The sequence below is a fragment of the Melanerpes formicivorus genome, unplaced genomic scaffold (assembly GCF_026170545.1).
Source record: "Melanerpes formicivorus ecotype bairdi unplaced genomic scaffold, bMelFor1.0.p_v2 SCAF_2, whole genome shotgun sequence".
Taxonomy (NCBI): Eukaryota; Metazoa; Chordata; class Aves; order Piciformes; family Picidae; genus Melanerpes; species Melanerpes formicivorus.
In genome coordinates this window covers 33,204,929-33,255,791 of record NW_027142354.1, presented here as the reverse complement: position 1 = coordinate 33,255,791, position 50,863 = coordinate 33,204,929, and the positions used below count along the sequence as shown (strand labels likewise).

Genomic DNA, 50,863 nt, shown 5'->3' with positions numbered 1-50,863 from the left:
CCTGCCGAAAAAAAAAATGTCCAAAAATAAGATCAGGTGTTTCAATAGTAATTTTACAATCACACCTATCATGACATGAGACACTATGAAACACAGTTGTGTTCAATGAAAAACAAACATACCTGCTATAGACTGACTGGTTTAGAAATTGCAACCTGAAAGTACTGTCTGGAAAAAAAGGCTTGCAGGCTGAGATCTTTATTTACTATGTCATGGAGAGGTCTGTAGGCACTGATTTTGATCAGAACTGTACAAATATCAGACTTAGTGATACAAAAATTTGACAGTCTAGGTAGGCAAGACAGATAGTTCCTGTCTCCTATTGCTTATAATTACTCTGAGTTTACAGATGGAAAGTTCAGTTTGGGAGAGAGTATGTGACTGAAAAGTCTAGAATGAAACTTGCTTTCTAACCTTGTGCTTTACTTTCAAGACTCATCCCACTTTGGCTGAACTCCAGCATCCTCAGACACTTTCCTCCCCTGAAACTGAAAGCCTAGGTTCTTCCCATTACCTGTGATGAGAGTTTTGCCGGCGCTGATTTCAGTGGTAGAAAGTCTTGGTTCAGTGATAAATAACACCTTGGTATGGGCCACTGTCAAAGCAAGCAGCAGAGTATCAGCACTGTGGGGAAGAGAAAAACTCTCTTGCATTTTCACCCCTCATGGGTTATCATGCAACTGGAGTAATAAAATGAAATATAAGAGAACAAAAAGATAGACTGAAACAACAGAAGGAAGGGGAAATATTGCAAATTCTTGTTGCCTGGAAAGAGGTAAGAGCTTGGACATCTTTCAGGCTCTTACCTCTGTAAAAACTTGGGTGGAGGTCCATAGGTGAACAGCCCAGTTCTTTCCTGGAGCCCCAGTCTGATGCTGGCCCATTAGTGTTTTGGTGGAGGAAGTTCTGCAACTTCTGTTTCTGCTTACAGCCAGTGGAGAGTCTAAAATAACTATAAATACCATGTTGGTATGCATTGCAATAGGAAAATGTTGAAGCCCTCAGGTGTGAATATATATGGGGCTATCACTGTCAGACAGAAAAGTATTTTGGAGAAGCAGCTCCAAAGCTGATATGGGAAACATAAAAAGCAATGCATCACCTGGAATACAAGCAGCAGGATTCACAAACACAACTTCAGCAGCTAGAATAATTTCTCCATGGTATCAGTACGCCCAAGGAGAAGGTCTCCACTATATACCAGATATGACATAGCTAAAGCAAAGTAAATGCTTTAAACAAGTAAAGTCTTGTCCAGCCTACAACTTGCAGCAGTGATGTAAAAAGCCTGATGATTCAGTTCTATTTGTAGATGCTTTCCAGTGTTTGCTGCTTTGATTTCTTCTCTTTATCTTTTTACTTTTTTTTTTTTATTTTATTTTATTTTTTCTTCCCTCCCTTCTCCTCCCTTTTCCTCCCTCCCTTCTCCTCCCTTTTCCTCCCCTGCCCTCTCCTCTCTTTTTTTTTTTTTTTTTGAGTTCCCTTCCTTCTCCCTCCTTCATCCAGGTCACAAAACTTTGCCTCCAGTTTCTTCAAAGCCTTGGCTCTGCTTCTCCATGAGGATTTAGCCCAGGTGCTAGGCTAGTTCTTCCCTAGAGACTTGCCAGTGAGATCTAGTCCATTATCTTGGCTCCTGATCTAGAGAGAAGAGGCAAAACAGCCAGCAAGGAGAGGCATGCAGCAAGAGACAGTTTAAGACTGCTCAGCAGTTCAATTTGTCCACCTCAAAGATGTGGACAAAAACAATGTATTTTTACTTTCAAATTTAGAAGCAAAGAGAGGGGTTTAGTTACAGCAAAATGGCTCCCTAAGTCTTCTCTCCGTTCCCCTAGGGTATGGGCACTTAGAGAGCCTGTTCCAGGGAGCTTCAAAGAGTCCCCTTATATAGCCCACCACCACCATGGGGAGATGGGTGGGCACAGCACAGGCTGGCAAGTTATGAAACACAAGGGCAGGGGAACAGTCGCTTCTGGGGCAACTCATGGAGCAGCTTCTTCACAAGCCAGTCAGATCACTACTATGTGATTCTAGTTGGTAGGGAGCACTCAGCTTTGAGGGTCCCACAAGTCTGAGACTGGGTTTTGACACTTCATTCCCAGTCTGGAAAGTCTCTAGGCAATGGAATTTGACTACTTATGTCCAAAGTGGAGACTGCAATTTACTTTTATCTGTCCTATTTGCACATACCTTGCTTGTGGACAAGTATAAGAAAATAGGGCTGGAGGAGCTGACACATCAGCTGTATGAGAGATACAGTACAACACACTGTACATCAAATGGAAGGAGGATTCTTCCAGGGAAAATAACTTCAGCTTCCAAAAATAAAAACTAAAGAAGGCAAATAAAAATATATTTTCGTAATGAGTCTCTGTTGGTTTTGCATTTTGCATTGTATCTTGACACATTATAACATCAATCATTACCTTTGTGTTCAACTCTTGCTGACACAGTAAATGTTTTAACAAGAGTGCACTGCAGTTTTAGGACTGGTGCAACACTGGTTCCCAGACTGAAACCCAACTTAGAACTAGGCAAATGTTTTTCACCCTTATTAAGTCTTTGTTGCTTTACTTTTTAAGAAAATATAAGTGAAAGGCAATTCAGATTAGAGAAGTATAAAGATAATTTTAAAAGTCTCTTTCAGATTGCTTCCATCATCACATTTAGATCACGCTAATTTCTCCTCTGCAAAGCACAGCAGCTCCCTTGCAGCTGTGTATGAAAACCTTCTTTGAACTTCCAGCTCAAGTGAAACAAATGGGTAGAGCACAAGAGCTGATATAAAGAGCCCTGTGCTGTTCTCAGTTCTGCCACTAGAAGGGCATGACAGGGGGTAAGGCATTCAATGCCTCTGTTTGTCATTCTTCCTCATATTTCATCATTTGATTAAGTCTACTGATGACACAGTACTGGAACATGCAGTGAAGACAAAGCAGTGGTAGGAGATTGTACAGGAGGAAAACAAACTTGGCCGAGAATGGGGAAAAAAAGAACCTGTGTGGAATGTGTGGAGCATAAAGTACAAGATAGTAACTTTGAGGACCAGACCACAGATTCTCCTACAAGCTGAGACTTCATCAATTGAGGGCAACTGCCAGTCACTTGTTAGAAGATGATGTACAAGGCAATAACTCAAGGGGAAAGAACTCGAATTCAAGTTAAATGACAACATTACAGTAACAGTCAGCAAAATTATTAAGATGGAAATGAGAAGAACAGTGAGGTCTGCGGTGGTCTCCTAGCAAGGACAGTTGAGTCATGTTCTATGCTAACTTTTTGCAAAAAAATACACTTTGTCAGTCTATGAAAAACAAATTCCAGTCCTACCATTCTAAATATTGAATAGTTTAAGATCCTGACTTTCAAACTGGGTATGAAGGGGAACTGTCTATTGGCTAGAGTAACAAAAATTTTCACAAGGATTACTTTGTAAATTTGACTGTGGCAATGGTTTGAGTATTACCTGCATGTTTAACACAACCAAAATACCATGTGCCAGTGGATGAGTAGCATAAAATGGAAATAACTGCTTCAGTTTAATTGACTATGGTAAACAAAACACAAATATTTGGCAGAAACTAGAAGTTATTTCATCTATTATGTTATTTTAAAAGGAGTAACCTACCTGGTGCCTTATTAGTTAAATGCAAACAAACATTACATTTAAATATATAAGCTTTATATTAGTAGCATGCCCTCACAGTTTCAGTCACCTTAAGGTACTCACTTTCCTATTACCCACTTTCACAGATCTCATTTTGCATTACTTTTTTAGACTCAATTGTAAAGTCACTTCTTGACTCCATTAACATTATTTTCACAGAATCACAGAACTGTCAGGGTTGGAAGGGACCTCAAAGATCACCCAGTTCCAAACCCCCTGCTATGGGCAGGGACACCTCACACTAGATCAGGTTGCTCAGAGCCACATCCAGCCTGGCCTTAAAAACTTCCATGGATGGGACTTCTACCACCTCCCTGGGCAACCTGTTCCAGTGTCTCACCAACCTCATGGTGAAGAGCTTCTTCTTAAAATCCAGTTCAAACCTTCTGGTTTTACTCCATTACCTGTCATCCTAAAAGTCCCTCACCAACTTCCTTCTAGGCCCCCTTAAGATACTGGAATGCCACAACAAGGTCTTCTTGGAGCCTTCTCCAGACTGAATAGTCCCAACTCTCTCAGTCTGTCCTCATAGGAGAGGTGCTCCAGCTCTCTAATCATCTTTGTGGCCCTTCTCTGAACACGTTCCAGCATGTCCGATCCTTCCTGTAATAGGGGCTCCAGAACTGGACACAGTACTCCAGGTGGGGTCTCACCAGAGCAAAGTAGAGGGGGAGAATCACCTCCCTCAACCAGCTGGCTATGCTTCTCTTGATGCAGCCCAGGATGTGATTGGCTTTCTGGCCTGCAAGTGCACACTGCTGGCTCATGTTGAGCTTCTCATCCAGCAACATCCCCAATCCTTTTCTTCAGGGCTGCTCTCAAGCGAGTCGCTGCCCAGCCTGTATCAGTGCCTGGGATTGCCCTGACCCAGATGCAGGACCTTGCACTTGGTCTTGTTGAACCTCATGATATTGTCATGTGCCCACCTCTCCAGCCTGTCAAGGTCTCTCTGGATGGCATCCCTTCCCTCCAGCATGTCAGCCACACCACACAACTTGTTATTGTTGGCAAACTTTCCCTGTTATCTTCAAACCAAATTGCATTATTTCTTTTCCATACTGTGGTGGGTTGAAATTACCCCCAAGTAATTTTGGAGAAATACCCCCAAAAATAAAATTGCCAGACCAGCTCAGTTGGAAGGAAATGAAGCTCTATTTACAAGCACGTTCAAATCTAGAAATATGAAATGCAATGAATATGTACAAGACATACAATATTTACATGTATTTATAACACAAGAACCCCCCTGGAGAAAACCAGGGAGATGCCAATAACTTCCCCCTCTCCCACCCACCCCAGACAAGGGAAGAGAAAGAAGAAAAGCAGAGAGTAGCTTGTTAGTACTTGGCCATAACAAAGAAACACAGACAAGGTCAGCAAGCCAGCAGAAGCAACCAACTAGTAGCTGCTAGAGTGAAGAAGCTAGAAAGAGAGAAAGTTAGTCTATACAACTAACTTTATGTTAGTTATCAGACCAAAGGGATTATTTAGACCTTATCATTATTTTTCTTTTGCATCCAATGGTAATTTATTTACATTCTACCACTTTCTACTCAGTCTGTGAAAAATTTCCTAGACATCAGCCTAAAACTGCCACACACATTTGTAACAGTTTGAAGGGGGAACTTTAGCCTAGCCCCTGACTGCAAGGACTGAAAATAAATTACTACTGGATGTAAAAGGAAAATGATGACAAGGTGTTTATAATTCATTGGATTGCTAATGGGAATATAGAGCAGAGGTATAAACAGTTCTTTTTCTCTTTTCTTCTCCTGTTGCTTCTGCTTGCAACTTTTCTCTCCCTCTCCCACAGCCTTGCCAGGGTTATCTCTGTTCTGACTACTGTGTGAGGTAACCAGAAGGAGGGAAGGAGTGGGGGAGGAAGTGAGCGGGTACCCTGGAGCTATCCAGGGGGTTCTGAGGAGTTTCTGTGTTGCTTAGAAATTATAAAGACAAATGTAATGTGCATATATTGTATATTTAGTACATATTCATTGCATTTCATATTTCTAGATTTTAGTTTGCTTGTACATAGAGCTTCATTTGCTTCCATCCCAAACTGAGCTATTCTGGCAATTTTCATCTTGGGGGGTAATTTCAACCCACCATGATACTTCACAAAGCATTTCTATCAAGAGCTCTTTTTCCAGGTGTGAATACATTTCAATATGTATATAGAGCCCAAGAAAATATAGTTACACAGATTTTATTTTAATTATAAGCACAAAGTTGGAAGCTGAGCTTTGTCGTATTTTAAAATGCATATTGCAGGTAACTGCCAGGCTATCTTGCTGCTAACAAAAAGCTCTCAAACATTAGAGGAGAAGGTCTTAAGCTTCATCTACTATCAACATTGAAATGTAGTCTCTGTAGCGAATGGTATTCGTTTCTGGATCTAGAGCAGTGGACAGCATGTCCTCCATTTCTTCCTGACTAAAGGGCTCACCTGAAAGACAGCAGAGAATAATGCTTTGTCTTCATAAATATTCTTTCAAATGGTGGTAAGTTACATCCTTTTTCCTTTGCAAGAATCCCCTTTTGGTTCTCACACAGAGAAGAAATGGATCAATACCAAGGATCCAATTCCTTCGCTTTTACCAATGCACATCAAGCAAGCTGGTCCAAGGGAAAAGAGACAAAGGGGTTGGATCTTCTGATGTCTTTGTAGTTCACAGACTCCAAAACATCCTGTTTCTCTCTACCACAAGGATTTTAAAACAACCATTTTTGTCAGGATCAATCATTCTGATGTGTACCATTAGAATTATTATCTCTTATTTGGCTATCCTTGCACTTGTATATACATCACAAAAGGCTTCTGGTTTTTCTTTTAGGAGCTTCAAAGCTGCTGATGGCCTACTTCACCCTTCTTTGAGAAGAAGGCTCCCTTCTGAGGGTAAGTCTTGTGCAAAGCCTGCACATACTTGAGGCCTGCAGGCATGAGTCAGCCATGCAAGAAAAGCAGGCTCTTCAAGATATATTGAGGATTACATGATACATAACTTAAATCTGGTCTTTGAATCTCTTTCTTTGTGTATGGCAGTAGAATTAAGATCAAGATAATGCAGGAATGAAAGAGCATTCCTAAATGAAACATCTGGAAATCTAAGGTACAATTTTACAAGAGAACAGAAAAAGAGTAACATCCATTAGGATGCTGAAAGATGTGAATAGAATCATAAAATATCCACACAAGACTGAATTGTGACTCTTAATAATAATAACCTCTATCATATAGTGTCTGCAAGCAGGCACATAAACATTCTTTCCTTGCATTATTCACCAGTGAAATATTCTAGTCTGCAACCACTCACGACAGCAACAGTATTTTTTGAAGAAAGCATATCTATTCACTCAAGTTTTGGCATGCAGAATGAGCACCTCGAGGTGCCATCTATACGTGCAATGTTTATTTAATTCAAATATTACACAAGTCATGTTACCTTCTTGAGTCAAATACTTGACTAGCTCCTCTTTAGTAATGTATCCACGTTTATTCTCATCCAAAGCCTTCAAAGAAAAAGAACAAAAGCCTTTCAAGAAAAAGAACCATATTGAATCAAGGATTAGAAACTTCTTTCCAGTGATTAGGTGCTTGAATAGTTAGTTACAGACCTCAAATGCATGTAGAAGAACATCTTCTGGAATTGGCCGGTAGCTGAAACCATTGAATCAGAGAAGTTAACTCACTGTTTGCCAAGCTGCTGTACTGTTCTGAAAGAATGAAATACCAGCACTAAAGGGAAAGGAAAACTTATTTTCTATGAGTTTGTTTATCAAACATTTAATTACAGCGTGACTTTTTGAAACTGTCCACATCTTTACCCTTAGGTCTTGTATTGTACTCCTGTTTATTTTACCTTGTGCTAAGGAGCCAGATGAATGGCTTCTGCATGTCTGGACTGGCTGAAGGGGTTAGTAGAAATCAGTAATAGCTGAATCATTCCATATAGCCAATGCACTGAGCAGAAGACGGCCAAACCAAGAAAGCAAAGCTTTGTCCAGGTACACTGGTAGCTAGGCAACAGATCGCCTAGTGAGACTTTGACAGTCTAATGAGCTGATGATGAGCAAAGGAGGCTGGCAGCTATAAAAGAAGAAATCTATCACTATCAATTTTAGAGAGACAGGAGAACTGAGTACCTGCATGCATGCATATGTGTGCTTGGCTTCAGAGCTGGAAAGGAAACCTGCACAATAATGGAGACCTTTCATAGCCCAGTAGATTCTCACCAACCCCAAGAATACTGAAGAGAAGTCATTGAAGCCAGGGAGGTTCTGTTTGACTGTTTCATCCAGACCCTCCTTGCACTGTTACTATCTAAAAATCAAATGTGCTAAGAAAAGGCCTTGTTTTTCATGATCCAAATCTAGTGTGCCCTTGGACACAATGCCCCAAAAGATACAGTAGATCTTGACAAGACTGCACTAGCCTGAGGAATGTGTATGGTTTGCTTTGTGTGTGTGTGTGTGTGTGTGTGTGTGTGTGTGTGTAACTTTGTGTGGAGCGTATATGGGGAGGAAGAAACCCTACAGCACCAAGGTATCGTTTTGTAAAGGGAAATTTCTGGCTCCATCACTGTGAAGCCAGAAACATGCCACAAAGGCCAGAGAAGGTAAAGATGCAGAAAGCTGAGAAGGCAATACACCTATACCAGCACACCAAGACCCAAACGCTGCTGGCTGATCTGTGTCCAGGAACAGACACAAAGACTCTCAAGCAGAGCTCTAAGGCTGCAAGACAGTTTTGGGAAATCCTATAGCTATTTCCTGTGTAGAATACCCTCCTACCAAAGGCCTTTTGTATGTGAAATAACTTCTCCATATTGGAAAGGCTAAGTTTTGTAAAACCCTTGGCTGCCATCTTTAGAAAAAGGTACATTCACTCTAGGTAACCTTGCCCTTGGTGTACAATATCAAAACAGCACAAGTTCCTGTGTACATGCAAAGATTTGTGTATACCTTTGAATAACGAAGAGCGGCTTTGTTCTAGACTTTTAGACCCACAGTCTGTGAGAGTGCTAGTTGTGTATATTCCACAGTACTTGGAAGTAATTTTGAGACGTGAATATGAAGCTGATTTATACAATTTATCAAAAATACACTGTAGCAGGCTGTGTTTCTTAGTAACTGTAACTCACGTTCAGACAAAGCAATGGCTATGACCTTAATTTGCATATAAAATATTTCTGAGGTGCACAAAACAGTTGTGCAGCAAGTTAATTCAGAGCCACATTAAAAATACAAAAGACACACATTACCACAATTTGTTATTATAACATGGTCTTATTTACATCACCCACGCAACAGAATTTTACAAAGTAGACAAAGTAATTTGAAAACAAAATCTATCAGTCTATCTAACATAAAATGAGTTTAAATAACAGCAACAATAACAGAAAAATCTGTGCTCCTTCCAATTGCATAAAATTCAGAATCAACCCTGACGATCTGGAGTAAACTACAGACACAGAAAATCCACTTTCTGTTACCTTCTGTTAAGTAGGACTTTTGTCATCACTGGAAGAAATTTTCCCAGGTGAATGTATCCTGTTGGTGGTTCTTCTTCCACCTAAAAATAAAACTTCAGCATGGTAGGTTATATAACTCACTAGCAAACTAATATGAAAACCTGAAAACTGGGGTGGTCCCTGCATTAAAATTACAGAGTTAGACTCTGAATATTTACATCAGGTTGCTGATATCACATGGCACCATAACATCTGAGTGAAATGCTTGTGACCAAAGAGAAATTCAAGAAATAAAATCCCAGGCAAAACATAGGCCTGCTACTACACTTTCAACAACTCAACATTGCCCTCTTGTGCTTAGAACCCATTGCTGAAAAGGAACTGGATGACTAGTAACTGAAATGGAATGGAACAGAACAGAATAGAATGGAACAGAATAGAATGGAACAGAATAGAATGGAACAGAACAGAACAGAACAGAATAGACGAGACCAGGTTGGAAAAGACCTTTGAGATCATCATGTCCAACCTGTCACCCAACACTAATCAACTAAACCATGGCCCTAAGTGCCCCATCCAGTCTCTTCTTAAACATGTCCAGTGATGGTGACTCCATCACCTCCCTGGGCAGCCCATTCCAATGGCCAATCACTCTTTCTGTGAAGAATTTCTTCCTAACATCCAGCCTAAACCTCCCCGGTACAGCTTGAGACTGTGTCCTATTGTTCTGGTGCTGGCTGCCTGGGAGAAGAGACCAACCCCCACCAGGCTACAACCTCCCTGCAGGTAGTTGTAGACAGCAAGAAGGTCTCCCCTGAAACTCCTCCAGGCTAAGCAACCCCAGCTCCCTCAGCCTCTCCTCATAAGGCTCCAAACCCCTCACCATCTTCGTTGCCCTTCTCTGGAGACATTCAAGTGTCTCGATATCCTTCTTGAGTTGAGGGGCCCAGAACTGGACACAGGACACAGTGTGGCCTAACCAGTGCAGTGTACAGGGACAGAATGACCTCCCTGCTCCTGCAGGCCACACTGTTCCTGATCCAGGCCAGGATGCCATTGGCCTTCTTGGCCACCTGGGCACACTGCAGGCTCATGTTCAGCCTACCATCAACCAGCACCCCCAGGTCCCTTTCTGCCTGGGAGCTCTCCAGCCATCTGCCCCAGCCTGTAGCACTGCATGGGGTTGTTGTGGCCAATGTGCAGAACCTGGCACTTAGATGTGTTAAATCTCATGTTGTTGGACTCTGCCCATCTGTCCAGCCTGTCGAGGTCTCTCTGCAGAGCTCTCCTACCCTCTAACAGATCAGAACCTGCCCCCAGCTTGGTGTCATCAGCAAATTTACTGATGATGGACTCAATGCCCTCATCCAGATCATCAATAAAGATGTTAAAGAGGACAAGGCCCAGCACTGATCCCTGGGGCACACCACTAGTGACTGGCCGCCAGCTGGATGTGGCACCATTCACCACCACTCCCTGGACCTGGCCCTCCAGCCAGTTCCTAACCCAGCTCAGAGTGCTGCTGTTCAAGCCATGGGCTGACAGCTTGTCCAGGAGTTTGTTGTGGGGGATGATGTGAAAGGCCTTGCTGAAGTCTAGGTAGACTACATCCACAGTCTTCCCCACATCCACCAGGCAGTCACCTGATCATAGGAGATCAGGTTGGTCAGGCAGGACCTGCCCTTCCTAAATCCATGTTGGCTGAGCCTGATCCCTTGGCCATCCTCTAAGTGCTGTGTGATTGCACTCAAGATGACCTGTTCCATAATCTTGCCTGGCACTGAGGTCAGGCTGACAGGTCTGTAATTCCCTGGCTCTTCCAACCGGCCCTTCTTGTGGATGGGCACCACGTTGGCCAGCTTCCAGTCCTCTGGGACATCTCCAGTGAGCCAGGACTGCTGAAAAATGATGGAGAGCGGCTTGGCCAGCTCCTCTGACAGCTCTCTCAGCACCCTAGGATGGATCCCATCCGGTCCCATGGACTTGTGGGGATCCAAGTGGGTCTCTAACTACTTCCTCCTGGATTACAGGTGAATTATACTGCTCCCTGCCTCCATCTGCCAGCTCAGGAGGCCAGTTGTCAGGAAGACAACCTATCTTGCTATTAAAAATAGAGGAAAAGAAGGTGTTAAGTACCTCTGCCTTTTCCTCATCTTTTGTTACAATATTCCCCTCCATGTCCACTAAGGAGTGGACGTTGTCCTTGCCCCTCCTCTTGCCATTAATATATTTGTAAAAGGATTTTTGTTGTCCTTCCCAGCAGTGGCCAGTCTAAGTTCTAAATGGGCTTTTGCCTCTCTAATTTTTTTCCTACATGACCTAGCAACATCCTTAAACATTTCCTGGGTAACCTCTCCTTCCTTCCAAAGATGATACACCCTGATGATAGATACACTGATCTTATCTTCCACAATACCTCAGCAGAGGTTTAAATATTCAGACTGTGTTCATACTAGTAAAGTCTAGTAGAACCTGGAACGTTCCCAAGCAGTGTAATGTGATCACCTGTAACAGCAACCCATTAGCATGTTCCCTGGCATGATTTTGGCCTGTGCCACCTAGCACCTCTCCCAAGCAGTTACCAGGCCTGGCTAGGACCTTGGGGACTTTTCCCCAGCAGTAAAACATTTACCACATAAAGCATTTACCAGGCTAGATATGATCTGCTCTGTGCCAGCTGGCTTCAACACCCAAGGATGCTTCTGGACATATTTAATGTGCTAGTTTGAACATAGCCCCAGCCTAGTATATCTCATGGATGGAATTTGTTGCTTCCACATTGTTTCATAGCCAGAAACAATTGTCAGGAGCAGGACCAGAGAGTCAGGGCAGTCTGAAACAGTCATAAGGTAACCCCTAAAATGCTACACAAAGAAAAAGTTGTCTTTCCCTCCCAAATAAATTAACAGATTAGTCCCAAAACATTGAGGACTTCTAGCAGCATTCTCCCCGCATTCCTGTACTTTCATTCCTGTACTTGCACTGGAGACAAGAAATGTGGTAAAAATTGCTCCTTATCATTCTGGTGCATCCCTTTCCTGAAAATTTCAAGTGTTACTCCACCCCCCCAGCCTCCCCCAAAAAAAGGCCTCTGAATGGAGCTAGCCGTTCTGCCTGCATTGAAACTGGATGCGTGCCTTGTGGCCTCACATGGCAGGAGCAACACCCTTCTAGGCTCTCCATAGACACAGCTACAGTGCCAGCTGAAAGAAGACTCAAATTGCACTGATTTGAAATCTAACTGCACCAGATCTCTTGGGAGCTGGGTCAGAGATGAAGGTCATGCCTAATACACGCAGCTTAAGTGAGACCTGCAACTGCTACTGCATGCTCTTTTCCAGTGTTCGTGAAGGTGTTTGGTTGCTAAAAACAGGCAGCCATTGCCTCTTGCTGTTTTAGAGTCGAAATTGGCTTGAAAAAGCACTTTTTACCTTGTTTGGTAAGCCTAGTGGAAGGGATTTTTAGCAAGGAAATGAAGACATATCAAGTGGTACCTTTGACCATCATTTCTTTTACCACTTGATTGAAAGAAAAGATGTGACAAAGTGCCAGGCAAAACTTAACTTCTTCACAGTGACATAACAGCTATTCAATACATTGAACTATTCCATGCATCACAAATACTGAGATGTATAAGTACATAGGATGTTTTAGGGGACATTTGTGCCTCAATTTGTATTGGGTCAGAAGTACACAGAAAAAAAAGATATATGGATAGCTATTTATTTGAAATAGATATGTATGTGTGATATTAAGCAAGGCAAGCAATAGCAAGGACCCAAAACATCCATGAAGAAAATAAGCTACATAAACAGTATTTAAGGGCCAAAAAAAAATCAGGTCTGCTCACCCAAACAGTTGAAGGTCATCCTAATTTGCATACCACAAGCACTCACTGGCAATAACCACTTCAGAGCTAAAATGAAGCCTCTACCTTTGAAGTGGTCATCTCTTGCTGACCAGTATCATCCAGATTTGTTCCTTTTTGTTGATGCACTATTTGTATTTTGCTGTTACAGTTTTAGGCTGATGCCTAGGAAAATTCCAGAGACTTTGAAAATAGAATAGTAAAAGGTAAATAAAGTTAGCAATTGGATGCAGAATGCAACATAGATATGTCTGTACCACTCCGTTTGCTTGTGGACTGGGATAAAAGTTAGATGCATAAACTGTTCTTTTTCAGAAATGTCTTGCTCTGTGCAGCTTGCATGGCTTGCTCCCTTGTCTCTCTTTCCTGACCTTCTACTATCTGAATTGTCTTTGTTGTGTCTCTGGAGGGAAGGGAAGAGAAAAGGAAGGAGGTTGTCAGCAGTCCTGCCTGGACTGGAGGGGTTTGGGAACAATTCAAGGGGATCCTTGCGTTGTTTCTAAATTGTAAATTATGTAAATACATTTTGTATATATTCATTGCATTTTATAGTTCTACATTTTGCTGGCTTTGTAAATATAGCTTCATTCTGCTTTCAAACCAGCTGGGCTAGTCTGGTCTCCAAATTTGCTGGGGGGTAGTCTCAACCCACCACATTTTAATGGGCGCCCGTCTCAGGGCTTTGCTCAACTGATTAATTAGTAATAAGGTTAAGAAAGCAAGAATGAATCTATTTTGGCTTCTCTGGCCTCTTTTTGCCCCAATTGTATCATTTTTGTTTTATCAGGGCCTCATTTCTCCAGTGTATTCTTACACTTGTGCCTATGTCGCCAGAAAGCATATGTTGGGTGAAGGCAGTGTTTGGAGGGTTTGGTGACTATTGCCTTGGATTTGTAGGTTATAGAGGACATGGCAACATTTCTGTAAGTATTCCTTCTGAGTTTCTTGAATTTAGTGTTCCTGCAACTGAAAGTTTTGTTGGGGAGCTGAGTCTGACAGTAGTCTGTCTTCTATGCCTGAATTTGTTGTTCCTTGTTGTTATAACAGCATTGTGTGTGATCAGTTTGGTGAAAACATGAGCAAGTGGGATGGTCAGCCCACTTCTGCTCTTTTGAGGAGAGTGCAGGAGCTGCGGAGTGGCAGAACCAGAGGTAACAATACCAGAAGGCTAGCTGCTACTACCACAGTTTTCTGGAACAACTCCAATTGCTCCAGCAATGGTTCTAGCACTAAGCACTGTGCCAACTGTACATGCAAGACTCTGAATTAGTGGTGGTCTGCCTCCTGCCAGTGGGAGGAGAGGGAAAATGCAGATAACCGAATCTACTGGGATGTGTTCATTAAGTGGCCTGGCACTTCAAAAGTTCAGAAGTACAGGGCCTTGGTTGACACACAAGCTCAGTGCACCTTAATACCATCAAACTGTCAAGAGACAGAGTCTATAACTATTTTAGGAATTTGTTGGGGCATAGTCTCAACCCACCACATTTGCCTTCAGAAAGCACCCGGTGGAAGAAACAGGTCCTTCCTGACAATAGACCTAGTCCTGGGAAGTGATGAGCAACCTCAACTTCCTCTGGTCTGGATGGAACAGAATCCATTTCATAGAATCATGGAATCATTTATGCTGGAAAAGACCTTTAAGATTATTAAGTCCAACTATTAACCTAACACTACCAAGTGCACTGCTAAACCATGTCTCTAAGCACCACAGAGCACATTTCAGTGGCTCTAGAGGCCCAGCAATATCTTGAACTGATAAAAGATGCAAAGTTAAACCTCCTTGCCCCCCCTCACCCCCCCCACTGCCCTTGGAAAACAAGTACGGGGCATTAGAGGTTGAGGGTGAGGTGATTCTGATATTGGAGGACACATCATCTGGGGTTTTCCCTGTGGCAAAACAGCCTAAGGTGAAACGACCTAAGGTGAAACAGCCTAAGGTTAAACAGCCTTCCCCCGGCATCTAGACTTGCTCCCTTAAAAAAAAGAGGAGGGTAATTGTTATTGGCGATTCCCTCCTGAGGGGAACAGAGGGCCCCATATGTCGACCAGACCCTACTCACAGGGAGATTTGTTGCCTTCCAGGAGCCATGGTTGGAGATGTCACCAGAAGACTGCCTGGTATGGTGCAGCCCTCTGACTATTATCCCTTGATAGTTATGCAGTTAGGGAAGATGATGTTGCAACCAGAACTCCCAGGGCTATCAAAGATGACTTCAGGGCCCTGGGAGATCTGGTTGAGGGGTCAGGTGCACAAATAATTTTTTCGTCTATACCCTTAGTTGCAGGAGGGAATACCATAAGGAACAGGTCAGCAGCTGCAGTCAACAAGTGGCTTAGAGGCTGGTGCAGGCAAAAGAATTTTGGGTTTTTCGATCTTGAAAAACTTTCTGCTGCACCAGGCCAGCTGGCAACAGATGGAGCACATCTGTCCCAGAGGAGGGGTAAGATCAGAGTGTACGAGAATGGCCTATCCCTCAAAGGGAAAAAGATTCTGGGGAGGGAATTGGCAGGTCTCATAGATAGGGCTTTAAACTAGTTTCGAAGGGGGAAGGGGTTGAAACCAGTCCCCCCAGGCTGGGGTCTGGGGGTGATAAGCCAGAGCCAGAGGTGAAACCAGCAGCCTGGCTGAAGTGCATGTACACTAATGCACGAAGCATGGGCAACAAACAAGAGGAGCTGAAAGCCTTGCTGCAGCAGGAAAGTTATGATGTAGTTGCCATTACAGAGACGTGGTGGGACGACTCACGTGACTGGAGTGCTGCAATTGATGGCTACAGGCTCTTCAGGAGAGACAGGCAAGGAAGAAGGGGTGGAGGGGTGGCCCTGTACATCAGGGAGGCACTAGATGCCATTGAGATGGAGATTAGGGATGATCGGGTTGAGTGCCTGTGGGTAAGAATTAGAGGGAAGGCCAACAGGGCTGACATCCTGGTTGGAGTCTGTTATAGACCACCCAACCAGGAGGAGGATGTTGATGAGTCATTCTATAGGCAGCTTAAGGCTGTCTCAAGATTGCCTGACCTTGTTCTCATGGGTGACTTCAACTTGCCTGATATCTGCTGGGATCTTAACATAGCAGAGAAGAGGCAATCTAGGAGGTTCTTAGAATGCATGGAGGACAGCTTCTTATCCCAGGTGCTGCGAGAGCCTACCAGGGGCAAGGCTATGCTTGACCTCCTCTTCACCAATAGGGAAGGGTTGGTGGGTGATGTGGTGGTTGGAGGGTGCTTAGGGGCCAGTGACCACGAGATAATTGAATTCTCATTATTTGGTCAAGCTAAGAGGGGTAGCAAGAAGACCTCCACTCTGGATTTCCGGAGGGCGGACTTCAGGCTACTCAAGGAACTAATTCAGAGGGTTCCTTGGGATAAAGCCCTTAAAAACAAAGGGGTCCAGGAGAGCTGGGCCTACTTCAAGGAAGAATTGTTGAAGGCTCAGGGACAGGCTGTGCCAATGTGCCGGAAGATGAGCCGCCGGGGCAGACGGCCAGCCTGGATGGTTAATGAACTTTTAATGGAAATAAGGGAAAAAAAGAGGGTGTATCACCTTTGGAAGAAAGGGGAGGCAACCCATGAAAAAATTAAGGATGTTGCTAGGTCTTGTAGGAAGAAAATTAGGGAGGCAAAAGCGCATTTGGAGCTTAGACTGGCCTCTGCTGTGAAGGACAACAAAAAGTCCTTTTATAAATATATTAATAGCAAGAGGAAGGGCAGAGACAACCTCCACTCCTTGGTGGACACGGAGGGGAACGTTGTGATAAGGGATGAGGAAAAGGCAGAGATACTTAACACCTTCTTTGCCTCAATTTTTATTAGCAGGACAGAATGTCTTCCAGACAGCTGGCCTGCAGAGCTGGCAGAAGGAGCCAGGGAGCAGCATAGTTGTCCACTGTTCCAAAATGGGGTAGTTGGTGATCTGCTCAGCCGCCTGGATCCCCACAAGTCCATGGGACCAGATGGGATCCATCCTAGGGTGCTGAGGGAGCTGTCAGAGGAGCTGGCCAAGCCGCTCTCCATCATTTTTCAGCAGTCCTGGCTCACTGGAGATGTCCCAGAGGACTGGAAGCTGGCCAACGTGGTGCCCATCCACAAGAAGGGCCGGTTGGATGAGCCAGGGAATTATAGGCCTGTCAGCCTGACCTCAGTGCCAGGTAAGATCATGGAACAGGTCATCCTGAGTGCATTAACACAGCACTTAGAGGATGGCCAAGGGATCAGGCTCAGCCAACATGGATTTAGGAAGGGCAGGTCCTGCCTGACCAACCTGATCTCCTTCTACGAGCAGGTGACCTGCCTGGTGGATGTGGGGAGGCCTGTGGATGTAGTCTACCTGGACTTCAGCAAGGCCTTTGACACCGTCCCCCATAGCAAACTCCTGGCCAAGCTGTCAGCCCATGGCTTGGACGGGAGCACTCTGAGCTGGGTTAGGAACTGGCTGGAGGGCCGAACCCAGAGAGTGGTGGTGAATGGTGCCACATCCAGCTGGTGGCCAGTCAGTAGTGGAGTAGCCCAGGGATCAGTGCTGGGCCCCATCCTCTTTAACATCTTTATTGATGATCTGGATGAGGGCATTGAGTCCATCATCAGTAAATTTGCTGATGACACCAAGCTGGGGACAGGAGTTGATCTGCTGGAGGGTAGAGAGGCTTTGCAGAGAGACCTCGACAGGCTGGACAGATGGGCAGAGTCCAACGGCATGAGATTTAACACATCCAAGTGCCGGGTTCTGCACATTGGCCACAACAACCCCATGCAGTGCTACAGGCTGGGGTCAGAGTGGCTGGAGAGCAGCCAGGCAGAGAGGGACCTGGGGGTGCTGGTTGATGGTAGGCTGAACATGAGCCTGCAGTGTGCCCAGGCAGCCAAGAGGGCCAATGGCATCCTGGCCTGCCTCAGGAACAGTGTGGCCAGCAGGAGCAGGGAGGTCATTCTGCCCCTGTACACTGCACTGCTTAGGCCACACCTCGAGTACTGTGTCCAGTTCTGGGCCCCTCAGTTTAGGAAGGATGTTGACTTGCTGGAACGAGTCCAGAGAAGAGCAACAAAGTTAGTGAGGGGCTTGGAACACAAGCCCTATGAGGAGAGGCTGAGGGAGCTGGGGCTGCTTAGCCTGGAGAGGAGGAGACTCAGGGGTGACCTTATTGCTCTCTACAACTACCTGAAGGGGGGTTGTAAACAGGCAGAGGTTGGTCTCTTCTCCCAGGCAGCCAGCACCAGAACAAGAGGACACAGTCTCAGGCTGTGCCAGGGGAAGTTCAGGCTGGAGGTCAGGAGGAAGTTTTACACAGAGAGAGTGATTGCGCCTTGGAATGGGCTGCCTGAGGAGGTGGTGGAGTTGCCGTCACTGGAGGTGTTCAGGAGGAGACTTGACAGGGTGCTTGGTTACATGGGTTAGTTGATTAGGTGGTGTTGGGTGATAGGTTGGACGCGATGATCTTGAAGGTCTCTTCCAACCTGGTTTATTCTATTCTATTCTATTCTATTCTATTCTATTCTATTCTATTCTATTCTAAATTAATCCTATTTCTAACACAGGATAGATATGTGAATAAATTTAATATATTAACCTCACAAATCAGCAAGTATTCAGATTTCCAGGTATATGTATCCATTCTTTTCCTCATGGTCACTCCTGTTCTACACCTTATTTCCCATTTATGTTTTTCTTTCTCTAATTCCTCCCCTCCACACCAGGACTGTGACAGTAACAGCATTTGCTTGTTCAAACTTTGTGACTTTTGCTCTTATCTCTTTCCTTTGAGTACATCCACTGCCCCCACAGCTACTGTATTGTAGTACCCATTATGTCTTGTACATGTTTTGTATCTCTGCTCTCACAGCCATACTATTATGGCCCATATAACATTTTGGGACTTGAGTCACAAAGAAGCAAAACCAGTTTCCAGAGTTAGGCAGGAGATGTGTGGCAGGGCAGTGCACTGAATCTGGGACTTCAAACATCAGGCATTGCAGTAAACCTCGGATTACCTTTCACTATCTCTAGGCTTATCATTTAATCTAAACTTTGTAAGCAGCCCTTAATATATAATATTAAGTATAGAATTTAGCATAAAGCATTATAGAAAACAATGTATGATAATTTTAAGAGATAAAATAATTATATGAATATGAATGTTGATTTGGCAGATATGAATAATTTGAAAGCAACATATGCTAGTTTAGCTACAATAAGGCTAATAGGAAGATGAAATGACTGAGAGACACAAGGAGTGAAAAAGAAAAATCATTGTTCACAATGGGCAAAAATACTGGAGAAATAGCTTGGTTACAAGCCAGCAAACACAGACAACTCTTATTTTATCTAGATTAAGATAAAATGGTATTACCATAGTCAAAGATAATGCATGTTATCTAAATTAATACAGATTTGTGATTAGCATAATACATCATGGGTTCTAAAAAAAGACAGTATTCTTCTGGTACTAAACCTACACCAAGGTTTCATTTACAGGCACCATGAGATTTCTTTGAGATTTAATTTACAGTTCTGTGATCTTATAGGTTCATTTATAATCAAGGTTACTCATGAATGTGTTCTTTCTTCTTGTAGTATTTGGACTGTAATATCCTTACAATTAACAATTCCATACATGTTATAGTGTTGTATCTAAAGAATCTTATGCCTCATGGCTGCTTTGCATTGTACTTTGTAATGTACTACTTATCTCAAATTTTCAGTAACACTGTAAAAAAAATAGAAAGTCCAATCTCTGTGGAAGAGGGAAGCAATCCTTAAACATTCCTAGTTCCCCTTGACCTGAGGCATGGGCTGGGGCGTCAAAGCATCCCCTTCCTTTGCTCAATTCCGTGTCTTGAGTCAGTTGCACTATTCATTTGCTGCAAAAAGAACATCTCTGTTGGACACTAAAAATATAATCTATATTAAGCACCATAATTTCTCTTTCCATTTTGTCTTGTTTGTCAGTGGGAGAGGGGACAATTTGGTGCTGAGAGTACAGAATCAAAGCTGGCAGATCGCAGTATCATGTTAAAGGAGTTTTATCCTCTGATGGGTTTCTGTGCTTCATCACCTACAGCTACACCTACGTCACCTACACCTGAAGCAGCTGCATCATTTTCACAAGGCTTAGCACATGATTGCTCAGTAAATTCTGATCAACAAGAGACAAGACAAGCCTACTAAGGAGAGACTACTACTGCAACCATTCAAATTTTTGTTGGGAACAGCAAGAAAAGAGAGATTCATTCCCAGTAGCCTGACCTGTACATGAAAAAGATAAAATCCTTCCCCCATTCTCTGTTTCTTAAGGCAGCACATAAGTTTGCAAAAAAAGAATGTAAAGTCTTTTTCCTACTTCTTTGTCCTATTTCTTAACCATAGCCTGCCAAATCAACAGCACACCACCCTTTCTATTACAAGCATAAGGTAGGTAGGTAAAATTAAATGTAGGGAAAAAAATACATAGAAATGTGATTGAAGTTCTTCACCCCTGCACATCACTGGGAGAATAGGAGGACTGCTAAGTCCTGGAAGCTTTTGTGTCTGAATTGTACTTGGAAAGTTAAGTAAGAAAAGATGACTTAACTGAGAAATCTCAAGACTAAGAGATGTCTCATGAAGGACAGAAAATTGAGAGGCCTGGCTATAAGATAATAACAGGATGCAGGGGAAAGATCAGCAGGACTTTCCTCTGCGTATTTTTGAAATTTGATGTATAATTCTAACATCTGCTCAAGAACTAATTTTTATTACTTAATCATGTGCAGAAGAGTGAGATGGTTAGGGATAGGATATCCTAATCCAGCTGAGGTCTAGGACATTCTTTTCTGTTAGTAAAAAACCTATTTTTTCTTCATTTTCTATAAATGACCCTCCACCTTGGCAGTGTCACAGTGACCTTCTGTGGTAAAAGGGAGTCTAAGACTCATTTTAACCCATCCACGTTGTTACCTCATCAGCTTGAAGCCTACCTGCTTGAATCACTTTCATGACACTCCCAGCCTCTGGGAAAAGAGCATCGATTTCCCACACAGCAATGCAGAGAGGCTAAAGTTGTGAAAGTTTAAGATGGAAAAAAATTACGAAAGATCTAAATATTTACCTTTGCAAGCAGTTCATGTAGTTCTGCCTCAGATGGGAAGCAACCCAGTGACCTGACAATTAAACCAATCTCTCTGAAAGAAAGAGTATCTTTGTCAGTAAATCTTCAATACAAAAGTACCTGTGGAGAATCCAGATACCAGTTCAGAGCTTGTGTATAGGAATGTGCAGTACAAGCACACAAGTATCTCTATGTGAACTTTTAATATCATGTTTATCATAAGCAATGTTTATTTTTAGAGACATTAAATATTCTACAGCTTTTTGGAAGACCGTATTTGTTCTTTTGCTTCCATTAGGACTCCAAGGTCTTTCTCCTGGGAGCTGCTTTCCAGCAGCTGGTGCCTGGTGTTCTTTCTCCCCAGGTGCACAACTCTGCAGTTGTCCTTATTAAACTTCATGAGGTTCACCTTTGCCCAGCTCTCTGGCCTGTCCAGATCTCAGTGGATAGCAGCACAACCTTCAGGTGTGTCAGCCAGCCCTCCCAGTTTTGTATCATCATCAAACCTGCTGAGGGTATACCCTATCCCCTCATCTGGGTCGTTAGATGAGCAGAACATTTGGTGGAAAAATTATATTGCCTAATAAAAAATGGTAGATATATAAAGCAATGACCTTTATAAAATCATCTTGTAACAGTAAGGTTACAAATGTGGAACACCAAGCACACATAAAATTACATGGGTCAGTCTTTGGCCTCCTCTGACAGGGCATGAGAAGCTCCCATCTTACTGAAAACACATGAGAAGCACTACAATTGATAGAAAAGAGGAAAAGGCTGGCTGCCCAAAAATAGTTACAAACCAAAACTCAGGCCCACACATAGAGTTGTTAAGAAGCAAAACTATCTGCTCAAGCGACTCAGTGTATGTTATGGGTTTAAGACTGGATGTCTTAACCATAGAGAAAAGTCCTCCAAGGACCAAATAGTCCAGAGGGTGGACACAAAAATTATGTTATTCCATCACATAATATTGCATCTTCTATATAAACTGGCTGCATGGCCAGTTCTGCCTTTTTTCTCCCTCTCTCCTGCTCCCAGTGCGAACCCTTATCTCTTGTGGTGTGGAGAGGTTTGCAGCCTTCTGCAGCCTTGGCAAAACTCCTTTCTAGGTACACAAGTTGGGCCTGGCAGGGGGGGGAAGCAGACAGGTATGGGGGGGGAGCATTGAGGCCTGGCGTTTGGCCTGGTTGGGGGAAAGGTTTTGGAAGATGGTGGCCTAGTGAGGCTTTGGGGGAAAAAACAGGTTGGAGAGCCAGGACAAGGCTGAATATGGATTTGTGTATTCTGCATTTTTGTACATATTTGTGAATAGTATTCCCATTTAAATTTCCAATTCTGTGGAGCATTTTTATTTCACTCCTTTGAGGAGGGGTGGAATAGCTTTCTGTCTGCCAGTCGAAGACAGTGGAACCTTGCTCCCTGTGGACATGAATGGAAGTTTGGCCATTGGCCTCAGATATTTAGTCCTGGTTTTGTAATCCTTGCTCATGCATCCTATTTCCAGTACAGCTATACTGTATTTGATGCTCTCCTGCACTCCCTTGTCTTTTCCAGCTACAAGATACTAGTAAATATCCTCTGCCTCCCCCAGAGAAACACGCAACCCAAATCATGCCTCTGTGCTGTCCTGCACTGCTACTCTTAGAGACTGTCAGGGATGGGAAGGTTGCCATCATCTCCTGCACCTTACCTCACACTCAGCAAAACTGTGATGTGACTAAGGCAAGCCAGGCCCTGAAAGAGTTTGCAAAATCTGGCACTGTTGGCTGCTGTTTCTGACAGTCTCTGTGTGTGCAATATCATCTTCCTCGTACTTAATTTCTTACTGATTTGTATTTGCATCAGGGGTTATGCAATGCCAATGCCGGCTTGTCAAGCCATGGTAATTTTCCACGTTATCCATGGGAATCTGATATTTCAGGCAGTAACATTCATATGTCTACTACTGTGGTTAAGAATTGTGCTGTACTGCCACCTTCTGATACAAGATAATCAGCCATTAATAATCCCATTATTGTGATACAGCCCTGCAAAATGAACTTAGGAATAATTAAACAATAAATTGCTGTTCCTCATCAGTAACTGTACTATGAAAGAAAGTAACATGAAATTGTCCATTCGTTACATTAAATGGACTTTTGAGTGTAATTCTTTTTTAAAGTCCTTTTGTATCATTTCATTTTTGTAATATTTTCTCAAGCTATACACATTATATGATGGAGTGAGAAGTGTAAGTAAATTCTACAGCTCTTCAGCTAGTACTGCAGATGTAAATAACAAACAAATATGCAACAGGTATGTCATGGCACAGTGAGGGCTAAGGGGTCCACAGGGCCGGGGGAGAGTGGTAGTGGCCAGAGCTGTCCCAGGACCTCAGGGCAGGGCTGGGCAGCCTGGGGCCCACCCACCACCCTAGTCAGGAGATCAGTGGGGGCAGGAGCATTGGGGCAGCCCCAGACCTGAGCATCAGACACCTCCCTGAGGATGAGCCAATGAGATATAAGTGGGCACTACTCCTAAAGATCCCTGTGGGTGAGGGAACAGCAATTCTACTAAGTATAGAGAAGCATCCTGAAATTGTCCCTACCTAGTATAACTGAAAAACACTTTTACTTCTATAGTGTCCATAATTTCTTAAATTTAGAGGCATGAGTTATCATGCAGTGCTAAAAACACACAAAAATTATGCACCTCTCTCGCCTCCACTTTTATAACACAGAAAAGATGTTTGGGACATTTAAAGATGTTTTCCAGTTTGGCTTTGTGAGGAACATCTAATGACAACACGTTCTCATAGTCCTTTGCAGTCTTTATACTCATAAATGGATTTCTAATTAAACAGTCTGGTGATAGTCTTGTCAAAATAGTAATTGGAAATACGAAAAACTACATCAGTAAACTTTAATGACAGCAGCTTGTCACAACTTCAGAACCTGCTGTGAGACATGTTTTATGCTTTATAATAAAGGCCCTGTTGTGTGTATGGATGTTTACATTAAGACTTAGTTACTGTAATGCTGTCAAATATTCAAACTTGTAAAATAACAGAATTGAGATTATTTAGGAGTTTTTAAATTTTACTTCCTTTAGCTCTGTATCTTGTAGCCAGTTATGCCCTGACCAGCCTAACAGACTATTTTTTCGCCTTCCACTGAACTTTTTCTTACTCCCTCAGACATGTATTTTGTTTGCATTTCCATGACATTGCTTGCTAAAGGAATAATGCATGCAGTTCTTTATCATGACTCCCATCTGTACATCCCCTTCCGCCAGTTCTGGTCATCTTATTTCAAAAAAGGAGAAAAAGAATGGCCAAAAGTATGGAATAACATCTTCTAAGAGATTAAACACATCCAGACTCTTCAGCCTAAAACTACTGTTATGAAGGACAGATGTGACAGACAGTTATGGTGTCAGGAAGATTAACAGAGAACAACCGTTTGCTATTTATCATAACACAAATGAAAAGAAAAAAAAATAACAACCCCAAAAACAACCAGGATGGAAAAAAAACAGGTGCCACTCAAATCATATGTGGCAGATGTACGAAACCCAACAAGAAATACTGTGTATTTTGCTCAGTTCCTTATATTCCTCCCTCAGATAACTACAAGTAGTTCAGATGGGGTTATTCAGCTAAAAGGACTTTCACTGCAATCACTTATGATCATCTTTGTGCTAATTATATTAGTAGTAAGTTATATAATCAATTCATATGCAAATTCCTCCCAAGTCTCCTAAAAACATCTGTCAGAGCAATATGCACTTCCCACATTACCCCAGAAGAAGAGGGTCATGTAGGATGTATTGCAGTTGGAGGCACCTACTGAGAGCTGGTAAGCACCACCCACAGTGGCAAGGGCACATTCTGGAAGCAAGGGAGCCACGGCCTGCAGTGCCAAATAAGCTAACAGAGCAGAGATCTCCTAGTAATAATTTTTAGCCTTTGATGTCATAATACTACTAGCCTTAGAAGTCTAGATGTCTACCAGACATCTAGTTTTCTTATGTAGCACAGCTTCCTCTTGCCTCTTTACTCCACCAGTGCCAGCATCCCTCTCTCAAGCCAGTTTCAGTCTTCAACCACTGAACAATGCAAAATGTCTATTAAACAAGCAAAGATATAATTGTCCAATCAACAGCCAAGAGGACTGTTTCAATTACATTTTCTGATAAAGCAGAGGCAGGTTGAGAGAGTTATCTCTACATATTTTTCAGTGTGAAGATGTTTACAAACCTGACATGAACAGTTTTATTGCCTTCATGGTCAAACACCTCAAAAGCTTCTATAATCTTTTTCTCCATTTCAGCTACAGCACCATCTGCAAAAAGAAGCACAAGAAAAAAAGATTCACTGAGCTATTGTGACTGACTTATTAGCAACTTGAGAGTTGTGACAGCAGAGTCACCAAAGCTGATAGGGAGACAGGAAAAATACTTTCAAAAAGCAGAAGTTATTCTGAACAAACCCCACTCTACGGATAGACAGATGGATCTGTTATTTGTATCAGTAATATTGCCTTACTCACGGTGCGTCTCAGATATGTGATCACATAGCTGCCCAGGTAACGATCCCTGCTTAGAGTGGGCACAAGTCCTTGTGAACCACAACCCTGAGCCCTTGCTGGATGCCGTGATGCCAGGAGAAGGAACAAGGCAAAGCTGAGCCCAAGCTTGTCTTGAGATGGTGTCAAGGGTTAAGGCTGAGATGGCCACTAAATGAATGAAATACTCTCTCTACTAACCCCTTTCCCTTCCCAGAAAAGGAAGAGAAAGAGACTAAGAGAGAGTTAGAAAAAGAAGTGGGGGGGGAAGCTTTAAGAAATGGTAACAATAAAATATAATGAGAAGAAAATAATGAAATCTATACAAAACCAATATTGAAATCCCCTGATGATGACCACTACCACTGATACTGCAGGGCAGGCACTGGGAAGTCCCAGACTGGACTCTGAGGGAGACAGGAACTAGAGTCAGGACTGGATTTAGGAACACATGGATTGCAATTGAAGGCAAAGTATGGATATAGTCTCTCTTAACTGGCCATAGAAGAAGATAAAGGCCTGAGCCTTGTTATCCCTAAGCTTTATATTGAGCATGATGTACAAGGAATGGAATACCTTGTGGTCAGGTTCGGATCACCTGTCCTGTCTGCTCCTCCCTGTATGTGCAACCTTTTTACTTACCTATGACCCTTTCACTTATAGCATTCCAACACAGCATACAGGATTTAGCAGAGACCTTGGTTTCTATAGGAGAAAGTTTAAGCAAAATCCTTTCTGTAAACCAGTCCTTAGGAGTAACTACAAACACCAAGTGCTATCTCTACTAGAAGCAGGCATTGTCCAAAAAATACGCTGTTAACTTGGGCAAGTAGTCACTTTATAAGAGACTGAAGTGAAAAGTAAGATCACTTAATGGAGAACTGGTTCTATTCTAGCTCAAACCAGGACAGATGGGGCTGAGTCCCCTGATCCAGTTTCCTTCATCCAAGGAAATTGTCTCATGTCCATTAAACCATAATGTTTAAAAAGTTGAGAAGCAGGAATAAGAGATGGCTAAGATACCTGCACAGTGACTATGTTTCATGGTAAATAATTTATTGTAACAGTTTGGAAAGGAAGATGATCTCAGGGAAGGGGAAGGAGACTCAAGCTGCACCAGGGCAGGTTTAGGCTGGATGTTAGGAAGAAGTTCTTCATAGAAAGAGTGATTGGCCATTGGAATGGGCTGCCCAGGGAGCTGGAGGAGTCACCATCACTGTAGGTGTTTAGGAAGAGACTGGATGGGGTGCTTGGTGCCATGGTTTAGTTGATTAGATAGTGGTGGATGATAGGTTGGACTCATTGATCTCAAAGGCCTTTTCCAACCTAGTTAATTCTATTCTATTCTATTCTATTCTATTCTATTCTATTCTATTCTATTCTATTCTATTCTATTCTACTCTACTCTATTCTATTCTATTCTATTCTATTCTATTCTTTCTAATTTGCTGTATTTGTTTTTACATATCAGTCTCAAAGAATGACGTGCCCTGGTTTGAGTTAGAAGAGAATAAATTCTGTTTGGTAATTTTGCTTTTCAGGTCTCTTCTAACTGCACTTTCTGACATTAATGGTATGTTGTCACAGACACTGCTTCTGGTAGCGATAACACTCAATGTGTATAGTTAGCATCAAGGACTAGTTTCCAGGCCAAGGTCACTGCTAAATCTTGGGTACTGCACTGGGGGTGCATGCCAGTACATCCAAAGCCACTCACCCTCTCCAAAGGTGGGATAGGGGGACGTGGAGAAGCTGGGATAGAGGGAGCCAGGGGAAGACACCTCCCCCTCCCAGAGCTGTGGGTCAGTAAGAACTCACATAGGCCCTTCACCCAAGCCACATGCCCTGCCAGGGCACAGTAAGACAGACCCCAAGCTGGAACATGTCTGGGCAAAGAACAGATGTTTATCTGTTCTTTTGTCTGTTGGGGTTTTGGACGTGCTCTCTTGTGACAATCTGACAAAATTAGGTTTGCTTTATGAAAATGGGTGAGCTGTAGAGTGAGAGAGCTCCTTCTCTTGGGTCTTTGTCCCACACACACACATGGACTAAGCAGCAGTAGAGGTTCAGGAAGATTTTCCAATAAAATGGGACGATAACAGAAATTCCTACAATCAGTAAACAGCTATGTGAGTACTTGATACATTCGTAAGCTCTCCAGGAAGTCTGCTCCTTTTGTTAGTGGGCTAATAGTCATAGTATCATAGTATCAGTCAGGGTTGGAAGGGACCACAAGGATCATCTAGTTCCAACCCCCCTGCCATGGGCAGGGACACCCCACACTAGATCAGGCTGGACAGAGCCTCAGCCAGCCTGCTCTTAAACACCTCCAGGGATGGGGCCTCAACCACCTCCCTGGACAACCCATTCCAGGGCTTCACCACTCTCATGGTGAAGAACTTGCTCCTCACATCCAGCCTGAATCTCCCCACCTCCAGCTTCATTCCATTCCCCCTAGTCCTGTCACTACCTGAGATCCTGAGAAGTCCCTCCCCAGCTTTCTTGTAGGCCCCCTTCAGATACTGGAAGGCCACAATTAGGTCACCTCCAGAGTATTACTGCTTTTGGATCTATCTTTTCCAAGTACCATTCTCAAACTATTTGTAATCATTCCTCTTGTGAAGATATACCCTCAACCAAACTACTGAACCTTTATGACCTTTGTATCACATTACATGGGAAGCAGAAACAATTTAATAAATAATTAATATATTATTAATTTCTTGCCTTATTCCCCTGTATTTGTAACAGGGTTCAGAGTAAAAGGCCGCACCTGCAGAGAGAAGCGGACAGTTCAGGTGACATTAAACTGACCAACAAGGTATTCCATTCCATTCCATTCCATTCCATTCCATTCCATTCCATTCCATTCCATTCCATATATGTCATATTTAGTATAAAGTTGAGGGATCAAGAGGGTCAAGCTCATTTTTTTGAAGGCTGGCATCGAAGCAGGACTCTGTCCATTCTGCCTTTAATTCTAACCCATGTGCTCCTGAACCTAGTTACAGAATCCAGTTATCACAGTATCACAGCATCACCAAGGTTGGAAGAGACCTCAAAGATCATCAAGTCCAACCTATCAACACAGACCTCATAATTAGACCATGGCTACAAGTGCCACATCCAATCTCCTCTTGAACACCTCCAGGGATGGTGACTCCACCACCTCCCTGGGCAGCCCATTCCAATGACTAATGACTCTCTCGATGAAGAACTTTCTCCTCACCTTGAGCCTAAACTTCCCCTGGTGCAGTTTGAGACTGTGTCCTCTTGTTCTGGTACTGGTTGCTCGAGAGAAGAGACCAACTCCCTCCTAGCTACAACCACCCTTCAGGTAGTTGTAGAGTCTCCCCTGAGCCTCCCCTTCTCCAAGCTAAACAACCCCAGCCTCCTCAGCCTCTCCTCATAGGGCTTGTGCTCAAGGCCTCTCACCAGCCTCATTGCCCTTCTCTGGACACGTTCAAGTGTCTCAATGTCCTTCTTAAACTGAAGGGCCCAGAACTGGACACAAAATTCCTGAATCTGGTTTCCATCTGCTACTGAGTTCAGTCTGGGACTTCTGCCACAGCATCAGTGGTGATGATGACATAATTGCCATCAGAGGGGCTGGGTTCAGTAATGATTTTGTATAGATTGCATTTTATTGTTAGTAATTCTTTTTCAATTAATATATTTCTCTCCCTTATTCCTTTTCTATTCCCCCTTTGCGAAGGAAGAGGGGTTAATAAAGAACTTGTTTAATGGCCAGACCAGCCCTCATCCTTGACTTGGAGAAAGAAGAACCACAAATTGTCACAGCTATATCTCATCTAAAGCCAGAAATCACATTCTTGGGAGAAAGGAAGTGCCAGGAAATAAATTCTAAAGATAAAAATGTAAAGACAGTAAACAGCTCCCTGGCAAGGAAACCAGGGTAAATAAAGAGTAAAGAGGTTAAACTGTTTATTAAGGTTGTAGTTTGACTCAAAAAAAAAACCAGAATATACATAGTAAAGTGATATGAAGTTGACTTTTAGATTCCTGGGGCTAAATACAGCCCCTAACTCCAGCTAGCAAACCAAGTCTCTGAAGGCAGCATTTTGTGAGATAGCCCCACGGGTATCCACAGAGACGCCACAGGGAAAATTTAAGTGACAGACAGAACATAGCTGTCTCTTCTGTATTCTCAACATAATGATAAAAATATACTTTTCCTCTACCAGAACAGATTTATTTCCTTCTGTAAGCTCATCTGGCACTTAAAGTTTTGTTGAGCAGCTCTGACCAGCACTAAATCACTGGACATTGTTTCCACTGATATAATGAATCCATATCCAATTTCTTACAATCCCACTATTTTGGGAATCCCTGCCACTGGAATATACAACCATTTTTGTTATTTGTTCTCTTGCCCTCATGATAGAAATGTCCGTTTTCTGGCAAAGGATATTAGAAATGAACCTAGCTAAAAGATATATTGGCTTTATGATTGCCCTATTTTAATCTTGACCCATAATCATATTTTCTCCCCTTGTTCTGCTGCATAGAGTGGCTCAATGGGTGCCTGAAAGCTGCCCAAGGTCACCCCAGCACAGGCTGCAAGCACTTCAGTACAGTAGTGGATTGACCCAGTGTGGCAGGTATGACTGGACCCCCCACAAGCACAGGGTCGTGACAGGCACAAAGCAGGGGACCAAGGCTTGCTAGAAGTTAATAGGGATCAGCTTGATACCCTCTGACCTTAGTTAGTGCCCCTAGGTCTAGAAATCAACTCTCTGACTAATTAAGCAATTGACCACAGCACAACAACTGGCAAGGGTATAAAGGGAATCCTGCTGTGGAGAGAATTGAGTTCTCTCCACACAGAAGCAGCCTGACAGTCAGATCTTCTCCCCTTAAAATGGAACCCAAGAAGTCCTCACCACCCCACTTAGTGAGTATACCCATGGGGAGATGTTCCTTTTCTGAGCAACTGTGTGCACATTTTGGTTCATCTCTCCAAACAGTTTATTTAGTTGTGCAACAGTATTTTCCCAACTGATGTCCAAATCTTTAATTTTATTGTGTCAGAAGGAGAGCAGATTAATTGCATCCAATCCACAGCTTTCAGGCGGCTGCTGCTGTTTTGTGGGTGCCTCTGCAACACCCAGGTACAGAAGGGATGTATATCCTGGCACAGGTACCTGATGCTTTCTGTCTGTGTTTGGTACTGAACTGTCTCAGAGGATGCCTAAAGAAATGGGGTGTAGGAATATATCCTATATTTCTCTGACTTCATTCCCCTGATGGAAGCATGGGCAGGTACATAGACTGGAGACTGAAACTCACTGAGGAAGAAGAGCCCTGTTCAGTCTCCAGATACAGGCCAAGCTGTGTTTTTTCATAGCATGACAATAATCTCTGCTCTTTATGTGCCTAAGTAGTACAAACCACACTTAATTCATGTCCAAAAAGCATAGTCAAGCCTAAATAGTCCTGGTTTCTTCTAGATGAAGACCTAAAGACTCACTCTCAAACTATTAAATTTGATGGGAGTTTTTCAGTGACTACAAAGAGTCCTGGATACAGTCTCCAGGGCAGAATGTTGGAATTCAGTTCTTGAGATCAAACACTTCAATTGTACACTATGTCCTGCAACAGAGAAATGCTGAAGGAGTATTTATAGCTGTATCTTCTTGGCTTGATGAGTGAGCCTTCTGTAGAAACAAAAACCAAAGGAAGGCAAGTAAACATTTCTGGTACTGAATCTAGGTAGCCATCCAGCATTTTCATGCTTTGCCTTCCACGAAAATAGCATACATCAGTCTTAGGTGTTCCAAGAGGCCTGCCAAAGAAAGATCCTGAAATGAAATTAACTTAGTGATTTAATCTAGACACCACATAATCTATATATCTTCCAGGAACTGAGAGGAAGTTGTGATTAGGGGTCATATTCATTGACAAATATGCAATGTACTGTAGTCCTCTCAAAGACTCTGTGGAAGATAAGTGATTAATAAGCTATTGCCTAAATCTCTTGTCATCCCCAAGCCAAAGATGTTCAACATAGTTGTGGTGGGTTGAAAATTACACACACACACGATTAAATTTGCCAGACCAGCTCTGCTGGAAGAAAATGAAAGCTCTATTTACAAGCAAAACTACAATCTACAATGAAATTCAACAAATATGTACAAAATATACAGTATTTACAATATTTACAGGTATTTACAATTAATAAATAGCACAAGGACCAGAGGAGCTGCAATAGATTCTTCCTTCCCTGCCTCCTCTCCTACCTCCTTGTACACAGAAGGGATAAGAGAAAGAAGCAGAGAGACCTTAAAATTTAGCCAAAACAATGCAGCCAAGGTCAAGCAGAAGTGAGTTAGTAGCTCTCCCAGAGTAAAGAAGTGAGAGAAGAGAGAGAGATTGTTTTGGTACAACTAGTTTAAGTCCCTTATCTCTCCAAGGGGATTGTTTAGAACTATCATTATTTTCATTTTTTCACTCATTAGTGATTTATTTACATTTTACCACTTTCTGTTCAAGATCTGTGAAAAAAAAATTAAAGGCATAGCCTAAAACTACCACAATAGTTAAAGATGGCAAAGCTTGTTATCTGAAGAATTCTATGATCTGAAGTCTCTAAAATTTTCTTCAGGAGGGAGAAAAAGGTGGATTCCAGCTCTAGGACAAGAGTTCAAAGTTATCCCTTCCAGAAGGGTAACAAGAGATCACACATGCAGTTAACTTGACAGATGTTATGATAGAATAGAATAGAATAAACTGGGTTGGAAGAGACCTTTGAGATCATCATGTCCAACCTATCATCCAGCACTATCTAATCAACTAAACCATGGCACCAAGCACCCCATCAAGTCTCTTCTTAAACACCTCCAGTGATGGCAACAATGTAATGAAATCTTCCTACACAAGGATACTCCACTCCACCGATAGATCAATGAAAGCTTCACGTTGCTCTGTGGAGTAATTTTTTAGCAGTTTTCAGGACAGAAATACCTATGCTCTGATTGAACAAAAGATTTCATTCACTGATTCTCCTAACTAGAAAAGCAATAATATAATAATAATAATAATATTATATAATAATAAATATAATAAATATATTTATATTTATATAAATAATAATATTATATAATAAATATAATAATATAATAATATCAGGGATAAAAGTATCTCATAAAGGCTTAAATAAATATTGAAGCGCATCATGTCAAAAATAAAATACTTCAATACCTGCAACTACTTATTCCTACAAATGCATCCTGAAGGGATAATATACTATTTCCAATGTTATGCTGCTAAAATTTTTTAGATGTCTTAAAATTCATTCCTCAGACACATTAACTGAAAAGTACTTTAATTATCAGTTTCCTCTCCTGTACTATCCTTTGCTACTTTCACAGTTTGCTTAGCACAAGCTAGATAGAGCTCTCGACACTGCCAGTTAAGCAATACTGGCAGGAATCTGGGAGTCCCAAATTAATTCTGCTGGTTCTTTCAGACTGAATTGTTCCTCTTCAGATTGTCCAGATTGCTCCCTGGCACTCTGAGGCCCGTTTGAAGCCAGACCTTAAGCAGCATACCCACCTTAGCTGTGACATTTCCTCTTCAAAGACCACAGATTTGTAGGGAATAGAAGCAATTAAATAAATGTTGCTCTGTCAGACTCTTGAGTAATGAGCATTTTAAAAAGTGATTTCTAGCTGATATAATTCACTAGATTCTAGCATTTGTTTGACTGTATGAGACTGCTTTCTTTTATTCCTTAGGGCTAGTTGCTCTGACAGTTCAAAAAGCCAACTCTTCCTTTCACTGAACAGAAATTATGTGCAGAATAAAAGAAGTATGAGAAGAACAGGTAAGCCAGCGTTAAATAACAACCTAAAATGCTGGGGAGAAGAATCTGTCTGCTGCTCACAGGAAAAGATTTAGTGCCAGTACAGCCTGATGATTTACAATACACTGAAACCATTTGTGCTATGTAAAGAGCAAAATTAAAGGTTGCTTTGTAGGAGCACCACTTGATTTGATTTTATTATTTATTGTTACTGCTCAACACGCATGAAACATTAATCTTTATAAACATCAATCTAAGTATATTTTAATAGCCCATTTTGTATTTAAACTCCTATACATATGTGGACACCTCATTAATTGCTCCATCCTCTCTTCATAATACTATGTTATGGTTAAGGGCAGGTGTGAGGAAACCACTGAGATCTTTGGTGACAGGAACCCCTTCTTACACAGAGCCATGTGAGTTTGAAAGGACAAGGGATACAACTAGGTATCCTCAACTCCGTGACAGTTTTAGACTAATTTACATGCTGCTGTTTCAGGGTGGTGTTCTGGTTTCATTTAAAAGCGGGAATCAGATGCAAAGACTGCCATGAAGAAAAAGAAACACCTTTAAGAAGGCAAAGGACACAAGAGGAGCCATGATTGTGCAGGCAGTCACATGAGAAAATGTGAGTCTTAAACCCTCTCTTCCTACTTGTGGATAAAAGCTATGGTATTTAACTGCTCCAACACTCTTCCATAGGTTCCTTATGACCATCCTTTGCAAATCCTAGCTCTTCCCACCCCAGTATCAGTATACCAATATGTAATCATCAGTTGCCAGTAACTATCTGAGCTACCAGTTGCCAGAAACTTTACCTGATGAAACAAGATATCCTGAATATTATTCCAGCCTTTGATTGTTCAGTATATGGCATTTTAAATGTCATGGCATTCTAAACTACCACAGATTCAGATGTCTTCATGCATATGGAAACCAAAAATAACAAAACTAATGGGAAAATTAACAAACTAATTCAGCTGTTGAGAAACAAAACATAGAAACTATTGCTGCCTTGATATGCAGTCAAACTTTTAGCTGCTCATAAAATTCTTAATCTAACTGACATTGTAACACAGAACAAAATATGCCCTGGAGGATGCCACACCAAGCTGGAAAAGAATCTATAAATAGTCAATGTCTTTCATCACCTAGTATATCCAAAGATGTTTAAATCCCTAGCTTACACTGCCTCCAAAACACAGCTCCTGTTAACGTGGCATCGGTTTGCAAGGGAATACCCACAACTCACATGGTTCTTAGCCAGTTGTCTCTCCCCAGGTGTGCTGGAATCATGATCAGCCTTGTCTACTGCCCTCCCTCTGGATCAAACATCCATCTCATTGATGGAGAAAATCTCTCTCTCCCTCTCATACACATCCTTCTAGGTTATCAAGCCCATTTTAATGCCGGCGATTCTAGCGGCCCTTGCAAGATGCCATCATTGTGACTGGTCTGTGCTGGGCAGAGAGCCCCCACACCCATCCACAGAGATTCCTCTGTATCCTCAGTACTTGATAACTCATCTGCCCTCAGTCACAATGATGTAACAGCTTGAACAGCTGTTCTTTTAAACCTGACTCCCACACTCTTACCATGATCCTGTTTGCTTGTTCTGTCCAGTGTTCTTGCACTGTATTTCCTAAAGCCAGGGAATGCAGATGGTAAAGTATATCAACATGAGGCCCCACTGGAACTGCACCACTGCCTGGGCATGATGCAGATAATGCATTTGGCTATGAGAATGGAGAATCACAGAATCACCAAATCACCAAGGTTGGAAGAGACCTCAAAGATCATTAAGTCCAACCTGTCACCACAGACCTCATGACTAAACCAGGGCAAATTATGAGAGATATCCTTGCTACCTAGGTAGCTGTCTACAACCACCTGAAGGGAGGCTGTAGCCAGGTGGGGGTTGGTCTCTTCTCCCAGGCAACCTGCGACAGAACAAGAGGACACAGTCTTAAGCTGCACCGGGGGAGGTTTAGGCTGGATGTTAGGAAGAAGTTCTTCACAGAAAGAGTTAATGGTCAGCGGAATGGGATGCCCAGGGAGGTAGTAGAGCCACCATCACTGGAGGTGTTTAGGAAGAGACTGGATGGGGTGCTTGTTGCCATGGTTTAGTTGATTAGATGGTGTTGGATGACAGGTTGGACTCAATGATCTCAAAGGTCTCTTCCAACCTGGTTAATTCTATTCCATTCTATTCTATTCTATTCTATTCTATTCTATTCTATTCTATTCTATTCTATTCCTCAGTATTTCAGAAAATCATTAAGGTTGGAAAAGACCTCCAAGTCTTTTTCAGCAAGTTCATCAACACCACCAAGTTCAAACATTAACCTGACGTGCCATATCTACTAAATATGTATACTACAGCCCTTGCTCACTTGAGAACTACCTCTGTGAATCCCTTAACAGATGCTTGCTATAATACAAAATTGTCCACATCTTGGAGGGGACCAATAAACCACTAGTTTCTACATCACTGCATATACTACAACCCTGCCAACCTACCTGAGCCCAGGCTTCTGCAACAGAGGCATTGATTTCTCTGGTTCCATATAGTTCTTTCTAGAGGTACCCAGAATGGAGGATGCAATTGGTTTGTCAAAGAAATAAAAGGCTTAAGGACTTTCTGTATATAAAATACAACCCAACCTTACTCTAAAGTTACTGAAACTATGAATACCCAAGCAAAACCTGCAGTTGATGAGAAGAGTGACAGGGAATGTTAAATGTTACAAGTGTCTGAGAGGGACTGGGTTACAGCAGGAATCCCACTAGTGTCATACAGTGCTTCTTACAGTCTGTAAACCTCTACTAAGTGCTATTCAGGGCCAGAAATGTGTCAGGTTTGCTTGTGAGGAAGGCATCTGGAAGACGGACTGTGTGTTTGGTGTTGCTGCAAAAAAAATAAGCAGCAGCACATGCTGAGGATGTGGTAAGAGATATGTCTGTGCCTTTCCTATTTCCTGGCTGAGCTTCTCATGCAAAAATGCAGGCAGCCAAAGGTAGCTGACACCACTGCTCACCTCCATTCCCTCCAGGATAACACACATTTGCTCTCCTGAACCTCCTTTCCCAGCTTTGTGCATTTGTCATTACAATCTTTTCAACTCATCATGTGCCACTTGTGACTAGTCTCTCCCCCTGCCTACATGCAGGAAAATCCTTCCTTCCCAATACCTGAAGGATGTCTTGAGCAGCTTGTTGGTGAGGGCAAGCTCAGTCTATACAATCCTGGGACATACTGTGGAAGAATCATATGGTTTGATAGGGAAAACTTCATTTTCTTGTAGGCAATTAGTCTGAGTGATACAACACAGGTACCTGTCAGTGACAGCATTTCCTGGATCTAGGAAAAGTTCAACAAAACATGCCCTGATGTTTGTACTGATCACAGCCTGTGTAGATATGCTGTATTTAGTTACATATCTGTATATATACTGAAGCACCAGTTTTCACAAGCATGAGCAGAGAAGCCTGCATTTCTGGGAAATGGCCAAGTACCACCTAGACACACAGACACAGTGCAATTTTTATCAAACCTGAAGTACTCTCTAAAGTTTGATGAGTGATCAGGTTCTCAAGGTTTTTTTCTTTTGTGTTTTTTTGGTTGGAGGGTTGGTTTGGGTTTTAATGAGATGGTATGGAAAGAGTCTGAGGTATGGAAGGAGGTATGGAAGGAGCCTGACCAACCTGGTTGCCTTCTATGAGCAGGTGACAAAATTAATAGATGAGGGGCAAGCAACTGATGTCATTTACCTGGACCTGAGCAAAGCCTTCAACACTGTCCCGCACCACATCCTGGTCTCCAAACTGGTGACACATGGGTTTGATGGGTGGACCACTAGATGGATAAGGAACTGGCTTGATGGCCGCACCCAAAGAGTGGCTGTCAATGGCTCCATGTCCCAGTGGAGGCCAGTGACAAGCGGAGTCCCTCAGGGATCAGTCCTGGGACCTGTCTTCTTCAACATCTTTGTGGGGGACATGGACAGTGGCATTGAGTGCACCCTCAGCAAGTTTGCTGATGACACCAAGCTGTGTGGTGCAGCAGACACGCTGGAGGGAAGGGAGGCCATCCAGAGGGACCTTGACAGGCTGGAGAGGTGGGCACAAGCCAACCTCATGAAGTTCAATAAGAGCAAGTGCAGGGTCCTGCATCTGGGTCGAGGCAATCCCAGGCACAAATCCAGGCTGGGCAGTGACTGGCTGGAAAGTAGCCCTGAGGAGAGAGACTTGGGGGTGCTGGTGGACAAAAAGCTCAACATGAGCTCTCAATGTGCACTTGCAGCCCGCAAAGCCAATCAGATCCTGGGCTGCATCAGGAGAAGTGTGGCCAGCAGGTCGAGGGAGGTGATCCTCCCCCTCTACTCAGCCCTGGTGAGACCCCACCTGGAGTACTGCATCCAGTTCTGGAGCCCCTATTACAAGAGGGATGTGGAGGTGCTGGAACGTGTCCAGAGAAGGGCCACAAGGATGATCAGAGGGCTGGAGCACCTCTCCTGTGAGGACAGACTGAAGGAGTTGGGGCTGTTCAGTCTGCAGAAGAGAAGGCTCCCAGGTGACCTAATTGTGGCCTTCCAGTATCTGAAGGGGGCCTACAGGAAGGCTGGGGAAGGACTTCTCAGGATCTCAGGTAGTGACAGGACTAGGGGGAATGGAATGAAGCTGGAGGTGGGGAGATTCAGGCTGGATGTGAGGAGGAGGTTCTTCACCATGAGAGTGGTGAAACCCTGGAATGTGTTGTCCAGGGAGGTGGTCGAGGCCCCGTCCCTGGGGGTGTTTAAGAGCAGGCTGGCTGAGGCTCTGTCCAGCCTGATCTAGTGTGGGGTGTCCCTGCCCATGGCAGGGGGGTTGGAACTAGATGATCCTTGTGGTCCCTTCCAACCCTGAATGAAACTATGAAACTATGAAACTATGAGTCGTTCCTACTTTCACTGCACAGAATGAATTTGTGATTTGATCTGTGTCTGCCAAAGAGGGGAAATGGAGGTGCAGTGGCTAGCTAGTTGGTACAACCATGCATCTGGGATGTAGCAAGCATCATGTTCTAGGTCAAATCAATTAAGATGGCACAGATGCTGGCAAGGATTCCTGGGCTGCCATAAGCTCAGGCAGTAACCCATAGCAGTATCTAGCTGACAACAGGCTACCCCAGGCCTTGGAAATGGAAGTATGAAGGCTGGGGTCAGGACTTAGCTACAGAACTAGATTCTCCTGATGATGAAATGTTCTGGACCCAGCAGCGTGCCCACAAAAAAAAAAAGGTCAGAAATCTACCAGCTGGCCTAATTCAGGTGCAAGATGGATTCCTACATACACAGCAGCATGAGACAGTTTTCTGCTCTCTGACCAGTGAGGATGATACTGTGCAAGAGGATTACTACCTGTAAGTAGCAGAGAAGTGCACAAGCAAATACTTGGCACACAGCCCTCCCCCAGCTCCAATTTACTGTTGTTCTGCCACTTCTCTATGGACTCTAAGGAAAAAAAAATCTTAACTTTGAGGGTGGCAGAGCACTGGAACAAGCTGCTGATAGAGGCTGTGGAGTATCTATCTCTGGAGGCACTCAAAGCCTGCCTGCACATGTTCCTGTGTGATTTACTCTAGATGATCCTGCTCTATCAGGGAGGTTGGACTAGATGATCTTCAGAGGTCACTTCCAACCCCTATGACTTTGTGCCTCTCTGATTCTGTGCATGACTGGGTGTGGCTCCAAATAGGCACAGCTCTTAGCTCCTCCTGCCACCTCCCACTGTCCCCATTTGTTGGCAGTTAGTGCCCAGTGACAAGCACCTTGTCAAGTGAGTTCACAGCTATCTTGCACCTTTCCCTGTAGCTACAGCTTACAGATCTTTATCAATGTCTCTCTGAGCTCTGAAACAGTCAATAGTGAGGTTAATGCACTGACCTGACCTTCTTAAGCACCTTACTCCTTATATCCTAACCCAATGCTATCCCTGTGTTAAATAGTGCAGGCTCATCTTGTGAACAGTAACATACAGCTTATTGCCTATATGCTCTCTGAAAAATATGCAGTACTGGGAAACAGAAGAAATGCACGTGGGGTATGCCCTGTGTATGCCCAAACCTCAGATAAAAAGTAAGGATAATCTCATAGAGCTTAGAATTTTCACTTTGAGGGTCACAGAGTGCTGGAACAGGCTCCCCAGAGAGGTTGTGGAGTCTCCTTCTCTGGAGACTTTCAAGACTTATCTGGATGCATTCCCGTGTGACCTGTGCTAAATTCTACAGTCCTGCTCTGGCAGGGGGGTTGGACTAGATGATCTCCAGAGGTCCCTTCCAACCCCTAACATCAGCTAGCACTGAGCAGTATCACTCACCTGAACCATTTGACAAGTCCAGTTCTGACAGCAAAGCTTTCCTCATGCTAGTTGGTGTCTGCACATAAGCTGCAAAATACTTGCCATTGCATGCAGCTGTCACTGAGGGCAGCAAAACAACGCGTTTTGTCACACTAACTTGGGAGAATGATGGGGGAAATTCTTTGCTCTCCACATAAAGACTTTCTCTTCTGAGCAGATGTTGCAAGCCCTCTTTCAGGGGCCACTTGTGACAAACGATAAGGCATGAACCCCGCTGCTGCTCCACCACAGAATTCCAGAATTGCAGAGAGTGAAGAATCTCAGAAGTCCTCTCAGAAGTCCTTTATTACAGCATTGCAGGATCTCAGCTGCTACAAGCAGAGGTTGTGGAGATATGCCTCCAGTTACCCAAGGAAAGCAAGGAAGTCCCATCTATGCACAGATCTGGATTGCCTCATGTACAGTTGTGTCTCAGAGATAATACACAATTCATAATTTACACTTCTCTTGAGGAAAGTCATGATGTTATACTTCCTACAGTAAACTGAAATGCCAGTGCCTGATGTTTGTTAGCCTGCAAAAAAAATAATTGTGACATTCTTTTAAAGTCAATACTTTACCAGATGCCACAAGTACCAGCTGCATTCAGTCTCCCTTTTCAAAAGACAGAGATAAGCTCAGCATAAACCTCCATTAGGGATGTCTTGCACATCCCTGAAATTCCAACCCTGGCAGTCCTACCAGTCAGCACTCCTGTTGCACCTCTGAGCTAACAAAACCTGTAATCTCCATTGTTGCAAATTTTTTCTGTATCTTCCATCTCAACCACACCTGAGATATGGAGTTATGTCTAGCCCATACTTCTATTTTCTTTCCTCGCCAACCAGCAAACTGCCCCAGAAAGGACATGAAGCTCTTGAAGGTCTCTTCCAACCTGGTCTGGTCTATTCTATTCTATTCTATTCTATTCTATTCTATTCTATTCTATTCTATTCTATTCTCTCCCAGTGGCACTGAGAGTCTTGCCAAACCTCCAGATACACCTCCAGCTGTAAAGGAAGAGATGAGACACTAGCAGAACACAACCCATGCTGCTATGCTGTATGGTCACAAAAGGCATTGATCTCAATTTTTCCTGGACTCTCCACAGTGCTGGCCCCAGAAGTGGACAGCAGAGCCACAAAGGACAACTCTGATTCCCACAGCCTACAATGCATATGCATCACACCAAGCCCCACAAACAGCAGTAATGAACACGCTGCTGTGTGCCCTACATCAGCAGCTCCTTCCGTCAATGACATAGGATGGCCTCAACAGGGCACTGTATGACCTGTCACCAACATTGTGCATGTACATTTGATCACTTATATGGCAGCACTGTAATAAAATGTGTATTATTTTATATTTAATACTTCCTGGTGGTGGTATCTTCAGACACTGCTGTAACTTATTTACAAAGTATATTTAGAGGTTCTGGTATTCAGTTGTGAGTGCTACATTTCACATATGAAGACAGTTAAATGATTTAAGCACAGATCTCAGAATTTCCAATGCAGCAATTCAAATTGGAAATAAAGGTTCTGTGATCTGTTGTTTCCCACAAGAGGATTCTGTAGCAGATTAGCCAGGTACTCATGACTTGCTCCTCTGTCTGATACCCTCCCAGATGCCGTGACTACAATTTGAGCAATTCTTGGCTCAGAGAGGGCTAGGAGCCTCTCTCCTCCCATGCCCAGTTCACAGTCTGGAGCTTTCCCTTGGCTCAGAGAGGGCTAGGGGACCGACCTCTCCTGTGTGCTCCACTTCTGGGATTCAGTTCTCTTGGAGGTTTTCCCCCTTCCGCCTTGGTCCAGGTGCAAGGCCCAGGTGTCGTTGGCCTGCTAGGGCACTAGGGCAGACTCTTCAGCTGCTACTCCAGCAGCATTTGGCTCTTATTGCTTGCTTGGTGAGAACAAGTCAAATTGCTTACCTTCTTGACTGGTTTGAATATTGTCCCAAGACAATTAATGCCCTTTGGTAACAGAGAAACCTGATGACTGAACCTATAGGATGGGGCATATCCAAATATGGCCAGGGACACACACAGTTCACAGGTGTGCCTCCAAGGTTAATTACATGTGCTGCACATTTGCCTGGACCATCTGGACCCCAGGAAGTGTCCAGGTTTGCACACTCACAGGTGCTTAACCCATTGTCTGGGTTAGAGCATATTTTGGGGTTTGACCCTTCAGGACAAGCACAAGTGTCTCATAAATGGAATTATGACTACTAAACTCTCCCAGCACACTGATTGTTCATGTGGGTGGAAAGCAGGAACCAGAATCAAGGGGGTATTACAGGATCACAGGATATTAGGGGTTGGAAGGGACCTCTGAAGATCATTGAGTCCAACCCCCCTGTCAGAGCAGGACCACAGAATCTAGTGCACATTGCACAGAAATGCATCCAGATGGGTCTTGAAAGTCTCCAGAGAAGGAGACTCTACAACCTCTCCGGGAAGCCTGTTCCAGCACTCTGTGACCCTCACAGTGAAGAAGTTTTTCCTCATGCTGAGGTGGAACCTCCTGTGCTGTAGTTTATATACATTACCCCTTGTCCTATCACAGGGTGCAACTGAGAAAGGCCTGTCTCCTCCTTTTTGACATCCATCCCTCAGATATTTATAAACATTTATTAAATCCCCTCTCAGTCTTCTCTTCTCCAGACTAAAAAGCCCCAGGGCTCTCAGCCTCTGCTCATAAGGCACATGCTCCAGTCCCTTAATCATCCTGGTACCTCTCTCAGGTCCTTCTTCACAGGGCTGTTCTTCAACAGATCACCTCCTAACCTATACTGGTTAGATGCAGGACTCTCTACTTATCCTTGTTGAACCTCATTAGGTTCCTCTCTGCCCAGCTCTCCAGTCTGTCCAGGTCTCACTGAATGGCCACACAACCTGAAGGTATTTCAGCCAAGCCTTCCAGTTTGGTATCATCAGCAAACTTGCTGAGCAGACATTCTGTCCCTTCATCAATGTCATTCATGAAGATGTTGAACAGGATTGTACCCAGCACTGATCCCTGTGGTGTTCTGAGAATAAATGCATTTTAAATGTAAGCCATTTTAAAGTTTAACTACAGCGCTACAGAAGCATTGCTAAAATGGAGCAGTCTGTAAACTTTCTTCATTTGGAAGAACTGTAATTGCCTACAATACAATGGGAGAATGAGAGGTTTTAAGTATGACTTTTAATACATGCTGTTATTATGTAGCATCACAAACCCTTCAATTTGCCTGACAGGGTCTCAAACGAGTTAAAAAAACAGTGTCAAGATTGTTTGCAATTCTATCCACACTACCCTGGCATTGATGGCTTTGACCAAGCAAAGGAAGATGTTACAGTTGGAAGGGACCTCCCAAAGTCATCTAGTCCACCCCCATTGCAGTAAGCAGAGACATCCTCCACTAGATCAGGTTGCCCAGAGCCCTGTCAAGCCTGACCTTGAATATCTCCAGAGATAGGGTCTCAACCACCTCCTTGGGCAACATGTTCCAGTGTTCCATTACCCTCATGGTAAAGAACTTCCTCCTAATGACCAACCTAAATCTACTCTTCTCTAAAACCATTGTCCATTGTCCTATCACTACAGGCCTTTGAAAACAGTCTCTCTCCATCCTTCTTCTAGGTCCCTTTCAGGTATTGGGAGGTTGCTAATAAGTCTCCCCAGTCTTCTCTTCTCTAGTCTGAAATGAAAATGGCAAAGGATTACAGGAGTTTGCTTCAGTTTTTAAGGAGCTGTCTGGAAAGTATCATTTACAGTACTTTCTTTACATATTGTCAATGAATGCAAACCTCCAATTTTCTGTTTGCCTAGAAGTAATATTCTGAATTTGAACAGTATTTCAACTGACAAATTTAAGACATTCATTCACATTTATGATCAATGAGGAATAAGACTTATTTCTATAACCATTTGAGGCAGGCTAAGCTAAAGGAGAAAGATGGTGAACAAGCAAGAGAAGGACACAGGCTGTTCATGGATAAATTTCAGAATTCATGTCTGATTTTCAACCTGACCATCATCAGCAAGGGTCCAAAACTTCCCATGACCTTGCATTAGCAGCCTAAAAATCCTCATTATTTTTAAGGTGGAGCTTGGTAAACTTTCTAAAGTTATGATTGTACACAGCCCCAGGCTGGACTCAAGGAAATCTCTTCCAATCTTACATTCACAGGGCTTTCACATACTACCTGTGCCTACACTGAACAGTGAGGATGTCACACTTCCAAAAAAATGGGAGTCTGTATTTTCTTAAAGATGAAGATTTACAATTAAAGACCATTTATAAAAGAATACCCCAAGGCCATTCAGGTGGTATGAAATCTAAACTCAAAAGCCGTGAGGGGTAGACTTGGGTTTTGAGACTTCCTGCCCCTACTGTGCCAATAGCTTTTACCCCCACACCAGGTACCAGCAAGCTCCACACAAGGAGTTCTCTGCTTCTCTGGCCACCTTCTGCAGGCACCCCTAACCCCATCTCTGTCTCATGCCCTTCCCAATGTTGCTGTTGTACTGGGCATGAGTCAGCTCCTTCTCCATTCAGGATACCTCACAGGATGTGTAAGAGCTATTTTCAGCTTCTGTCTCCTACCCCAACCAGGCTCCCATGGCAAAACCAGCAGCACACAGTCAGACCCCATGCCAAGATTTGGCTAAGGCAGAGCAGTGGTGTGACCAGCACCACTGTCTGCACAGTCACCTCCCATCTGGGGGCTGAAGCTCACAGGCGCCCTGTTGAACACATCCAACAACAGGTTCCTGTTGAACTTCTGTTATCTGAAAGACCATTTTCCCTCCACAGCCTTTAGCCTGCCACATTTTATTGCCAACAGAAACAAAGTGGTAGATGCTTGCACAAAAAAAGGTACTCCTAAACTGGAAAAAAAAAATCCCAACATCTCAGATCACAAAATAATTAGTATGTAGACATGCAAGTTCTTAATAATATGTTAACTACTGTTGGAAAGATAATTTGTGGGAGTTCTCAAGCCCCCTGTCAGTACTGTGTATCTGCTGGATGGCACTGTTTTAAAGATAAAACAGTTTAAAGCCTTTCTGTGCACCAGCCAGTATTTTATTCAGTAAGTCAGCCAGAAGTAGAGCCAAACTGAAAAACTCCTGCCATTTTATGCACCATGGAAACAAGAAGTCTGTCAATCTACAATTACCTATTCTACATCCATTTGAGCTCTAGTTTTACTGCAAGAGTATAAGCAAGAGGATTGGATCTACAGCCCGTGTTTGTCCATGGAAGATGGACACAATTTATTTTTTGTTTCATTCTCAAGTAAGTGCAAATATTAAAACATAACTCTGATGTCAATGTGCATGTTAAACTGCATTACAGTCTAATAAAAGCTATAAACTTCTTTCTTCATGTAATTTCTCAGTGCAGTGTCAACAAGAGGATATTGATAGTGTTCATCTGTAAATTCCTTATTTTTTAAGTGATGTCAGATTTTCTGCTACAGCTAAAATATTGCTTACTTGAGCCCTGTGAAAGCTTCTTATTTTTAACTCATACTAATTTTGTATTTTTTTCCATAAATGAAACACTGCCACTTTTAAAAATAGATAATTTTCTGATGGACTATTTTAGCCTGAAGAGTTATTGCGCATATTTGATCCATAGGTTTTGTACCTTTCAACTGCTGATGTTTATTTGTGAAACCCTCAAAAATACATCTAAACATCCTCAGTAAAGCAAGACCCTTAAATGTACTCACATACTTAAATATCATGTGCATCGTTTTATACCATTCCTGAAAACCATACAGCTTAGATGCTTTTCTCTGTCAGGTTTGAAACTCTCATGTTAATTGTGTGCTGCAAGCAGAACTAATGGTTATGACTGCCTACAGTGCTCATGGCAGCTACTAGGCTCTCTAAACTTGGACACAGCACTTTATTAAAACGCAATGAGCAGTGATAGCACATTCTCTCGTGACAGAGAATCCAGACAGAGCTAGGTGACATGGAGAGGGAAGGTTTAGATCCTACTTCCAGGCATGGGAGGATTTGGCAGGGCAGGTGAAGTAGGGTCAACACTGCTTCTTTGCAAGAAGATAGTATTGAATGGGATATGTAGCTAGTTCTTACCAAATGTGAACGCCAGTAAAACTCCATCAGCATCCCAAGTGACAAACCAGGGCAGTTGAAGAGCATATATATATATATATATATATATGTACGAATTAACACAAGGTTACTGTGTTTACATAATGCACTAAAATCAGGGTGAAAACTCTTTCCTAGCTACACTAACAACTTCCACTTGCCTGTTTCATAAGCTGGGACAGGATGTGCGAGGTCTGATTACATATTGTACCTATAACTCAAACCACCCAGAACAACTACTATCATTTACCAGAGAAAATCATACAATCAGAATTGTTAGGGTTGGAAGGGACCTTGAAGATCATTCAGTTCCAACCCCCCTGCCATGGGCAGGGACACCTCACACTAGATCAGGCTGCTCAGAGCCACATCCAGCCTGGCTTTAAAAACCTCCAGGAATGGGGCTTCTACCACCTCTCTGGGCAACCTGTTCCAGTGTCTCACCAACCTCATAGTGAAAAACTCCTTCCTAACATCCAATCTGAATCTAACCATTTCTATTCTGTTCCATTCCCTCTAGTCCTATCATTACCTGACATCCTAAAAAGTCCCTCACCAGCTTTCTTGTAGGCCCCCTTAAGATACTGAAAGGCCACAATAAGATCTCCCCAGAGCCTTCTCTTCTCCAGACTGAATAGCCCCAACTCTCTCAGTCCGTCTTCACAGGAGAGGTGCTCCTCTTGACCCTTCTCTGGACATGCTCCAGCACATCCAGATCCTTCCTGTAATAGGGGCTCCAGAACTGGACATCATCACTGAATGGTTAATCTCCATCTCAGTAGGCCTTTGCATCAGAATCAGCTATCTTTACAGAGGATATCTGTTATCTCTAACCAGTTACTCAGTTTCATACAGGTGTCAGTGGGTGAAATGGGAGCTCAAACTATTTAATATACTTCTGGTTTTGGATTAAAATCCATTACTTATTAATTGTATTTTAAATATGTGTTAACTAGCAAACAGAATATAGTGTTAGAAAAACTCTAATAGTGATCAATTACATAACATTACCATAATGATATAGGAACACTGAGTGTTCTCTCCTGTGTGTACTTCCATGTGATTTCTTAAATGCCAGCTGGAGAAAAATATGTCTTGTCTTCTGTCTAGTTCTACTTCAGCACTACTGATCTGACATTTTGCTTTCAGGTTCTGGTAACATCAGTATTGAGATCAGAGATAGTAAAACTTAGAAAATCTGACATGTTATGTCAAATTACAAAGAAAGTAACTTGAGAGCAAATGGAAGAACAGACAGACTGAATTAAGTAGCAGGAAAAGGGAAAGAAACAGAATGATGGGAGGGAGAAAATGGCCAAAAACACAGAAAAGCAGTATGAAGCAGTCTAGCATAATCAGAAAAAAATATAAACAATGTTGGAATCACAAATGTAGGGATATAAGTTCTATGAAATGTGTAGCTACAGACAGCAGAGGCATGACCCCATGAACACTTACCCATATGCAATTTAATGTTTTTTTCACAAGAATTGCCTAGATTAGAGGACAATACTCATGTAAGTAACATGAAGCACAAGAGATTGCAGTATTTGGCCTTTCACTGTTTTTCCTTGTAAAGATTGTGTACATTTGTCAAACATCTAAGCAAGCATTTTACCTTTGAAGACGACAAAACTTGAAAACAATAGGCCCTAAGGAAAACCTTAACCATGAAAGTTGGTGGAACAGCAGTTCTACAAAGACCCAAGAGGAATACCCTAAAGACTAATTATTTGACAATACAACCAATGTTTTGTTCTGTTTGAACCATAATAAAGTAAAAGTGGCAGTTTGCATAGATATGGAATGCTTGTCAGAAGGAAGTGTGATCAATTAGTGAATACAGAACTGGGGAATCCTAATTAAATCCTCTAACTGCTGTTTGCAAGAAGTCCAATAGCAGCTCTGAAATAGGTGTGACTTATGAGATTTCTTCTGCAGTTTAATCAGACACTGTTAGCTTACCTCTACTGTTTATATAATAATGTGACACCTTTATAGGGCAATAAGCAACTGGTTTGACTAATAACAGACTATGACTGTCATGAGCAACATAACGTAAGTCAGATGCCTTGTTTGCATGACAGAGGTTATTGTCCTTGTTCTACAGATAGAAAACTAAAGTCCAGTATGTTACTTTCCATGATCCATCAGGAAGTCTAGTAGGGCCAGGAATGTAGTTTATGAGTCAAGGTCACTTAGCACAGCGTAATTTTCTTCTAGAAGACACCATCTGACACTATGGGAAGAGTATTTTACAGGCTATTAAAAAAAACCAAGTGTATGAAAAATATATATATTCTGTATTCACTAATATAGTAATTAAATTTCTTATGAAGTATTCTCACTTTCAAACCACTGAAATGGCATTAAAAAGCTTTAATCAAGCAAAAAACAATTACTTTCCTTCTCCAAAAGTTGCTGCCTGCTGACAAAATGATGCAAAATCCCAACATCATACATATGCATGCTCAAATTATATAGAGCCAAAACTTCCCAATATTACTTCCATCCTGCCAGAACACCAGATTCCCTCTTCTCAGATGGTTCAACAGACTTCTAGGCTGTTACGCCACCATCTCCATCCACTTCTGCCAGCACTGTGCCTCAGCTTCACTTGGAAAACTGAGAAGATGTAAAAATAGGCTTTCACAAGACTGAACAAATATGAAAACCAATATAAAGGAAATAATGCTTTTACAATGTTTCTCACCAAAGCTACATCAGTCTTCTTTCTTAATTTCTGCAAGATATCTACACTGCAAAGTGTATGCCAGAAATACTCCTACCAAAATCAAATTGTTCATTTAGCACCATCCATAGCCACTATGTATACAGGATTTTTCTAAGGACAATATTAGGGTTTTTTTTTTACTAAATAATTGAAAATAATCCATTATTTAGATTATTTCAAATACAGTGCTCAGAATTTGCAAACTATCACAACACACACAAGTTTACTTATGGAAGGGTGGATTTTAGAAGACATAATATTGTGAGTTCTACAGAAAGTACACTTTCCTTTAAATTATACTTGAATATCCTTGCAGGAAGAATTACCTGTTAGCCTGCAAACTACTATTTCTGCCAACACTCCCTAAAGCAGAGCATGCCTGTCTCTAAAAATAAGCCATGGTGCCATCAGCAGCACAGATTATTTTTTCCTGGCAGAGAGTGCCCGATGCATCCATTAATGACTGAAGAGGTGATGACCTACTGGCTCCAGCAGCTGGGGGCATGCCCCATGACAGGGAATGCTGGTAAGAAGCCCCTGGGCCCGAGTTGGGAAGAGGCACAGGCAGTGATGTGGTCACCTTGGATGGCATGGGAGGAGGACTGTATTTATGTGCGTGTCTAAATAGGTATATGTGCCTGTCCGTGTGCCATCCTGCCACCAGCACCGGGAAGGACACATCCCACGGCCGATGCCTCTCCCGCAGCCAGAGCCTGCCTTTCCGCGGCGGGGCGACGCGGGGCGACGCGGGGCTCGCTGGTCCGGCGCCCAGGGTCAGCCCGTCCTCCGCGCCCGCCCTCCCGCACACCGCGCAGGGCGACAAGCCCAGGCCCCGGCTCGGCCTTACCCTGGCCGTTCCCCTCCTTCTCCGCCATTACAGCAGTCCGGCGCCGTCGCCATGGCGACGCGAGCCTCGCTGGGCCCGACTATGCCCTCTGCACCCGCCGCCGCTGCTTCCCGCGCCTGGGCGCGGCGAGGTCGGACGCCGGCTCGCTGACCCGCCGGCTCGGGCCGGGCCGGGCCGGGCTGACAGCAGCGGACACCGTCCATTCGCCCTGGAAGGCCTCTCACTGCCGGTTTTTGCAGCCTGAAGGCATACAAAGCAAGTGGAAGAGGGTGGAAGTAGACTGCTAGAGGTTCTGCATGCCAGCCTCCACTACTACATTGGCCGGGAGCCAGCGTAGCTGCTCCCTCAGAGCATCGATCAAGCCCAAAATTTGGACCCCAGTACAGAGGCCCAGCCAAGTCCCACTCCCCAGTCTCCGGCACCGGGGCCACTCCACTCTGGGATTTAGGGTGTGCTAAAGCCATGGAGAACACGGCTAAGCCCCACATCTGACCTGTGCGGTGGGACCAGTGCTGCACAGCTGCTGCGCACCAATATCCTTGCAGTCAGGCCCTGAATGAGGCCCCTGAAGCTGCCACTCCGCAAAACACTCTGATTCTGTTAAAAATAGTTTTCTCAGCACTTGCAGAGATTTCCATGTATCTGAGTTTAAGAAAGTGAAAGAACATTTTATTCTAAATAGTATTGCGCCAAAGCAGCTAAAATATTCTGTCTTAGCACTATTAAATAAAACTACAGTTTAAATTTAGCTGTGTATTTGAGCAGACACCCTTCCGATGCCTGGTTCTGACTCTAAAACAACTGTGAAAGCAGAGAAAATATAAATATTGATATTCTGGCAAAATGCAATTATATATTCATAGAAAATAAGTATCTAAGAAAGTCCAAGAACTAAAACCTTGTCCTTACCACAACAGGTGCTTGTCTGTCAGATTTTAAAGTTTGGCAAAGTCTGAGTGGATGAATTCTTCACACAGTCATCTTTACCTCTCAAACTGTTATAATGTGCTTAGTATTTAAGAAAGCCTGAAATTACAAAAGCCACAATGAACCCAAATAGGGGTTCTTCACTTTGAAAGAATCACCCATTTTTTATAACATTTTACCATTTCTATTTGCCTTTCAGCCCCTTATTTCTGCATTTTTATTGAATGTGGCTCAGGGTAAAGAAGCTATAATAGATACTCAAGAGAACACATCTTTACTCTGTTGGGAAAACAACTGATTATGCTCTTTAATAAAGCTGATCCCTCTGAAAGGCTGTCTCCAATTAAAGTAACTAAATAATATTTAGTTTCAGTTAGAATTACATGTTTGACTA

The 50,863-nt window shown here is 43.0% G+C and overlaps 1 protein-coding gene and 1 long non-coding RNA gene across 3 annotated transcripts in view; both read right to left on the bottom strand.

Annotated features, from left to right (window-relative positions):
* The window catches only part of LOC137445717 (uncharacterized), a 5,626-nt gene extending 4,207 nt beyond the window's left edge, over window positions 1-1,419 (bottom strand). The window contains exons 1-2 of the long non-coding RNA XR_010988464.1: window positions 807-1,419; window positions 515-595 (exon numbers count right to left, since the gene is read on the bottom strand). This is a non-coding gene — a long non-coding RNA (uncharacterized lncRNA). The remainder of the gene's footprint in view (window positions 1-514; window positions 596-806) is intronic.
* Window positions 1,420-5,723: 4,304 nt separating this feature from the next.
* Window positions 5,724-50,114, bottom strand: EFCAB2 (EF-hand calcium binding domain 2). 2 transcript variants are annotated; one of them, XM_068147679.1, is made up of 7 exons: window positions 50,036-50,114; window positions 25,330-25,414; window positions 21,090-21,162; window positions 9,157-9,236; window positions 7,280-7,322; window positions 7,108-7,174; window positions 5,724-6,110 (listed from the first exon to the last, which is right to left on the bottom strand). In XM_068147679.1, the coding sequence occupies exons 2-7, from the start codon at window positions 25,395-25,397 to the stop codon at window positions 5,995-5,997; spliced, it is 447 nt and encodes a 148-aa protein (XP_068003780.1). In that variant the 5' UTR covers window positions 25,398-25,414; window positions 50,036-50,114; the 3' UTR covers window positions 5,724-5,994. The 2 variants fall into 2 exon arrangements, with proteins under 2 accessions (XP_068003780.1, XP_068003771.1); XM_068147670.1 differs by lacking the exon at window positions 50,036-50,114 and adding an exon at window positions 49,543-49,647.
* Between the last annotated feature and the right edge of the window lie 749 nt (window positions 50,115-50,863).

What these genes read in the sequence shown, in the direction of transcription:
- EFCAB2 (XM_068147670.1), bottom strand. Translation starts at nt 49,570, where the DNA reads ATGGCGGAGAAGGAGGGGAACGGCCAGG. An exon ending in AATAAAACTGTTCATGTCAG is followed by an intron (nt 21,163 to 25,329) that starts GTTTGTAAACAT and finishes TCTTTCTTTCAG; the next exon opens with AGAGATTGGTTTAATTGTCA. An exon ending in TACATGAACTGCTTGCAAAG is followed by an intron (nt 9,237 to 21,089) that starts GTAAATATTTAG and finishes TTTTATTTTTAG; the next exon opens with GTGGAAGAAGAACCACCAAC.